Source organism: Pituophis catenifer, unplaced genomic scaffold, assembly GCF_029215685.1.
Source record: "Pituophis catenifer annectens isolate HBS135680 unplaced genomic scaffold, rPitCat1.0.hap2 SCAF_8, whole genome shotgun sequence".
In the NCBI taxonomy this organism is placed as follows: Eukaryota; Metazoa; Chordata; class Lepidosauria; order Squamata; family Colubridae; genus Pituophis; species Pituophis catenifer.
The window spans coordinates 9,440,076-9,512,164 of record NW_027256888.1 but is presented as its reverse complement, the minus strand read 5'-3'; the positions used below and the strand labels follow the sequence as shown (position 1 = coordinate 9,512,164).

General features: G+C 43.6%; 1 protein-coding gene across 1 annotated transcript; it reads left to right on the top strand.

Annotated features, from left to right (window-relative positions):
• Positions 1–16,243: 16,243 nt before the first annotated feature.
• RBPJ (recombination signal binding protein for immunoglobulin kappa J region) lies at positions 16,244–62,562 on the top strand. The gene is made up of 11 exons (XM_070948346.1): positions 16,244–16,296; positions 41,898–41,936; positions 44,184–44,279; positions 46,376–46,541; positions 49,347–49,521; positions 50,703–50,840; positions 50,975–51,087; positions 52,791–52,931; positions 54,111–54,266; positions 55,472–55,575; positions 58,702–62,562. The coding sequence occupies exons 1-11, from the start codon at positions 16,277–16,279 to the stop codon at positions 59,015–59,017; spliced, it is 1,464 nt and encodes a 487-aa protein (XP_070804447.1). The 5' UTR covers positions 16,244–16,276; the 3' UTR covers positions 59,018–62,562.
• Positions 62,563–72,089: the final 9,527 nt, after the last annotated feature.

Below are 72,089 nucleotides of genomic sequence, written 5' to 3'. Positions count from 1 at the left end.
AGTTTTTCCTTGTAGTCCATCAGCTGGGACTCAGGAGGCAACAATAGATTGGGGGTGGGGCCAAATAAAAGGTAAAAATAACATGGGGGGGGCGGGGGCGGGCAGAACCGGTTCGGTGACATCATATCGTCACCGCTACCGGCTCGGGGGAACCAGGCCGAACCAGGAGGAACTCACCACGGCTACAGACCCCTCACATCCTGGATGTAAATGGTTTCAACTTCTACCCTCAAAACGACGCTATAGGGCACTGCACACCAAAACAACTAGATAAAAGAACATTTTTCCCCGAACGCCATCACTCTGCTAAATAAATAATTCCCTCAACACTGTCATACTATTCACTAAGACTGTATTACTATTATTATTCTCATTCTTCCTATTACCTATCTCCTCCCACTTATGACTATAACCATGTTGCTTATATCTTTACGATTTATATTGTTTTATTTAGTTGCCTAGTATGAGTTGATTGCTTATTTAGTATCCAATGACTATCACTAAGTGTTGTATCTTATGATTCTTGATGAATGTATTTTTTTATGTACACTGAGAGCATATGCGCCAAAGACAAATTCCTAGAGCTGTCCACTGTAGCATCCTTCTGATCTTATGCTTCCCAGCTCGTATTTCTTCTTCTTCCTCCTCCTCCTCCTCCTCCTCCTCCTCCTCCTCCTCCTCCTCCTCCTCCTCCTCCTCCTCTTCTTCTTCTTCTTCTTCTTCTTCTTCTTCTTCTTCTTCTTCTTCTTCCCTTTTCCCTCCCTCTCCCTCTCCTTCTCCTCCTCCTCCTCCCTCCCTTCCTCCCTCCTTCCCTGTCCACTGTAACATCTTTCTGATCTAATGCTTCCCAGCTGGTATTTCCTGCCAACTATAGGAGAGCCTTGGTGGCGCAGCAGACTAAAGTGCTGTTAAGTAGCACCAGCTGCCTGCAAGTTCAAATCTCACCAGGCTCAAGGTTGACTCAGCCTTCCATCCTTTCGAGGTAGGTAAAATGAGGACCCGGATTGTGGGGGCAATAAGCTGACTTTGTATAAAAAAGAACACCGCTTGGGGAGGGGGAGCGAAAGCCCTACTAAGCAGGTATATACAAAAGTATGAAGGCTATTGCTTAACGCATTGTAAGCTGCCCTGAGTCTCCGGAGAAGGGCGGCATATAAATTGAACCAATAAATAAATAAATTTTGGATGGCCTTCTAAAACAACCTTTGGAGTCATCATCTTCTTCTTCCTCCTCCTCTTCTTCTTCTTCCTCTTCTCCTCCTCATCCTCGCTCCTCCCTCCCTCCCTCTCTCCCTCCCTCTCTTCCTTCCTTGCTCCTTCTTCTTTTGGAATGACCACTGTTTCAACCAAGTCCAAGTGATAAAAACACACAGTTGTATTTAGACCTTTCCCACTTAAAATCCTCAGCCACATTTTTATACATCATTGCATCAGGGGTTAATCATTAGACTTGTTCACGATGAATAGCAACAAGTAATAGAAATACATGAAGAGGGGTTTTGGATATATTAAAAAAAAAAGGTCAGAAAGAATATGCCTTCGCTCTTCTGTACAGATTCAGCTGTCAGCCTGTTCTTTAGTGTTGAGAAAAAGCAACTCAATTCTTTCACAGTTCAGCTTTTTTGTTTTCCCGCCCCAGACTGACTGACTCATATTCTCTAATCTTTTGCCCTTAGAGAAAATACAAGGAAGTGATATAATTCCTTGCAGACCTTTAGCTCAGATTTGTTTTTTCAGGCATGATCTGTGTGCTCAGCAGTCTTTGGTCAGCTACACTGTGGGGAAAGAAAAGTGAAAAAATGGAGCAGCGCTATGCAGAACCTTCCAAGGCTGTTCTTCATTTGCATTTTAAAATAGTTGCTGTAGGACAGCAGTCAGCAACTTGCGGCTCTGGAGCTGTATGTGGCTCTTTCACCCCTCTGCTGTGGCTCCTTGTCACTCAAATATGCGTCATAACTGCCAATGTGCGACACCCGTTGACACGTGATTTATTGAGCTTTTCAACCCCCAGTAGGCCAACCATGGCTAAAGCCAAGAAAAGAAAAGTTTCAGAAGAAAACAGAACGTTTAATTCAACTACATATGCTAGTTTTGTGGCCACTCAAGAAATAGTCAGGCACGGGAAGGGTTTTGTGGCTCCCGGTGTTTTCTTTTCTGTGGAAAATGGATCCAAATGGCTCTTTTTTTTTTTTTATTGCAAAAGTTTTACAATTACATTTTCACCCCTTTCCCCCCCCCCCTCAACCCACCCCAAACTTCCCAACCTCCCTAACCCTCCCTAACCCTCCCCTCCCCCCCGGACTTCCACACAATATACTCATATCAAGTAAAAAAAAAACCCTTTGTATAAAACTTGAATCCCTCCCTCCCCCGTATAATTTTTCAACTTCATTACATTAAAATCTTTCTATCTTAATACAACATATTCAAATAAAAGCTATTTGATACTTCCTAGTTTGATATTTATTCTGAACATAATCTATCCACTTTTTCCATTCCCATTCGTAAGTCTCTTGTGAACAATCTTTTAAATATGCTGAAATCTTCGCCATCTCTGCAAAACTGGCCATCTTCAAAGTCCATTCCTCGATAGTGGGCAAAGCTTCATTTTTCCAGTATTTACCTATCAACAATCTCGCTGCTGTTATCATGTACAATATCGGTCCAAATGGCTCTTTGAGTGTTTAGGCTGCTGTAGGAGAAAGGATGGCAGAACCCGGAGGTGGAGTCAAAAGAGCGATCAGCCTAGAATCCCTACGTAGTCACAAGCAAACTAAGTCTAACCCGCTTTGAATTCCATTGACTCTTCTCTTAATTCCAAGCAGGTGCATTGAGTTGAGAAGATTCCTGTGCATAGGCTTTTAGCAATCAATCAATCAATCAGTTGAATTGAATCTTCACATGTGGACCTGGTCTTCCGTGCCTGACAACTGCTGCATTTTTAGGGCTACCTGCAAAAATCTGGACCATCAATAGAGGGCTACAAAAAAATAAAAAACACCTTTGCAGCAGTGGTGGGTTTCAAATTTTTTTACTAGCAGTTCTGTGGGTGTGGCTTGATGGGAGTGGCATGGCTTGGTGGGCGTGGCAGGGGAAGGATACTGTAAAAATCACCATTCCCTCCCCTATCCAGGGAAAGGTTACTGCAAAATCCCCATTTCGTCCTGATCAGCTGGGACCTGGGAGGCAGAGAATAGATGGGGGCGGGGCCAGTCAAATTTTTTACTACCGGTTCTCTGAACTACTCAAAATTTTTGCTTCAGGTCAATGTGCAATTTTTCGCTGGAAACAAAAATGCCAGTTTCTGGCAAAAAAAACCATAAATCATGGTAGGACGCTGCCAACGGCAATAAATGTGGGCGGGTTGCCAGATGCCCAAAAATGCAATCACAGGAGGGAGCAGCTGTCAGAACTTCAAATCCAGTTTGCAAGTACCTTTTTGTGGGGTTCCATGATCACAATTTTGAACGGTGGTTAAGTGACGGTTAATGTTGTGGCCCGTCAGCAGCCTGTGCAACTAGTAGCTGATTCCGACAGCGAGGAGGCTGGTGTGGTGCTGTGCCAGCAGCCTGTGCAGCTGGCACTCCAGTCAGACAATGAGGAGGCTGGAGAAGATGTGGTGCCAGAGGCGGGGATTCAGTCAGGGCCTTCAGAACCTCCAGAACCTCCCTTAAGTGAAGAGGACGAAGAGGAGCCTCTTTTCGATGCACGGGCATGCAGAGCTGCCAAAAGACAGGAGTGGCTCCTCATGAGAAGGTCTCCTCGAGAGTAAGGCTTGGGGCTAATTAGGCACTCCCTTAGCCTATTTAAGGAGGAACGCCGACTGAAGCAATTTGCAGGGAACAACTTCGTTCACATACCTTCGTGTCTTGCCTTGCTTATCTTATCAGCTTCCTGCAAATTGCTTCTGGGCATTCTGCCAACCACAGTAAGCTTTCAGTTATTATTCTTTGAATTCTTGGCGGCTGTTAATGCAGTTAATTAACAGCTGTTGTTGTAAAAGACTGGTTTAACTTAGTAAACTAAGGTTTGATGGACTTTGTGTGTGCTGCGTTCTTTGGGGTCCGTAGCTGGGGCAGAACAGTTAAGCAAGGACTCCCTATATTGCAGGTATCCTGAAAGAGAAAAAGCACAACTGTCAAAGTTGCTGAGGTTGAGATAGGCTGGATTAGACCAAAATTTACAAACAAGAAAAATATATATATTTTTTTTCAGAAAAATTGTGGTTGGAATGTCCTTGTCATTACCAGACGTAAAGTCTGTCTATCCAATTTCCTGTGAAGTTTGAGTCATTGTGCCTCTTAGACTTTCACAATGCTTAGGTACTTAGCAGAAAGTGTCAACACTTCCGGATGCATTAATATAATTTATGCACAGTTCACCCCGGGGGAAAAAAAAAACAGATGCCCTAAGCCAGGTCAAAATATGACAAAAATGTTCTGCTAGATGCAGAGATAATAATCAAATCCATTAAAAAGCGAAAGTTAGAGTATTTTGGACATGTGATGCGACACCCAGAAAAAATACAGCATCACTTAATCCTTCCGGGAAATATTGAAGGCAAACGAGGTCCAGAAGAAGAACATCATGGCTTCAGAACCTAAGGGACTGGTTTGGACAAAACTCAGCAGCACTTTTTCCTGCGGCTGTTGACAAAAATAGGATTGCCAACATGATTGCCAACGTCCGATGATGGATATGGCACAAGAAGAAGATGCAGGGAGAACAATTCCAATAGGCAGGATAATGAGTCGGATCCAAGACTGTTCAATGGTCTTTAATTTTATTGATTTTAAATTTAATTTAAGGCAGGGATTTGCCTTTCCTAAGAAAACCTCTCTGTGGTGCTCTATACGTCTTTAATTTTAATTTATATCAAAGATGCTAGCTAACTGACATCTCAACAATCTAGGATTTACTAGATGAAATCGGAAAGCTTGTTCTGGGTATTTGACCCTTTCTACAGTAGAGCTCTTTAAAGATAAAGATAAAGGTTCCCCTCGCACATATGTGCTAGTCGTTCCCGATTCTAACGGGCGGTGCTCATCTCCGTTTCAAAGCCGAAGAACCAGTGCTATCCGAAGACATCTCCGTGGTCATGTGGCCGGCATGACTAAATGCCAAAGGCCCACGGAATGCTGTTACCTTCCCATCAAAGGTGGTCCCTATTTTTCTACTTAGCATTTTTTACGTGCTTTCAAACTGCTAGGTTGGCAGAAGCTGGGACAAGTAACGGGAGCTCACCCCGTTACGCGGCACTAGGGATTCGAACTGCTGAACTGCGGACCTTTTGATCGACAAGCTCAGTGTCTTAGCCACTGAACCACCGCGTCCCTTTCTTTAAAGATAAAAGGCTGCGTAAATTTAAATGACCAAGAAAGAAACAGAGGAACCACTCACTCTCTGCTCCCATCTAATGGTCTTCGGTATTTTTGCAGCCTAAATCTGGTACCCTGTTTCTAAAGTTTTGGCATGGCAGATTCGATGCCCTCCTAACTGTCCCTGAAGTTCAGCACAAACAGTGTTTCCTATTTTTTCTCTCTTGGATTGCGAAGCATTTTACGGTGTTTTTAGAGAGGGCTTTGATGTTTCTGCTCCCAACCCCAAACCTCTGTTGCTTTCAGAACAGCGGTACAGTATATTTTTGGCCTTTGAAGGGAAGGTTTTTCCCCTTGCATAGGGCAAAGAAACCCCTAGATATTTTTTAATTCTTGGTCTTTGAATTCCTGCTGCTTGCTAAACCGTAACCGCCTCTCTTTTTTTTTTTTTTTTGCATAATTAAATGCTGGAATTCACTGCCAGCAATTGTGGTGATATCATAGCAGCCAAGTTTGATGGTGTTAAAAGGGAACTCAACATATATAAAAAGGATTAACCAGGGGTGAAATTCAAAATTTTTCCCTACCGAAAATTTTTCCCTTCTGTGGGCGTGGCTTGGTGGGCATGGCAGGGGAAGGATACTGCAAAATCTCCATTCCCACCCCACTCCAGGGGAAGGATACTGCAAAGTCTCCATTCCCACCCCACTCCACGGGCAAGGATATTGCAAAATCTCCATTCCCACCCCACTCTGGGGCCAGCCAGAGGTGGTATTTGCCGGTTCTCCGAACTACCCAAAATTTCCGCTACCGGTTCTCCAAAACCTGTCAGAATCTGCTGGATTTCACCCTGGTCCCAACCCACGCCAGCAGTTGAGCCAAGAGAAAAAAAAAGTTGACAGCCAAGATACAAATATGGATTATTACAGAGAAAAATGTGCTCCACCTATTTTAGATGGCTCAGGATCAAAGTCAAGATGTAGCCAAGATCAAGCTCCCGGTTCGGACCGGATCGCCCAATCCGGTAGCGATGGCGGTGGGTGGTTCGGAGAACCGGTAGCAGAAATGCCTGCCCGCCCCATGCCCAGCTGAGCCGCGCGATCATCAGAGGCTTTTTTTTACTTTTAAAAGCATTTTTCTACAAATGCTTTTAAAAGTTTTTTTAAAAAAGAGCCTCTGATGATCGTGCGGCTCAGCTGGGATCGTCAGAGCCTTTTAAAAGCATTTTCAGTTGAAGAGGTTGTAGAAAAAATACTTTTAAAAGTAAAAAAAAAAAAGTTGGCCACACCCACCCAGTCACATTATCTCCACCAAGCCATGCTCACAGAACCAGTAGTAACAAATTTTACATTTCATTACTGCACAAAACCCTTTCTTTTAACTCTCAACTATCTATAGGAGAAGTCAAGTTAGCAAGGTACATTGAGAATGTTCTGGGCTGATCATCAGAGGTGGGTTTGACATAATTTTACCACTGGTTTGCCGCGCACCGAAAATGTGAATGCGCTCGTGTGCACGCATTCCGCACATGTGTGCGGCCTCCCGCACATGTACTTTGATCGTGCACACAGCTTGCATGCATGCGCGTGGCTTAGAAAATGTGGCTGAATAAGATGGCATAGTGCTGGAGCGGGTGGGCTGGCCCACCTGCAGGTCGCCACTACCGGTTCGCCCGAACCGGCTGAATACCACTACTAATGACCATCCTTGGTGGAGCTGATCTTTTAACAGATGCTGGTGTAATTTATCTTTCTTATTACTTGTGTCTTTTTCTTTCTAAAAACACCATTTAAGAAAAAACATACCCAGGCTTATAGTAGGTAAACGGGCCAAGACAGTGGTGAAATCCAGCAGGTTCTGACAGAGAACCGGTAGCGGAAATTTTGAGTAGTTTGGAGAACCTGTAGTGGAAATTTTGAGTAGTTCGGAGAACCAGTAGCGGAAATTTTAAGTAGTTTGGAGAACCTGTAGTGGAAATTTTGAGTAGTTTGGAGAACCAGTAGCGGAAATTTTAAGTAGTTCGGAGAACCTGTAGTGGAAATTTTGAATAGTTCGGAGAACTGGTAGCGGAAATTTTGAGTAGTTTGGAGAACCTGTAGTGGAAATTTTGAGTAGTTTGGAGTACCGGTAGTGGAAATTTTGAGTAGTTTGGAGAACCAGTAGCGGAAATTTTAAGTAGTTCGGAGAACCGGTAGCAGAAATTTTGAGTAGTTCGGAGAACCTGTAGTGGAAATTTTGAGTAGTTCGGAGAACCGGCAAATACCACCTCTGGCTGGTCCCAGAGTGGGGTGGGAATGGAGATTTTGCAACATCCTTCCCTCGGGAGTGGGAAGGGAATAGGGATTTTGCAGTATCCTTCCCCTAGAGTGGGGTGGGAATGGAGATTTTGCATTCTCTTTCCCTGCCACACCACGCCCACTAAGCCATGCCCACAGAACCGGTAGTAAAAAAAAATTGAATTTCAACACCGGGCCAAGATGTTCATATTTTTTTTTAACATAAGGGCAATATCAGTGGATATCCTATGTATAATCCTGTAAATATAATTCTACTATGACGTATCTCATGCTGATTTAAAAATAAGTTTGACACACCTGTTGAAAGTAATAAAATCGTGTTTTGAACATGGATCTGTGTTGCAATTATTTGAAAGTTCAAGAAGAGGGCTGTTCCAACTTAAAAAATAATAATAATAATAATTAGAGCTGCAACAGCAAGATTTTGAAGCACATTGGAATTATCATCTAGAGACAGATGGTGGCAGACATCCAGACATCATTCATACTTAGCTGAGTTGAAATAGCATACATAGCATCATTTTCCAAGAATGACTTTGCTTTAAGGAATTCGTGCATAAGTATTATAGGGAAGATTCTTCCATGCACTGTTGTAATGGATGCAAAGTTAGGAGAAACAAATAAAACTGTTTTTCACGAATGAAGGTGTTGGAAAAAATATCCATCTGGCTCAGTTCCAAGCAGGGAGAAACACACTGGAAACATGGATGCTGATTGGAAAGAGGGTTTAAACCAGACGAGCAGCTGGCGATGGCATGTGTGCCCACAGAGAGGGTTCTGCTTGCTTCCTCTGGCACGCGTGCCATAGGTTTGCCATCATGGCACTATCCAGACCTATTTTTAAGCTAATGGCTGTATAGGTGTAGTAGAACATGGGGGCTTCTAAAAGGAGACAAAGGAGGGATCGGCCTAGAATCCAGCGGTGAAATTCAATTTTTTTTTACTACCGGTTCTGCTTTGTGGGCGTGGTGTGGCTTGGTGGGCGAGGCAGGGGAAGGATACTGCAAAATCTCCATACCCACCTCACTCCAGGGGAAGGATACTGCAAAATCCCCATTCCCTCCTCACTCCTGGGAGAAGGATATTGCAAAATCTCCATTCCCATCCCACTCTGGGGCCAGCCAGAGGTGGTATTTGCCGGTTCTCCGAACTACTCGAACTTTCCGCTACCGGTTCGCCAGAACCTGTCAGAACCTGCTGGATTTCACCCCTGCTAGAATCCCTACGTAGCGAATTAAGTCCAGCCTCCCTTGAATTCCATTATCTAAGTCCAAGCAAGTGATAACCATTAAGCCTAAGGTTGGGGCGGCTCCCAAGGGCCTAAAGACTTCCAAACAGACGGCCCAGGACTCTTCAGCAGCAGTTTTAGGTCAGATTTTGGGGTGACTGGAGAGTATATGACCCTTGAGGGAAGGGTTACCCCCAGGGAGACCCAGAGACCCCCCCCCAGGGTGAGCTGGATGGGGGGGGACGAAATTGGGGAGCTTTACCCTCTAGAATGGAAGGTTGAGGGTTATTGGGGCTGGAAAATGACTACAAACTTATGCGGTTTGAATCCCCCCCCTCCTTCCTTCAGACTGAGTTTTGGCCTTTTGGCCTACTACGATCATAGCTTCCCATCCATCTTGGCCTGCTGAACTACTCCTAATTTTTTCCCATTTCCATCTGGCCTGTCTGGATTCCCTACCATGTAGAACTTCTCTGACGAACATCTACGAACTTAAACCTCCTTTGAGCTGGATATTGGATTCCCTGATGCTGCTAATCCCAGGAGGGATACTGGTTCTATGGATATGGGGCCGAGGAGGCGGAATATGGCTATCCTCACCCTTGAGCTTTCTTTCAAAGTCTCCATGGATTGGCCTGGTGAGAGACGGCCACCCTGGAAACTTTCGGGGTCGAATGATATGCACCTCCTTAGCCACTGTCGTGAGAGGACAGTGGAGCTTGGCAGCCTGACCATGGACTGGAATTTTCCCTACGCTTATAACATCAGTGGTCCCCCACCCTTGGACTGTTTCCCCTGATAGCTATATGTACTCGGTGTCGGAACTCCTCGCCCTGCGAGTTTCTCCCCTCTCGCAGATTTGGCCCCCCACATTATCGAGGGCCTATCTCGATGACGGACTTTGGAGTCCGGAGAGATGGCATGGAGCAAGGAAGAATTTATGGGGCTTTTTAGGGAAATTTTTAAAGATTTTAAGGGGTTCTGGGGGAGGGGGTTGTAATTATTCTTTTAAAGATATTGGGAAGACGACTAGGGCGGATTGGGGGGGAAATCCACCAGGGTCAGAGCCGTGCCCGGCACAGGGTAACGATTCGGGGGGCACCGGACGAGGGATTGGGAAAGGGATGGGGGACGATATCTATGAGGGCTGTACCATCGGCACGGTGAATGGGAGAGGCAGATATGGCGGGAGCTGGGGACCACATCAGGTGCTGGGGGCTCGCACTTGCTGTCTGAGAGCAATTGCTTGCCCCGGTCCCCAAGGCTCTGCTCGGATACTAGGTGGCTTAGATACTCAGGAGCTGGGCCTTCGGCTGATGCTGTGCAATGCCAGGTCCGTGGTCAATAAGGCCCCCCTCATCCACGATCTTATACAAGAGGGAGGAGCGGACCTGGCGGGTATTACGGAGACCTGGTTGGGCCCGGAGGGTGGCGTCCCTCTGGCTTGTTGCTTACGTACCTGGCTCCCTGCCGCGTGGCAACAGCCCTACCTGAGCTACTCGACGTGATAGCCACGGTGGCAGTAGATACACCCAGGCTTTTAGTCATGGGTGATTTCAACTTGCCATCCGTCGGTGAAACGTCTGAGGTGGCTCGGGAGTTCATGGCTTCCATGACGGCCATGGACCTGACCCAGTTAGTTCATGGCCCTACTCACAGGGGAGGTCACACTCTGGATCTGATTTTTGTCTCTGGCCAGTGGTTGAGTGGTCTTGTTATAGGGGATATAGACATGGAACCCTTGTCACGGTCTGACCACTCACTCCTTCGCCTAGATCTTCGAACCGCGACCCCTCGCTGCAGGGAGGCGGATCCAATTAGATGGATCCGCCCCAGGCGCCTGATGGATCCTGATAGGTTCCAGACGGAGCTTGGGCCATTTCCTGAGGATCTAGCACATGACTCGGCCGAGGACCTGGTAGCCGCCTGGGATCGGGCGGCTGGTGGGGCCTTGGACCGAGTTGTGCCTTTGCGGCCTCTGACCCGATGCCGATCCCGTGCGGCTCCTTGGTTTACTGAGGAGCTGAGGGAAATGAAGCGCCGGAAAAGACGCCTGGAGAGCGGTTGGAGGGCCAGTCTCGCTGAATCTGATCGAACACTGGTAAGGTCGCATATTAAGGCCTACCTAGTGGCGATAGAGACGGCAAAGTCTAACTACTTTTCCGCCTCTATTGCGTCATCAGGGAATCGTCCGGCCGCCCTGTTTAGGGTGACCCGCGCCCTGCTCCATCCGGGAGTGCGGGAGGATCCCTTAGAAGGCAGGGCGGAGGATTTCGGACAATACCTGTATGACAAAATCGCCCAGATCCGGGGGGATTTGGACTCTGACTGGGTAGATCAGGGCAGGGTGACGAGGAATAGTCTTGAGAATGTTATCTGGGAGGAGTTTGATGCTGTGACTCCTGATGATGTGGACAGGATTTTGGGGAGACTTAGTGCGGCCACATGTTTACTGGACCCGTGTCCCTCCTGGTTGGTACTGGCTTCCCGGGAGGTTACACGAGGCTGGCTTCAGGGTGTTATCAACGCTTCGTTGAGTGAGGGTTACTTCCCCACCGCCTTGAAAGAGGCGGTGGTGAGGCCTCTCCTCAAGAAGCCGTCCCTGGATCCGGCAATATTGGCCAACTATCATCCTGTCTCCAACCTTCGCTTTATGGCGAAGGTTGTTGAGAGTGTGGTCGCACGACAGTTTCCGCAATTCCTGGAGGAAACATCTTATCTAGATCCGTTCCAGTCGGGTTTCAGGTCTGGGCACAGCACAGAAACGGCATTGGTCGCGTTGGTTGATGATCTCTGGAGGGCTCGGGACAGGGGTTGTTCCTCTGTTCTGGTCCTGTTAGACCTCTCAGCGGCTTTTGATACCATCGACCATGGTATCATGCTGCACCGGCTGGAAGAGTTGGGGGTGGGAGGCACCGTGTTGCGGTGGTTCTCCTCCTTTCTCTCCGACCGGTCGCAGTTTGTGTTGGCAGGGGGGCAGAGGTCGACCTCGAGGCCTCTCATTTGTGGAGTGCCGCAGGGATCGGTCCTCTCGCCTCTCCTGTTCAACATTTATGTGAAGCCGCTGGGTGAGATCATCCGTGGCTTTGGGGTGAGATACCACCAGTACGCTGATGACACCCAGCTGTACATCTCCACCCCAGGCCACCCCAACGATGCCCTTGAAGTGATGTCCCAGTGCCTGGAGGCTGTACGGATCTGGATGGGGAGGAACAGGCTCAAGCTCAACCCTTCCAAGACTGAGTGGCTGTGGCTCCCGGAATCCCGATATAGTCAGTTGACTCCATCACTGACTACTGGGGGCAAGTCATTGGCCCCCACAGAGAGGGCTCGCAATCTGGGAGTCCTCCTGGATATGCAGCTGTCCTTGGAGGAACACCTGACGGCTGTAACCAGGGGGACCTTTTGTCAGGTTCGCCTGATTCGCCAGTTGCGGCCCTTTCTTGATCGGGATTCCCTGTGCACAGTCACTCACGCCCTCGTCACCTCTCGCCTTGACTATTGCAACGCTCTCTACATGGGGCTCCCCTTGAGGAGCACCCGGAGGCTCCAGCTGGTCCAGAACGCAGCAGCGCGGGTAGTGACGGGAGCAGCATGGCGCTCCCATGTAACACCGCTCCTGCGCGAGCTGCACTGGCTCCCAGTTGTCTTCCGGGTGCGCTTCAAGGTGTTGGTTATCACCTTTAAAGCGCTCCATGGCATAGGGCCTAGCTATCTTCGAGACCGCCTGCTGCTACCAACGACCTCCCATCGACCCGTGCGCTCCCACAGAGAGGGCCTCCTCGGGGTGCCATCAGCCAGACAATGTAGGCTGGTGACCCCCAGGGGGAGAGCCTTCTCTGTGGGGGCACCTACCCTCTGGAATCAGCTCCCCCCAGAGATACGGAGAATCCAAGACCTCAGTGCCTTCCGTCGCGCCCTTAAAACCCATTTATTTAAACAAGCCGGGCTGGCTTAAGATGAAATTTTTAACTGTTTTTTAAATGTTTTAAACGTTTTTAATTGGTAATGAGTTTTAATTGGGCCAAATTTATATATCTTTTAATTGTTTTTAATATTTGTTCTGCATGTTTTTTAATCTGGCTGTACACCGCCCTGAGTCCTCAGGGAGAAGGGCGGTATAGAAATCCAATATAAAATAAATAAATAAATAAATAAATAAGTCAGAAGATTCCTGCGCATAAGGCTTTTAGCAATAATTCAGTTGAATTGGATCAGATTCACGGGCGGATCTGGTCTTTCAGACTGGACGTGGTCAGGGCAAAACCAGTAGAAATGCCTGTTTTCCCATTCCTGCCCAATGAGGTTGCCTTCTGAAATTCTCCAAGGTCTACAATACAGGCAGCCCTCGATTTACAAGCACAACTTGTAAATCGAGGCTAAACAAGAGATGTTTGTTGAGGGAGTTTTTGCCCCATTCTACGACCATTCTTGCCACCGTGATTAAGTGAATCCCTGCGGCTTGTTAAATTAGTAATGCGGTTGTCTTGGAAGGAAAATCCATCGGATTCAGTTCCAAGCTGAGAGAAAGACGCTGGAAATAACATGGTGGCCGATTGGAAAGGAAGTTGGTTGATTGATGACGCAGCATGTGGTTCTGGGACAGTTGACCCAAATGGTTGAATGAGTGGAAGGATCTTTATAGGATTCTGTGACTTTGAATTTTGAACTCTTCTGGCGGTTGTGCAATGAAGAGGCTTGTGTCTTTTGCTAAATGGTGGTGGGTAATTATTTTTTGTGGCTGATGGCTTTGTCCTGTGTTGGGTGAGGGGCTGCTTGCTCTAATCCCATTACTTTGCTTTTGTTAGCTGTCGAAATTGCTGTCTTGAATGGACTGCTGCAGACAGTATTTGCTTTGCGTATGAATGGTGCCATCTAGATAGTTGGCTTCCTTTTTCAATAAGTTTGTTGTCTCCTTAAGTGCTGGCATCTGCTGTGGGCTATCAAGAAAGGCTGGGGGCTGCTTTTTGCCTCTAAAAACATGTTTCTCCATTTCTCCTTTGGGGAAATATAATATTCTGCCTCTTAATATTCCCCAAAATATTTCATTCTTCTAGGAGTGGAGACACACATTTTTTTTTTTTTAATTTGATTTATATGCCGCCCTTCTCCGGAGACTCAGGGCGGCTTACAGTGCGTTAAGCAATAGCCTTCATACTTTTGTATATTTATACAAAGTCAGCTTATTGCCCCCACAAACTGGGTCCTCATTTAACCTACCTTAGAAAGGATGGAAGGCTGAGTCAACCTTGAGCCTTGGAGAGATTCGAACCAGCAGTAAATTGCAGGCAGCTGTGTTAATAACAGGGTGCTTTAAACCACTGTAGTACCAAGGCATCTGTAAAGTGAATCTAGTTTCCTCTTTGGCTTTGTTTGTCAGAAGGTCGTAGAAGGGGGATCACGTGACGCCAGGAGACTGCAACCGTCATAAATATGAATCAGTTGACAAGGGTCCAAATCACATGGCCCCGGGACACTGCAACGGTCATAAATGTGAGTCAGTTGCCAAGAATCTGAATTTTAATCACGTGATCCTGGGGATATTGCAACGGTTGTAAGTGTGAAAACCGGTCATAAGTCACTTTTTTCAGTGCCGCTGTCATTTCAAATGGTCATTAAATGAACTGTCGTAAGTGGAGGACTACTTTACATCTAGGAAATACGATGCACTAATTTCCCTGTACACAGCAGCCTTGGGTTAATGTCGGCTGGTTTCCAAAAAGCCAGACAGAGCCCGAGATGATGAACTCAAAGGAGACCACCAAGAAATGCACAAATTGAAGACGAAACAGAAAGCGGAGGGGAAAAAACCCTTTTTTAAAGAGGAACACTCAATTCGGCGAATTGTATTTTGATGCTTTTGAAAGCCAGCAACTAACAAGTCTCTCGGGGATGTCCCCAATTTAATTTGGATGCAAAAATGCCAGGTTGAAGAGATGTGGCTCATTTTGCTAATTTGGTTGGGTATTTTTTTAAAAAAACTCTCTACTCTGCACTCCCTTTATTTTTCTCACTTTGTGTTCATATTTTTTTAAACGTTGCTTTGTTTTCACTTTTATATTGTTTATTCATTTGTTTTTATTTTTCTTCTTTCCTTTCTGATCTGACTTTTGAAGAGGCTGGTTCATTCTTTTATTTTTGCCTTGATATTATATAGGGTTGCCAGGTCTGCTTCCAAAAAATAGCGGACAAGCGGGGTGGGGGGTGGGGTGTTAAGTAGTAAAAAAAATTAAAAAAAATTACAATTAAATTATATATTTTCTTACAAACATTTTAACACGTATTAAAATAATCACTTAAAATAAAAAAATGTCCACTATTTTGTGAAAAAAAATAGTGAACATAATGTGAAAAAAGCAGACTGTCCGCTCAAATAGTGGACACCTGGCAACCTTAAATTTATTTATTATTTTATTATTATACTTTTATTCATTAAACATGAAACTCAACTGAATATTTAAAATGTATTATTATTATTTACTTTCGTCATTAAACATGAAACTCAGTCAACTGAAAATTCAAAAAATATTATTATTATTATTACTATTATTATTATTATTATTATTATTATTATTATTATTATTATTATTATTATTATTATTATTATTACAGATCAGTCATTTTTTTGGCTTGGTATTTCATTCTTGTTTGTGGAAACTTTTCATCGTTCTTCTGTTTTTTATTTTATATATTCTTTTATTTTATAAAAAATAATTTTATTTTATAAAAATAAAAAAAATATTTTATTTTATATATTCTTCTATTTTTATTTTTCAACTTCTCTATTTTTATTTTTTTCAAATGACATTCAGTCACGAACTGCCGCCCCCCTTTGCTTTCCCCGAAATGGTCCCGTCCCGCACATAATTTCTTTCGGCACATAATTCCTCGCAGCCCCCCCCCTCCAATCGCGGGTGAATGGTACGTCCCGCTCTCCCCCCTCCCCCCACCCCCTACCGATTTAACTACGCCGGGTCGGCGATCAGGGGGAATCCCTTTGGCTCTCCCGCCCGGCTGCTCCCTTCGTCTCGCGAGACATGGGAGCCCAGTTCCCACGCCTGTTGCGCCTCAGCCTGAAGGGGAGACAGAGAGAGAGAGACAGACAGACAGCCAGCCAGCCAGCCGGGGAGCAAAGCCCTGTAAGTAAAGGAGTGGGCGGGACCTAACTCGGCGTTCTCCTCTTTCCCCCCCTCTTAGCCCCGCCCTTCTTCTTTTTTTTTTAAAAAAAAATAATAATAATAAAGCTCGCGCGTGCGCGTTGCCTCCCGGCCACTTTGGCGGAGCGGGAGGGAAAGGAAGGAAGGAAGGAAAGGAGGATGCACCCGCTCGCGCGGCAGCTCGCGCACTCGTATGCCCTCACGCAGGCGCGCGCGCGGCAGGCCCCCTGGGCCGCCTCTCGCGAGAGTAGGAGTTTTGGCGAGAGTTTGTGGAAGATGGCGCCTGTTGTGACAGGGTAAGTACGGGGGGGGGGGGCAGTGGTGGCTGCGCGCGGGACGGTTGCTCCGGAGTCGCCTCGTCCTCCCCTCACGCGAGACCCCCGGGGCTTTTGGCCTCCCGCCGGCCTCTCCTCGGCCGGCGGCGGCGTGGGACGCGCGAGGCCTTCCCTGTTTGGGGGACACCCCGCTTTCCTCCTCTTCCCCCGGGGTGGTGGGGGGGTTGAGGTTCCTTCCCTCAGAGGACCGGGCGGGCGGGAGTCCCCGTTACGGGCTCGTGGAAGCTGAGGAGTTCGTGGAGGTGTGGGGGGGGGAGGTCATTTCCCGAGGACCGGGCCCCCGCGGAGGTTTGGGCAGCCGCGCGAGGGCGAGAACGTGTGAAGGCGCAGACACGTGAAACCGCTTCTCTCTCTCTCTCTCTCTCTCTCTCTCTCTCTCTTTTTTTGGTATTGTTTTTATTTATTTATTTTGCTGAGGGGGGGTTCCTCCCTGGGCTTTAGAAGGCATCCCTTTTCCTCCTGCAAAACGCCAACCCTGTGAGGGAGGCCGGCTTGAGAGAGACATGGGGGGGGCTGTGTCTGTCTGTCCCCCCACCCCTCAGAGACACACTTGCACCGTGTCAAAAACCTTCGCTTTTTGGGAGTCCTGGCTTGTGCCGCCTATTTTTTTTTATTTTTTTTAAAAAAAATTTGTTTTTACACTCAAAAAGCGTTTGTGTATGTGTGTCCGTCCTACAACGTTCCTTTTCCCCCTTTGGGGAGTTTCTTTAGCTCCTTCTCTGCTCGTTTGTTGTCTTTGGACAGTTGGGTGGCCTCGATTTCCCTGGAAGCTTTTCAAGGAGAGACTGAACTGCCATCTGTCAGATATGGTGTAGGGTCTTCCTGCTTGGGCAGGTGGGGTGGGGTTGGACTAGATGACCTACAAGGTCCCTTCCCAACTCTCTTCTTCTGTCCTGTTCTATAATTGAGCATGCGGACCATGGTAAAGTTCATTAACCATCAATAATGAAAGTTTAGGGGAGGCGTGACTCACTTTAGATGGTGTATAAGGTCTGCTTGGGCAGGTGGGGTGGGGTTGGACTAGATGACCTATAAGGTCCCATCCCAACTCCTCTTCTGTTCTATAATAAGCATGCGGACCATGGTAAACTTTATTAACCAATCAATGAAATCTTAGGGGAGGCGTGGCTCACTTCGGATGGTGTGAGTTTCTATAGGAAGACTCGGCTTTTCTGAAGGGAGAGCTGTCATTTCAGCCCTATAATTATCTGGCTGTAATGGGTCACATCGGTTGCGTAATGTGGTTAGTTTCCCCATCTTTCCTGCAGCAGGTTGGTAACCTGTTTTAAGGGCTGAGCTGCTTCCCTGAAATTGGGTTTCAGACAAATTTAACAGATGTAGTAATAATGGGAGATTACTCCGCGAGGACAGTTTGTGGGGGTCACATACATGTTCCACTGTGAAATGTAGGGGTTCTCTTTTATATCAAGCAGAAATGGCTGCCTCCTCTTGTTTTGTGTTTCTTCCCCAATTTCTTCTCTATAAATATTATTGCTTCTGCAAATACCAGTAGTATATAACATTTGGAGCCTTAAAATATATTGAGATGAGAGAGTTGGGGATTGGATCTCGATTTTTGTTTTTCTATTTAGAGCTCTTGTTGCTTGTTATAAATAAAAGGTGGTTCAATCAGCATCTATCACCTGAAAGTACTTACTTTTCAGTGATGGAGAGCATGATTTGCTGCTTACAGTAGTTGTCTTCCTCGGAAACCTTTTCAAAATATGTGAAGTTGTCTCTGTGATATAAATATTAATTTCTGTAAAAATTAGTATGCTGTGGTTGCTTATTAGGACTGTCATCACTTGCTGATTCTGTGTTGTCCACTGTAGTAATAGTTCCGTGCTCAGTTTTGTTACTTGTAACACTTTTGTTAAAAGGAATTCTTATCTCTTTTATTTATGGTTGTCCATTGGTCTTGTACTTTCCTCTTTAAAAAAATAGTCACAATTTTTTTTTTCTAATTTGAAATCATGTCCTTGGGTACCAAAAGTTAAGATAACCAAATAAAACAGACTTTGAAGTTATGTCTCAACATAAAATAGACTGTTTGCTGTTTTGTTAATTACTGATATCGCAACTAAATGGATAATTATCACACTTTAAATAGATTATATGCGGGGGTTGGGGAAATCCCATATTTGTTGCCATAAACATGACGGTTAAATCTGTTGCTGGCTGAAGTATTGTTTTGTTCTAGTGCTTTCTAAAGTTCTTACGAAATGGTTGTTTGGATGTTATTCCTGAACATTTGCAGGGATTGGGAAGAAAAGCTTAGCTTTGCAAAAAAGATGGAAGTTTAGAATACTGCCTGATGGTAGGATAAAGCAGTTTATAGTGCTTTCCAAATTAAGCACTTTAAGATAAATTTACAGAATTTGCCCATTTGAAAAAAGTCATCTTGCAAACACATTTATACTACATTAATAATTGTTCCTTTCCTTGTTTTTTCAGTTGTGGGTTGGACTTCATTAGCTGTTTTCAAAACACAACGCTTTTGGCATCTTTTATTCTGTAAATGAGATATTAAAACACATATTGCCAATAAGTCATAGAAAATCTTCATAGTGCCAATTTCATAGAAAATCTGAATATTTTATTAAACAGTCAATTGAAAAAAAAAACCATTTCAAAAAAGGAAAAGGATTGAAAAATAGACTGGCAGTTAGAGCTTATGAAATTTCGGCACTTGAGGAGGGACGATAGCATAAACATGACAAATATTGCCAGTCTGATGTTTAGGAAGGCAGATTAAGAAAGATAAAAATCACTTGATGCCACTTCTCATCTTTGGATGTTGCTACTCCTGAACATTTGCAGGGATCGTAGTGAAAAGCTTAGGAAGTTTTGCAGAGAAGACTAGAGAATTTATAAAACTTCCTCATAGTAGAATAAAGCAGCTCGTAGTGTTTCTGTTGCAGTTTCCTGATCTGATCTTTAAAATACTTAAACATATCTAAGTATGCTGAGTCTCAAAGCCTATCATGATATATTTATGTAATGCTTTTCTTATATGCCTTCATAATGGCAACCTTTTATAAGAGTAGCTTATAATGAAAAATATCCTATATCAGTACAAAGTTAAAAAAAACCCCAAATAAATGGCTTTCTGAAATCTTTCAGTTAAAAGTCCAAGAAATATATTCATAAATAACTTACATAGCCATATCTCTTTCATAATTCCATAGTGCATGGACCATCAGTAAAGGCCCCCTTTACTATTCAGAAATGTCAATGTTCTTAGCAGATGGCCAGCAAGTAGTCTGTCAGTGTTTCTTAACCTTGGCCTCTTTAAGCTGTGTGGACTTCAGCTTCCAGAATTTCGCAGCCAGCATGGCTAACTGGAGAATTCTGGGAGTTGAAGTCCACACAGTTTAAAGTGAGCAAGGTTGACAAATCCTGGTCTATCTGATCACAAGGAGCATTTCTTAATAGCACAGACATTCTTTAAAATTATTTAAGAGCGTCTGGCTTTAATGCCAGTAGTTTGAATTATTGTAGACCCAGAACATGCAACAGATCTAAATTGATGTATTATGTTCACTTGCAAAACAAATCAGGCAGTTTGCTAAATAATTCGTGTGATTTGAAATGCCTATATTTTGAGAGATTTTTTTAAAGGAAGAAACACCAAACATCAGTTCATGCCTATGGAAGTTAACCTTGCCACACACACCACATCAGATGAACTTTCAGAAACTTGAGTGGGATGTGCATGATAAGAAATGAGTTGTTTTTCCTAACTGTAAAGTTATATGTTTTTTTTAAAAAAAAGCTTGGAATCTTCAGGATTCTGATTGAAAGCCAGGCTTATAAGATGTCACAATTAGTTTAGCGACTTTGCCAAACTTGTTAATAAGTTGTGGAATTTGCTGTGTATTGAGGGACAGCATTAAACACCTGCACCCATTCTATTAAGCAGTTTACACTAATGATTTGATTATGCTAGAAACATTCTAGGCAGAATAGTATAGAAATAGTGTAGGAAGGTTAACCTTAAAGTGCCATGTGAATTATAAATTCAAGATATTATCTTCCTATCTAACCTTTCTGCAAAACAGTTCAGAATCATGGCAGTCTTATGACGTGAGCTGAGTTTGCTCAGAGCCTAAGCCTATAGCTGAACTGAGATTTTAATGTGAGGTTTCTCTCTATCTAGCATTCAAGGCATTATGGTACAGTGACATACCTCCCCCCCCTCGGGCGAGTGAGTGTTTACATCCTCTTTAGTTTTATTAGTAAATTTCAAGGAATATAAAAAGGATGCATATTTTCTGCTTATGTTGAAATGCAAAGCTAACTATTAATTACTTTCTGCCAGTGTGTTGCAACTTCAGATTTGTAAACAAAAAGATATGTGTCTGTCAGATTAAATCTGAAAAATAAATTGTTTCTCCAGATAGAGGATCCTTGCACTTTTCTGAGAAATAATTGAAGCAGGTTTCATTAAATGGAGCATTTTTAAAAACTGCACTCTTTATTTTAAAACATTTTAGTCTCCAAGTATTAATCCGTAGATGTAAGTAATTGCTTACATGAGCCTTATATCAGTTTCCCTCAGGTGAACAGCCAAGAAAGCGTTTTTAAAAATACATAGATAAGCTTATTTCAGTAGTCATTCTGGAGACTACATAAACACGGTTGTACAAGCTAGCAAAAGAGCTTACAAATCTCTCTGAATTTTTTTTCCCAATATTTTATTGCAGGGGTAGGCAGCTTTGCTGATTCCAGGGCTGTAACAGCAAAGAAATGAGGTAATTTTGTTAACAGCTGGGGTCTGTGTTTTTATGAGAGGAGGTTGCACTTAGAAAAGAAAATCTAGGGTTTATCAGGCAGCTTTTTCATTATTTCCAAAAAAACAATTGACAAGAATTTATGCCATACACGTGAAGTGATGTTAGAGATGATTTTGTAGTTGAATTCCTCCAAAGGGAATTTCATGAGAGTTGGAATTGCCTGGGATTGTGTAGCCTTATATCAAAAACTTTCCTTACTTTAGAGTCTTCCCTTGCTCAAAAAATTGAGTTTCATTCTTGTCTTGGATATCAAGAGTACCGTAGATATCCTGATTGTCATTGTGCATGTCTTCCTAGAAATTACTAGCATTCAAGCTGAGTTTTCTTACAAATATTTTAAGTCACCTTCATTAGTTGTAGTAGTTGCATGTCAGTAACGATTGTATGTGTTACTCATTGACATTTTGATGGGACAAACCAAACATCTAAATAAAAGTATTAGAAATGGTTAGCAAATTAATTATATTTAAATTTTGGAATAAAAAAAGATTTATTCAAAAGGACTAGAATGAACTTTTTTTGGTAAAATATTTTCTAAAACAAGCATATTCAGCTTAAAGAAAAAATAATGCCATTTTTGTAAAGTTCTTTAAACTTGTAATGGTGTGATATGGCTTCACTTTAAAGATAATTGCAGATTAATCTTGGATGAAAAATTTATTTATTGATTAGATTTGTGTGCTGCCCATCTCTCTCTAGGAGACTCTGGGCAGCTTACAAACATTAAAAGTTGGTAAACATCAAAACAATAAAATATATAATAACAACAACAAAGGAACTTTAAATCCACTCTCCATTATGGAAGCTCACTCGACCACTTTCACTTTCTTAGCCCCACTTACTTCACAGAGTTGTTATTGGAACTGGAGTGGGGACATTATGTAAGCTGCCCTGAATTGTAAATAAAGAAATCACATTTATGGAATACTACTCTGTCAAAGTGTCCAATATAATACAAAGAGAAACGTTTCACTGACAAAATATCAGTGAAGCATCAAAGCCCATACTCATCAAAAATCAAAATAAGTCTTAAATAAATGTTTGTCCTTTTCATCCTGCTTTCTTCAGTGAGGTTATCTAGGAGGTTACCCTATCCTTCTTAAAAAGCCATTGTTAAAATAAGTTCTTGAAGGTCTTTGCAGCATTCAGTAACAGCAACATACTGAAAATTCATGGAAGAAAACATATGTAAGGGTTACTAAACTATCTCCCTGGTCCTCCCTGCTTTAACTACTAGACCAATCTGGCTCTATCACTTTGTCAATTTTACTATAATGTTTTGGTGGGAGCATTGATTTGTGGGTATTTTAGTGCTATTTAGATAGAAACTCGAGGGTTCAAGAGGTTAGAGATAGTCCAAAGCAAGAAATATATTCTCTTCAAAGTTTGAAATTATATAGTTGCGTCTGTGTATCATTTATTATGTGTGTTAAAAGCTCATTCTAATAGCTCTCATTAAATCATTAAAAATCTCTCTGATTGGCTACCGGGATTTAAGCGGTGGAGACATCTTGAATACCTGGTCTGAATCTCTGAAGCTAAGCAGGGTCCATTATGATTAGGTCTTGAATGGTATTTATTCCCAGGGTGAAAAGCTAGACTGGCAAGTGGGAAAAAAACATAGAAGAAGGCAACTTAAAATCAATGCTGAAAAAAGAAAGTTACGTGAATGCAGGGAGTTTAGTTCAATATTTAAGATATATTATTTATATTGGACAGTCAGTTGGGTCTAATGGTTAATGCATCAGGCTAGAAACCAGGAGATGGTGAGTTCTAGTCCTGCCAGAGGCATAAAAGTCGGCTGGGTGACTTTGGTGAGAAAAATAGAACGAAGTAGTATTAGGCATGTTTGCCATCTTGAGTTATTTATAAAGAAAATAAATGGTACTCTAAGGTTATTTAATTATGTATACATTCTTAAGAGTTATATTGTAACAATTACATTATAGTATATTAGTAGAAACTCAGGACAGCATATCTAATACCTTTTCTCCCACTATAATCTTTGTGGTGAAGGGTTACACTGGGAGAGAAGTTAGGTCAGGATCTGCTTTTACGTTTCCTAATATTGTACTCCAGACATTGTTATATTATATTTACATACAAAAAGTCCTATAATAGGAGCAGTCATATTTCTTCTCATAAGTATATTATTACACTCAGGAAGAAACCATTTCGGTATACAGGTAATCCTCACCTTACGACCACAATTGAGCCCAAAATTTCTGGTAGCTAAGCAAGACAGTTAAGTGAGTTTTGCCCCATTTTATGACTTTGCTTGCCACCGTTATTAAGTGAATCACTGCAGTTGTTAAATTAGTAATATGGTTGTTAAGTGAATCTGGCTTCCCTATTGACTTTGCTTGTCAGACGGTCACAAAAGGTGGATCGCATGACCCTGGGACACGGCCACCCCGTCATAAATATGAACCAGTTGTCAAACATCTGAATGTGACCATGGGGATGCCGCAACGGTCATAAGTGTGAAAAACGGTCATAAGTCACTTTTTTCAGTGCTGTTGTAACTTTGGTCACTAAAGGACAGGTGAATTGTTCTGTAGGTCTTGTAGGTTTAAATTTTAAACTCTCTTTATTTCAAATAGGATGGTGAGGTATCAGTGTAACAAATAACCCAACTGTTGAAAAATAATAATTTCTGAATGTTGGACTGCAGATTAAATAATTGCACGTCGGTAATATACCAGTGAATCATATATCATTTTGAAGAACTTGCTGCTAGATATGTGCAACAGGAAGCTCTCAAAAGCAACCAGCCTACTCCAAGATACCCCCAAAATGCACATTCGAAATCATTGGGAAAATAAGATTTTTTTTTTATCATTCCTATCCTGAGAGCCCTGGACAACTAGTTGAGCTTAGTGAGATTTTCTGCAGTTAAGAACATATTTGCATTTCTGTTTTATATGTCGAAAGAGTTGGCTTTGTTGGCATGCTCTCTTCCTTTGGTGTATAAGCTCCCCCATGTGGCAATACACTGCATTTTGCATTGTGCGCTGGAGATGTTACCTACCGTAATCCAGCAACAAAACCTATGTCAGCAAACAGCCGAACTCAGAAAGCACTAGGAACTCCGTGCTGCATTTTTCCTGGTTTTCTTCGTCCAAGACAACATTTGTTTGGTAGGAAATTCCTTTTTATGGGACGATCTCATTTGGTATCTTTGCCAGAGACGTTATTAATCTGTCCAGTACATATATTTTTGAGTTTTTTGAGAATGGGAGTGAGAGACTTGCGTGGATGGGGAAAAATAAATGAAGGCAGAAATTTATCTGAAATGCTCACTGGGATTTATACGATCTGAGCCTTGGGGGAATAGATAATGCCATGTATCTTTTGTTTTATGTCCCCAAGCTGATGACTCTGTAATTCAGTTTTTAAAGGGAAACTTTCTACAATAAATATTAATATACTGTTCAAAAAAATAAAGGGAATACAAGCAGAAGACATCAGAGATCTGAATGAATGAAATAGCCATATTAAATACTTTGTTCTTTACATACAGTAGTTTATACACTGCTCAAACAACTAAAGGGAACACAAAACTATTGTGTGTAACGAACAAAGTATTTAATAAGGCTATTTCATTCATTCAGATCTCGGCTGTTTTCTGCTTGTGTTCCCTTTATTTTTTTGAGCAGTGTATTTTGCAGATTTATTTGTAGGATTTGATCTAATAATGGCATTAATATTTATTGCTTTTTTCATTTTAATAAAGCAAGGTCAAACCATTTCTGCCTAGCCTGTTGTAAGTTATGAGTATTTAGTTAAGTAAACTGCAACTTCCCTCATCAATTATCTTGGGGGAATGCTATCTTTGAGTCAGTTGTGGAGATTATGATTACTGTACAGCAACTTGAAGAGGAACTGTGTTGCACTGCGGATTTCTAATTAACGTTTTGCGTTCAACCATGCTTTGTATTATGATATGATTACTACACTTGATCTTGGCCAAAACCACGATAAGTGATTATGTTTAATATTATTCAAAGCATGCAAAATACGATAAAACCAGGGTAATTGTTCCATTAAAGTTTTCAAAAGAATTCTGTTTTAGAATCCCTAGTGATGCGTAATGGGGTGAGTTACTTGTCCCAGCTTCTGCCAACCTAGCAGTTCGAAAGCACGTAAAAAATGCAACTAGAAAAATAGGGACCACCTTTGGTGGGAAGGGAACAGCATTCCGTGCGCCTTTGGCGTTTAGTCATGCCAGCCACATGACCACGGAGACGTCTTCGGACAGAGCTGGCTCTTCGGCTTTGAAACAGAGATGAGCACCGCCCCCTAGAGTCAGGATCGAGTAGCACATATGTGCAAGGGGAACCTTTACTTCTAACGGATTTCCAGGCAATTCTACAGTTTCTTTTTCAGCCTCTGTTTTTGTCAAAGCAAAGGTGCAGATGGGTTGAATCCAGTGGTTGACAATGTTGCTTTGTACAGGTGGTCCTTGACTTATGAGCCCAAATTGAGCCCAAAATTTCTGTTGTTAAATGAGACGTTAAGTGAGGTTTTCCCCCCCCATTTTATGACCTTTCTCGCCCAAGTTGTTAAGTGAATCACTGCAATTGTTAAGTTAGTAACACAGTTGCAATAAATGAATCCAGCTTCCCTTTGCTTGTCAGAAGGTCATCACATGACCCTTGGATTCTTCAATTGCCATAAATGTGGGCCAGTTGCCAAGAGTCTGGATTTTGATCACGTGACCATGCAGAGGCCATAAGTGTGAAAAAAATGGTCATAAGCCACTTTTTTCAATGCCGTAACTTCGAACAGTCACTAAATGTGTTGTAAATCGAGCACTACCTGCACTCGTGAAATGGAATACTACCCAGTTTCCCCCATAATAAGACATTCCCCTGATAATAAGCCCAATCGGGCTTTTGAGCGCATGGCAATAAGGCCAAGAGCTTATTTCAGGGTTCAAAAAAATATAAGACGGGGTCTTATTTTCAGGGAAAACACGGTCGTTTCTGATTGGCATTGATGGGGCTGTCTGCCTCAAACTGGATTATAGCAGGATCAGTTAGCAAGTTCTTAGAATGCACTAGAGCAGTGTTTCTCAACCTTGGAAGCTTGAAGATGGGTGGACTTCAACTCCCAGAATCCCCCAGCCAGCGCTGCTGGCTGGGGGATTCTGGGATTTGAAGTCCACCCATCTTCAAGCTTCCAAGGTTGAGAAACACTGCACTAGAGGCTTTTGCTATCAGTTATAATAATAAAAGTGGTATCGGAAATTAATTTCATGGATTTTAAAAAATTAAAAAGTCCTTGGAGTGGTGCTTGATTCCTGGTGACTAATGGATCCAATTGTGTAATTTTTGTGGTTGTGGCACAAACAGTGGTCTGGCATTGTCGTCTTCCGGGATGGTTTTTAACTTCCCGTTCAGCCTACAGCCTTGACATTCTTAAGCAAATAGTGCCCAGGCCAGGCAATGTTTTGCTTATGAGCCCTGACTAAAATCAGCTAAACAGCTGCTACCTACTGAGACCAGGGTTTTAAACAGAGGAAGAAATTGCAGCTCACCAAAGTAAAAAGGTGTGGTACAAATTAAATAGCAGAATTACAGAGTTGTAACGAAATCTTGGAGGTCTTCTCGTCCAACCTCCTGGTCAAGCAGGAAACCTTATACCATTTCAGACAAATGATTGTCCAATCTCTTCTTAAAACCTCCAGTGATGGAGCATCTACAACTTCTGGAGGCAAGCCTTTCCACTGATTAATTGTTCTCAATGTCAGGAAATTTCTCCTTAGTTCTAAGTTGCTTCTCTCCTTGATTAGTTTCCACCCATTGCTTTTTGTCTTGCCTTTTGGTGCATTGGAGAATAGGTTGACTCCCTCTTCTTTGTGGAAGCCCCTGAGATGTTGGAACGCTGCTATCATGTCACCCCTAGACCTTCTACTTGGTCTGTTGTGTGGATGTTTGGGTGGTTCAGGGGTGGGGAATTTGTGGTGGGTGGGGGTGTGTTTGGGAATTGTTATGTGTGTTGGACCTGGTCTTTGGGTATTAAGTGAATTTCGTTGTATGGGTATACTGTATCAGGGTGGATAAAAATCAATGATTTTTTTTAAAAAAAATCAAAAAAATCAGACTTTTTTGATTTAAATCGGATTTTTTTGATTTTTATCGAATTTATTTTAATAAAAAACTTTTGGGGTAAAAATCTATCGTAAGATAGTTTTCTATTTAAGATACATAAATAATTTAGTTTATTCAGCATGAAATGGAGCTTAGTTATGTAGCATGAGGCTGTATATTCTGCAACCCGGACTATCGGTGAGTCAACAGTGGGTGAAAGGAGTAGCAGAGATGACAGTTGCTCTTTAAAAATTATGATTTAAATCGAGTTGATTTAAATCAAGCCTTTTTACTAGTGATTTAAATCATGATTTAAATTGTGATTTAAATCAACTCGATTTAAATCAAATCCACCCTGCTGTGTATATACGTACAATGACAATAAAGTTATTATTATTCTGTTTACTGATAAAGATGGTGGCCCCGTTTGGTTTCATGGACAAAAACATATTGGCTTGGTGTTCTTACGGCTTCATATATTCCAACGGCCCTTGAACTGATCAGCCCTAAAAAATAAGGGGTTCTCTTTTTTGAGCAAGGACACATATAGCTGCGGCAATTCTTATTTATGGGAGTTTCAGACTTGAAATGAGGAATTATATTGTAGTCTTAACATATCATATCATATTCTCTATATCTCTGTCTTCAATAAAACTATCATACCACAATGTGATTTCCTAACTCTCTTAAAAATAACTATATGCTAGAATTGAAACTAAACAAAAAGGATAAATGAAAAAGTGAATGAATAAATGCAGGTAATCCTCAATTTACGACCACAATTGAGCCCAACATTTCTGTTGTTAAGTGAAACATTTGTTAAGTGAGTTTTGCCCCATTTTCGACCTTTCTTGCCACAGTTGTTAAGGGAATCACTGCAGTTGATAAGTTAGTAACCCGTTTGCTAAGTGAATCCGGCTCCCCCATTGACTGTGCTTGTCAGAAGGTCACAAAAGGGGATTGCATGACCTCGGGACACAGCAGCAGTCATAAGTATGAACCAGTTGCCAAGCATCTGAATTTTGATCACTGTGATCATGGAGAGGCTGCAAAGGTCGTAAGTGTGAAAAATGGTCATAAGTAACTTTTTTCAGTGCCAATGAAACTTTGAACAGTCGCTGAGTGAACTGTGTTGTAAGTTGAGGACCGTCTGTATTTAGTTAATCTCCCAGCTGTGATTCTGATTCAGAAGATGAAAAACCCACTGAGCACACCGTTCACCCCAAATTTAGTTTGAACTGTATTGCAAAACAAAGAGCACTGGAGTCTTTTAAGGGCTGGGGGCCAGGATGCAACATGAGCCAGGGGTGTCAAACTGGATTTCTTCGAGGGCCGGATCAGCATTGTAGTTCTCTGTGAGCCAGTCAAGGTGGGGGGGGGAGACAGGATGGCCAGCCTCCTGCAGCACTTTGCTGGCCAAAACGGGGCTCAGGGGGCCCACACGTAGCCCCAGCATGCCTCATTTTGGCTAGCAAAGCACTGCAGAAGGCTGTCCAGGCCAAAAACAGGCTGCGTGGCTACAATATGCTTAATTCTAGCCCAGTGATGGCATATCTTTTTGCCATCACGGGCCAAAAGCGGGGGGACTGCGGGGGGGGTCGTGTGCATGTGTGGCCACACCCATAATTCTATTTGCCCCGCCCCCCGCGCATGTGCACGTAACCCACCCGCACTCCCCCCGCTTTTGCAATGGCACAGTGGGCCCGGTAGGCCCGTTTTTCACCTCCCCAGGCTCTAGGAGCCTGCGGAGGGTGAAAACGGCCTACCCACCCATTCCCGGAGGCCCTCCGGAGGCCAGAAACGGTCCATTTGCTGACTTCCGGTGGGACCGGAAGGCCTGTTTTTTGCTCTCCCCAGGCTCTAGAGTCTTTCTAGGAGCCTGGGGAGGGCAAAAATGGCCTTTTCCACCCCACCCCCTCGGAGGCCCTCTGGAGGCCGGAAACAGCCTGTTTCCCTACTTCCGGTGGGCCCAGAAGGCCCGAAAATTGGCTGAGCTCATGTGCCCACTGATATGATTCTGTGTACCACCTTATTGGATTTTGGGGAGGGAATGCCTAAAAGCTTTCCTACCATGAAGTAAGCTTTTTTTAAAAAAAGAAAAAAATCAGCTAAAGTTAGTAATATTGTATTAGTGATCTGAAGCCATTGTCGTACATGGAACCTTGAACCTTTTAAAAAGGGGGAAAAAGTTTGCTGGAACATCCTTTCCTTTAAAAGTTCTGTGAAGTGCAGTTTTGCCTGTCCTTGAACTTACATGGAATGACTGAGTTGACTTGGTCATACAAGGTTAGCATAGCTTAATGGAGAAAATACCAGACTGTAGCTTTTGTGGGTATACGTGCAAGTAGATCTATAGGTACATATGTAGTTTTTTCATACACACACACATAGAAATACATACTGAAATTTTTGCACCCTTATTCTTTTCTCACCTACACCTTGCAAAAATTGTAGGATTTTTACTACATTTGTATCAGATGAATGCTAATAGAAAAATGATGCAAGAACATCTTTAATTGCTAAACTTTCTAAAGACTTCAGGCAGAATGTGTTAGATTCATAGATTCTTCCCCACCTACAAGACTAATGCTAATGTGAGGTCTTTTCATCTGAAAATGAGTGACTGATCCTAGATTACTAAGTTTTCTTGTGATTTGAGAGAAACGGAAACCTGATCTTCCCACTACATGTTAAGTATTCTGTCTGCTGTCCTTCAGTGCTTTTATGTCCATGAGTAACTTCCATTAAAGATGGAGGCCAACCTAGACATGACTGTCACCTGCTCCTTGAGCAGGAATCATTTTTTTTTTCTACACTGCACAAAGCCCCTCTGTAAGGAAGGTTGGCAATTCTTAAATTTGAGAAAGAAAGAAAAGAAAAGAAAAGAGAGAGGGAGGGAGGGAGAGAGAGAGAGAGAAGAAAAAGAAAGGAAGGAAGAAAGGAAAGGAAGAGAGAGAAAGAAGGTAAGGAAGGAAGGAGAAAAGGAGGGGAATGGGAAAGGGAAAGGAAATAAGGAAGGGAAGGGAAGGAAAAGGAAAGGAAAGGAGGAGGAAGGGAAGAAGGAAAGGAAAGGAAAGGAAAGGAAAGGAAAGGAAAGGAAAGGAAGAATACCCATGTAGTGGATGGATATTCTGAAGTGATTCACTTAACAGTTGTGGCAAGAAAGGTCGTAAAATGCGGCAAAACTCACTTAAGAAATGTCTCACTTAGCAACACAAATTTTGGGCTCAGCTGTGGTCATAAGTCAAGGACTACCTGTACACATTTGAGTACCATTTTGCTCTGCTGTATACTCAGATGCATCAGTTCTTATCTGGCTGGGCATCCAAGGTGCCTCTCTGAACTATAGCAATCTAAAAGTCACTTGCGTTCTGTCCTACCATAGAGCTGAAGAGGATAAACTATTCCTTTGGTTTCTCTAGGTCAGGGGTCTCCAACCTTGGCAAGTTTAAGACTTGTGGAATTCTGGGAGTTGAAGTCCACAAGTCTTAAATTTGCCAAGGTTGGAGACCCCTGCTCTAGGTAACCAGACCTTTTTTTGTGTGTGAACTGGCTGGTACCTTAAAAATGATAGAATTGTGAAATCTCTTCTTGTTTTTAGATATCTACTAGTCTTTGATAGGCTGAGCATATGCAAGCATCTAATTTATCTTGACTAAACTTGGATGCTAATCAGGGTGGATTTGATTTAAATCGAGTTGATTTAAATCACAATTTAAATCATGATTTAAATCACTAGTAAAAAGGCTTGATTTAAATCACCTCGATTTAAATCATAATTTTTAAAGAGCAACTGTCATCTCTGCTGCTCCTTTGACCCACTGTTGACTCACCGATAGTCCCAGTGTTGCAGAATATACAGCCTCATGCTACATAACTGAGCTCCATTTCATGCTGAATAAACTGAATTATTTATGTATCTTAAAGAGAAAACTATCTTACGATAGATTTTTACCCCAAAAGTTTTTTATTAAAATAAATTCGATAAAAATAAAAAAAATCCGATTTAAATAAAAAAAATCCGATTTAAATAAAAAAAAAATCCATTTTTTTTATTTTTTTAAAAAAATCATGGATTTTTATCCACCCTGATGCTAATAAGAGCTAATCTTGATCCCGGTTGATTTTTGAATGAGGTAATGCCTGACACCTTCCAGATTGCACTGAAGTACCTTTACCTTTTAATCTTCAATTAGGATTAGTAATAGTTATGTGCTACTGTCTCAGAAGTTCCTATTTGACGATAATCTGATAATCTTTCCTGTGTTGCTCCACCAACTTCACCCAAGATGGGTTAATCTCTGATTAGTTTCTGAACTAATTATAAAGTATTATTTAGAAGGCCGTAAGAATAACAGTACTGCATTGGATACTGGATGAGACCTCCAGTTAAAAAGAAAATACTTTAAAATTGGCTGACCCACTGCACTCAACATGTAGTCCTCAATGGAACTGTATCTACATGGAGGAAAGTATGCAATGGGGTACCCCAAAGCTCTGTTTTAGGCCCAGTACTCTTCAACATCTTCATCAAAGATTTGGACGAGGGGGTAGATGGGGAACTCATCAAATTTGCAGATGACAACAAGCTGGCAGGAATAGCCAATACTCCAGAAGATAGGCTCAAGATACAGAAGGATCCAGACAGATTTGAACATTGGGCGCTTTCGAACAAAATGAAATTTAATGATGAAAAAAGTAAGGTTCTACATTTAGGGAAGAAAAACAAAATGCATAGGCAAAGTATAGATGGTACCTCGCTCAATAGTAGTAACTGTGAGAGGGATCTTGGAGTCCTAGTAGACAACCATTTAAAAATGAGCCAGCAGTGTGCTGCAGGTGCCAAAACAGACCTGCTAAGGTCATATACATGAGGACTGGTCACAGAGTTACTTGTTCATCACCATCGTAACTGAACAGTCACCTCAGTTTAGTCGCTAAGCGAGGACTACCTTGTGTTTTTCTTCTTGGTTTTCTATCATCCAGTTGCGGTTTATTCAGAATAAATCAATAATTAGTAAAGCACATTTTGATTACTTTTTAAACATCTACCGAACTTTTTCCCCCCCAAACTTGAGTTAAATTTGAAGCCTATAAATTTATGAATATACAGGTATACTAAAGAGATCATAATTTTCTTGCACATGGTTGCTTATCTGAATTCCTGTATGGTAGGGAAGCCTTTTCGACAGAAGGAACTACTATATCCATTTGACATCAAAACGCCACATTGGGGTGCTGAGTTAACCAAAATATTTTAAATGGCACGGTATTGTTGTAGGGTTGATTGAAAATTTACAAATTGGGAGAATAACTCCAGAATTCTCATGGAATAAGGTAGTCCTTGACTTAGGACCACAATTGAGCCCAAAATTTCTGTTGCAAAGCAAGACAGTTGTTAAAATGAGTTTTGCCCCATTTTACAGCCTTTCTTGCCACAGTTGTTAAGTGAATCAGTGCAGTTATTAAGTTAGTAACCCGGTTGTTAAGTGAATCTGGCTTCCCCATTGATTTTGCTTGTCAGACAGTCACAAAAGATGATCACATAATCCCAGGGACATAAATATATCATAAATATGAGCCAAGCACAATTGTGAGGATGCTGCAACGGTCGTAAGGGTGGAAAACGGTCGTAAGTCACTTTTTCATAATTCACATAAGTGCTGCTCTAATGGTTACTAAAATGTCTTGTTTGTAAATCAAAGACTACCTGCAGTCATTTTCCCATTTTGTATTTATGTGACATTAGGCAATAAGACATCATATTTGTAGCATAAACCTGGAGTGTTATTTCTGTAGAAATAATGATTGGTTTTCTTCTTTAATCATCTTCTGTTATTTATGCATGATAAATGGATTGTGTTTCCTTGCAAGTTATTTTTAGCAATAGCACCTATGTAGTATTCTACTCTTCAAAACCATAATAATGTATTTCAGAGATTGGCAAACCATACAGAAGGTTGTATGTTATGCCAAGCTCTAATGTGCTTTGGCTGAACTTTTGGTGTGAAACTACCCAATACGGTTTGAGTTCTAACAGGGCAGCTGGCAACCTCCAATTCTTTTAATCTGTACCCATTTTAAAAATAAGTCCAATTGTGATTTAATTCCGTTCTTTTTTTAAAAAAATTGTTTTTATCCCACTTTTCTTCCCATGAAGTTTCTTTTTCATAATCCTTCCTCCTCCTGTTTTTCCCCACAACAATCCTGTGAGGTGGGTTGGACTGGCCCAAGGTCACCCAGCTGGTTTTTCATGCCTGAAATGGGACTAGAACTTACAATCTCCTAGTTTCTAGGCCAACGCATTAACCTCTATACCAGGGATGGCTTTTCAAGACCGAGCAGGATGGATTTGATTTAAATCGAGTTGATTTAAATCACAATTTAAATCATGATTTAAATCACTAGTAAAAAGGCTTGATTTAAATCAACTCGATTTAAATCACAATTTTTAAAGAGCAACTGTCATCTCTGCTACTCCTTTGACCCACTGTTGACTCACCGATAGTCCCAGCGTTGCAGAATATACAGCCTCATGCTACATAACTAAGCTCCATTTCATGCTGAATAAACTAAATTATTTATGTATCTTAAATAGAAAACTATCTTACGATAGATTTTTACCCCCAAAGTTTTTTATTAAAATAAGTTTGATAAAAATCAAAGAAATCCGATTTAAATCAAAAAATTCCGATTTAAATAAAAAAAAATCTGATTTTTTTGATTTTTTTAAAAAAATCTTTGATTTTTATCCACCCTGAGACCGAGTGCCCAAAGCATGCGCGTGCATGAATGCACGCACACACGCAAACCCCCAAATGCAATGCGCATATGCCCCCTGCATGCACCCCGCCCCCCACATGCACGTGAGGTCCCCCCACATGCACCCCACGCATGCGCGGCAGAGATCTGAAGACCAGCTGGCTGATGGGAAGCACGCACACATGCATGGCAGAGCTGAGCTGGGGCGACAGCTCATGTGCCCACAGAGAGAGTGCTGCGTGCCACCTCTGGCACCCGTGCCACAGGTTTGCCATCACGGCTCTATACCATAGTAGCTTCTTCTTATAGTTGCTCACACAATCATCCAGATATTTAGATTCGGCATTTAGTCGAGTTCTTCCTATGAACCTGGGATAGGCAGATGATGTTGCTTGATAATATTAAATGATGCAGGATGTAAGCTATGCGGGTGGAGAAGGAGTGTGTGTATGTGTGTGGGGGGGGGAGGCGTGTTTAATATCAACCATAGCTCTGTGGCTTCCAAGGGAGGAAGAGAAGGCCCAAAAGAAGTGGCTGCACAGTCCAGAACTGGATGAGGAAATGTGGAAAAGATTCAGGATAGCCCCACCCTAGGATTCTCCCAGGAGATCTCTGGGTTAGTTAGTTAGTTATAGCTGTAGTCTGTCAAGATTCTGTCTATTAGGTGTAAGCAAATAAAAGAACTGGACTTCATTGGATCTCACTGTGTCGTCTTTGGGCTTGGGCTGGACGTAAGCCATTCCAAGTTAAGCTGACGTTTGTAATTGAGGATTTTGTCAATGGTGATGGTGTTTGAATGATGCTCTATCACCAGGGGTGAAATGTAAAATTTGTTACTACTGGTTCTGTGGGCGTGGCTTGGTGTGGGGGGGGTTTAATGTGACTGGGTGGACGTGACCAATTTTTTTTTTAAAACTTTTCAAAGCATTTTTTCTAATATTGCTGAGCACATTGTAAGCCGCCCTGAGTCTTCGGAGAAGGGCGGCATATAAATCAAATAAAAAAAAAAAGTGCCAATAAAAAAAGCCTCTGCCAATCAGGCAACTCAGCTGGGAGTTGCCAGAGACTTTTCAAAGCATTTTTTTTTTTACCACCTCTTCGGCCAAGAGGTTGCAGAAAAAAATGCTTTGAAAAGCCTCTGATGAGCCCAGCTGAGCCGCGGGATCATCAGAAGCTTCTTCTTTTTTTTTTTTTTTTACTTTTAAAAGCATTTTTTCTTCGGAAGAGGTTGTAGAAAAAATGCTTTTAAAAGTTAAAAAAAAAAAAGCCTCTGATGATCGTGCATCTCAGCTGGGCATTGTGTGGGGGGGGCAGGGATTTTTGCTACCGGTTCTCCGAACCACCCGCCTCCATCGCTACCGGATCAGGCGATCCGGTCCCAACCAGGAGTATTTCACCCCTGTCTATCACCATTTGATCAGGGGTGTCAAACTCAAGGCCTGCGGTCCGCATCCGGCCAGCGGGGTGCTTAGATTTGGCCTGTGGGGGCCACTCTGGAAACAGAGAAGGACCAGCCTGTGGTGCCTTTGCCAGCGAAAACGGAGCTCGGGAGGGCTGTGCGTGGCTCTCCTGAGCCCCGTTTACATTGACAGACCAGGGATAAAATGCACTTACCTTTGCTATCGGATTGCAAATATGAGCACGCACGCCTCCTCCACGCATGTGCAGAGGGTCAAAAAAAGGATGTGATGACATGTGGGCGGATGGGTGGAGCCTCCCGCCGCTGGCCCTACCAGATCACATGAGCCGGATAGATCCAGCTGAATTTCACCACTGTGGCAGACAGTTGGAGGAGGCCATCCCAGCCGAAAACAGCTCGTGAACCCGTTTTTGCGGGCAAAGCTCTCTGGCCACCATAGGTGCCCCCAACACAAGTGACATCGAGTTGGCCATGCCCCCCTGCCCCCCCCTCCAAGGTCAAACACAACAATGATGTGGCCCTCAATGAAATCAAGTTTGACACCCCTGCTCGAGATATTTTGTGATTGCCCCCAAGGGTTCCTATTCCTGTTGCTACTATCTTTGCTTTTATTCTCATCATCAGGTAAAATGGTCACTCAGAAAGAAATAACTTTTGAAAAACATTTCAGCTTTTCCAGAGTGCTGCTCCCACTGTCCATGGCTGGGATCTTCACTTCATATCCTGTCAGTAACTGAGTGAGAGCTGTTAAACTCTCCCTGTTAGGACACGCCTCCAGTCCCATGATCCTCCAGTCTATCACTCAGTTACTGGCAAGAACTGAAGTGAATTTCAGAGCTGTGCTGTTTTAGACTTTAGTCTGTTAATTTCACTGCTCTCCCTGACTTCTTTTCTCCTCGTTTAGGTTTTTGTTTTTTTATTGTTGATTATTCCTTTTTCGTGCTTCTGTGAAATTATTTCTGGCTGCTGTTGCGTGCGGTGAGTCTTCGGGCCGCCCACGCCTGGAGCGTCGCAGCCGCCGGATTCCGACTCTTCGGGGCGGATCCGGCAAGCTATTATTGGCCGCTAGCGAGGGGATGAGCGTGCAGGCTTGTCGCTCTCCCCGCTGACTTTTGGACATCGGCGGCGGCTTCGGGGCAGCGTCACACGGTCAGTGCGCTCCCCGTCCTCTGGGCTCCCGGCAACGGCGTGAGTCAAGAATTCGGCGCGCAGGCTTGCCGCCGTTTTAAAATTGCCGCTTTTCCCTTGCGTTTGGAGGAGCGTCATTCTCGAGGTGCGCCCTCCGTTTGATAGCGCTTCCACCGGACCGGTGAGCAACGTTCCGGTTGGACTTTGAGGGGCCTGCAGGTTGCCTGGATCGGGCCTGAGGGCGACAGCGGGCGCCATTTTGAGAGACCTTTGAGCGCCGCCATTTTGCCTGAGCTTGAGCCCGCCATTCTACTGCAGTGAGGGGCGGAGTTTGGCCTTGGAAGCCTTTTGTCTCAGCAACAGACAGTTTAGGCCTTGGTCATTTGAAATACTTCTACGTCTCAATCTAGACCAGAGGAGCTCTCGGCCTCTTAGTATTGGACTTCCTCCTCTCTTCTGTATATAGTTACGCCTGTTCTTTTACAAAAAAAAAAAAAAAAAAAAGAGAGAGAGAAAAGGAATTAATCTTGCTGTTTGCATGCTAACTGCATCGTTTAACATACCCCTTCATTATTAATATTTACTACAAAAAAAAAAAAAAATTGTTATTGATATTTGTATATATAAAATACCTAAAAGGACAGTTGACATCTGTGGACTACATCCAAGACCCGGTCCCCTTATACTTACCTGCCAGTCCCGTGCCTCCTTGGTCGGTCTGAGCAATTTATCAACATGGCTGACCATGCACTATCATCTGACTTTGAGCCAGACCTTAGCCCGCCACACAGCCCAGCCAAGCGGGCCAAAAAGGCATCCAAGAAACGCTCCACGTCTTCCAGCCACGCCTCTCGGAAGTCAAAATCTTCCAAGGCTTTGGACAGAGACGCTCAACGCCGCCACAATGCGCTGGAGAAACAGTGGGACAAGGCGAGGTTGGCGGCTGTGGCAGAAGTGGGTCTGGGCACAAGCGCAACTCAGCGAGACTCCATTGTCCGGGACTCTTCGTCTTCGGACTCTCCTGCCTCATCTCCAGAGAGGCACGCCATCGAGGCTACCCAACAAGCCCGACAGTTACACCTTGCCAAGGGTGTATCTCAGTCGCTACCTGATGTGTCTAGGGCGGGGATCATTCCCTCCCAGAGACCTGCTTGTCGCCCCCCTGAGGCCACGTTTACCCCTACTGCGGCTGGACTTCGGGGCCCTGATGGGGCGCTTACCCCGGCACCTGTTGACATGCAAGCCTTTTTCGCATCAGCTTTTTCTTCGTTTTTGGCTGCCGGAATGCAACAAGTGTCTCAGCCTCCATCGGTCGCATCCTCGGCTCAGCCCGCTCAACTGGGTCATCAAGTCACCTCGACCCGTGCTGATAGGAAACAGTCTGCCTCCTCTTCCCGGGCTGGCTCTGACCAAGGTGAAGAATGCCCGGAAGATATCGAATTTTCAGAAGATGAGGACTTACCTCCGGATTCCCCGGCTTTCACGGGGTTGTTCCGTCCATCAATGTTTAAGTCGCTGCTGCACAAAGCTCGTCTTACCACCAATTTGAACACTCCTGGCGTAGACCCGGCTGGCGCTTCTACGTCCGCGGGACCCCACGACGCTTTATTTATGTCTGCTAAACCGGACAAGGAGGTGATTCCGTGTCCCCGCCTGTTCCTGGACGTTCTTCAGTCGCCTTGGGGCCAACCCGGATCACTAACATCGCCCAGCACCCTTGACAGGAAGTTGTACTGTTCTGCACCTGAATTGGAGGACCTCTTGGCTCTTCCTACCGTTGATCCACCTGTAGCGTCCTTGGCCTCCAACTCCTCAGTGTCTACTGACTCTCTAGATGGTCTCAAGTCAGAAGACCGCAGAGCGGAGCTAGCCTTCCGGAGGTCCCATCAAGCAGTAGCCTGGGCGATCAGGACGGCGACTGCTACTTCCTTCTTCAACAGGGCCACGCTGATTTGGCTTAAACAGCTCCAACAGAGACTGCCTCCGGAAGAGACTAGGTTACACCAGGACATAAATAAAATTGTGGCTGCCACCGAGTATTCGGCAGACGCCTCTCTTAACTCGGTGAAGTTTGCGTCCAGGGCTTTGGCATCATCTGTCTCTTCCAGACGTCTGTTCTGGCTTCGACATTGGAAGGCGGACCTCAGGGCAAAGTGGAGGTTGGCATCTGCTTCCTATAAGGTTCCGAATTTGTTTGGACCTGCATTGGACCCGCTCCTGGTGGAGGATCGTGACAAGCGCAAGGTCCTCCCGACAGCATACCGACGCACAGAGAGGAGGTACACTCCTTACAGCCAGCGCCCGTCCTTTCGTCCCTTTCAAGGTTCAGGCGGCTCCTTCTCCCGCAGGCCCTCTTTTGCTGGCCCTGACAGGGCACAGGGAAGGGATTCCTTTCGGCCGTTCGGTCTCTCCTCCGCTCCCCGCACATTCACCAAGCTCGTGGCGGTGGTGGCTGCTTCTCTCCGCATTCAGTCGGTGCGAGTGATGTGCTATCTCGACGATGTCTTGATTCTTTCTTCCTTTCCAGACCAAGCATCGTGCGACCGGGACCTGGTACTGGACACATTCCAACGCCACGGATTCTCGATAAATCTGGAAAAGAGCCACCTTGTTCCAGCTACAAGACTGCTTCACCTCGGAGCCCTGATCGATTCGGTCAAAGGACAGGTCTTTCTCTCGCCAGAAAGGGCTCAAAGCATCACCGACCTGATTCGACAAATCCTACCACTGGAGAAGGTACCGCTCTCGCTCTTATCACAACTGCTGGGGAAAATGGTGTCCTGCTACAACATCGTTCCGTGGGCACGCAGACACTCCCGAGCGTTACAGTGGTTCCTCCTTCCCTTCCAAAAATCGGGCCGTGCCAGTTCGAGTCACCGGGTGTTCTTGCCCCCTCAGATCCGCCTGTCGATGTCTTGGTGGCTGTCACCGGCGATTCTACAGGGCTGCGACTTCACAGAGCCGGACAGGCTGACCCTAACGTCGGACGCCAGTCTACGGGGCTGGGGAGCACATCTGGACAGCCTTGTGACTCAAGGGCAGTGGTCAACAACGGAGAGCCGCTGCAGTATAAATCTACTCGAGCTGAGGGCGGTGAGGCTGGCGTTTTGTCACTTCAAGGCGGCGGTGGAAGGTCGACACGTCTTGATTCTTACCGACAACACCGCAGCAAAAGCGCACATAAACAAGGAAGGCGGCACAAGATCGAAGTCGCTAATGTTCGAGTCGGAACATCTGTTCAGCTGGGCGGAGCGTCATCTAAGGTCAATAAAGGCGGACCACATCTCGGGTGTGGACAATGTCCGGGCCAACTGGCTAAGCAGGGAACAAATAGATCCAGCAGAGTGGCAACTCCACCCTCGCTTGTTTCAGGAGATCTGCCAGAGGTTCGGTACCCCGATGATCGACCTATTTGCTTCACGAAAGAATGCCCAACTGCCTCGCTTTGTATCCCGGTATCCAGATCCATCGGCGGAGGACAGCGACGCCCTGAGGTGTCGGTGGCCGGAGGGCCTCCTATATGCATTTCCCCCCATTCCTCTGATGTCACGAGTCGTGAGGAAATTGCTGAGGGAGCAGGCAGACCTGATTCTGGTGGCACCCAATTGGCCACGCAGGGCCTGGTATGCGGACCTTCTATCCCTCTCGGTGTCTCCGCCCTGGGTGATTCCGCCCACTCAAGTAGTCCTACTCCAAGGGGCCGTCTGTCATCCGGAGCCCCAATGGCTCCACTTGGCCGTTTGGCGTTTGAGCGCGTGCTCCTAAAAAAGTCACATCTGTCAGACGGAGTTGTCAAGATTATACAGGCTGCTAGACGACCGTCCACTTGCCGTATCTACGAGGCTTCCTGGAGATCCTTCTGCGCTTGGGGGGCCTCGAGGCATGTGGATCCCACCTCAGCGACGGTGGAGGAGGTCTTAGAATTCCTGCATTCCGGCCTCCAGAAAGGCCTGGCCCCGGCGACTTTGCGGCGACAAACTGCGGCCTTGTCTACCGTTTTGAAGTGTCCTCCCTACGACTCTCTTTCGCGACACCCGCTCATCAGAGGCTTTCTTCACGGTGCGACCAATCTCTGTCCACCACAGGTCCACAGATACCCTACCTGGGACCTCTCCCTGGTGCTTCGGGCTCTGACAGCTTCCCCTTTTGAACCTATTAGGACGGCTACGCTGAAACATCTGTCGTTCAAGATAACATTCCTGTTGGCTATCACCTCCGCACGTAGAGTGTCAGAACTCTCGGCACTCTCTATTCGGGAGGACCTTTGTCTTTTCCGGGACAGTTTGGTGATTCTCAGGCTTGACCCTGCGTTCCTTCCGAAAGTAAATACTCCTTTTCACCGGGCGCAGGAACTTTCCTTGCCAGACTTCTGCCCGTCTCCACGGAATTCTACGGAACGACGCTGGCATAAACTGGACGTAAAGAGGGCTTTACGCATCTATATCCGTCGGACCGCTTCATTTCGTCGGACAGAGGCTCTGCTTATTTCTTTCCACCCAACCTCGATGGGGCAGAAGATTTCTGCGGCCACGGTGGGCAGGTGGCTTAAGGCGTGTATCTCTTTGGCGTATGAGTTATCGGGAAAGCCTGTGCCGGGAAGGATTCTACCACACTCCACTCGCAGCGCGGCTACCTCAGCTGCGTGGGCGTCTCAAGCCTCGGTGGAAGATATCTGCCGGGCGGCCACGTGGTCCTCGGTGTCACAGTTTATTCGTCACTATCGGATTGACTCATATGCTTCTTCGGACGCCGCCTTCGGGCGACGAGTTCTACAGAGAGTAGCCTTGGACACGGGTTCGGGGCATCCAGTCTCCCACCCTAGTAATTAAGCTTGGGTATGTCCCAGCCATGGACAGTGGGAGCAGCACTCTGGAAAATGGACGTTGACTTACCTGAACGTCCCTTTTAGGAGTGCTGCGACCACTGTCCATTCCCTCCCTTGTTTGTTATGTTCTTTGCTGTTGCAGTTTTTTTTCAGACTGTCTGCCGTGTATCCAGTTCCCGTGTTTGGATTATTTGTTGGAAGTTTCTCCTGGAGTTTTGCTGTGTCTTCGTGATAGACTGGAGGATCATGGGACTGGAGGCGTGTCCTAACAGGGAGAGTTTAACAGCTCTCACTCAGTTACTGACAGGATATGAAGTGAAGATCCCAGCCATGGACAGTGGTCGCAGCACTCCTAAAAGGGACGTTCAGGTAAGTCAACGTCCATTCCATCCTCCTGGCTTTGTGTTAGGCAAAACAGGTCAGGAATGGAGAAAAGAGAGAGCCCACAGTCAAGTTGGCCCGTGCCAGCATCCGTTTTGCTTGTATCTCATGCCTATTTTGTAATTCACGACTTGTTTTTTTCCTTTCCCCTACAGGAAATTCGGTGAGCGACCTCCACCTAAGCGGCTCACCAGGTAAGGTTCAGGCCTTGTGTTCAGGCCTTAGACGGGGGGGGGGTTCTTCCCCAGTGGTGTGTGTTATAATATCCATTGCCTCTCTGGAAAGGCAAGAGCAGGGGTCCTCAAACTACGGCCCGCGGGACCATGAGGGCTGCCCCACCCACATCGCCCCACCTACCCACCAGCCTCCACCCGCCTTCTGGAGGGCGAGGAGGCCAAAAATGGGATGCACAGAGGTCTCAGGACGCCAAAAACGGGCCCGTTTTGGGGAGGCAGAGTGGTTCTGGAAGGCGAGGAGGCCAAAAGTGGGATGCACGGAGGCCGAGGAGTTTGGCCTCCCTGGCTGCCAGAGAAAGAGGGAGAGGGAAGGAGGGAGAGAGAGAAAGATACACACACACACACACACACACACACACACACACACACGCACACATACACACACATACACACACACAGAAATCCCTCACACATACCCCAAGGCAGCCACATCCCTTCAGTAACCTGCTTTCCACCCCCAGTAGCATAACAAATTAAAGTTTAATTTGTGTGTATTGTTTAATGGACTGCTAAATTAGCCATGTCCACCTAGTCACATGACCACCTAGCCACGCTATCCAGCTGGTCCGGCCACCCAATACTCTGAGGGACCGTGAATTGGCCCTCTGTTTAAAAAGTTTTGAGGACCCCTGGGCAAGAGGGATAATTGAAGCTGTCAGAGCAGCAGGCAGTCTGTTCTGTTGGCCTCTAAGATCAGTTTTGTCATTCTCCCTACAGGAGTAGGCAGCTGCACCTGTACCCTCATAGGGCTCCTAATATTACTCCTTACACTGATCCTTTATGGAAAATGTAGAGACCAGCCTGTCTGTTACTACAAAGGAGTTCTCCCCCCCCCCCCAAAAAAAAATACATATGTGTGGAGCACTCTTCCTTAATATTACATCACTCAAAGAGTAAGGTTCTACATTTAGGCAAGAAAAACCAAATGCACAGATACAGTATATGTGGTACCTTGCTCAATAGTACTAACTGTGAGAGGGATCTTCGAGTCCTAGTGGACAACAATTTAAATATGGGCCAACAGTGTGTAGCAGTTGCCAAAAAAGCCAACACAGTTCTACTCTGCATAAACAGAGGGATAGAATCAAGATCACGTAAAGTGTTAATACTACTTTATAATGCCTTGGTAAGGCCACACTTGGAATACTGCATCCAGTTTTGGTCGCCACGATGTAAAGAAGTTGTGGAGAAAGAAAGAGTGCAGAGAAGAGCAAGAAAGAGGATTAGGGGACTGGAGGCTAAAACTTATGAAGAACGGTTGCAGGAACTGGGTATGTCTAATGAAAAGGAGGTCTAGGGGAGACATGATAGCAGTGTTCCAATATCTCAGGGGCTGCCACAAAGAAGAGGGAGTCAAGCTATTCTCCAAAGCACCTGAGGGCAGGACAAGAAGCAATGGATGGAAACTAATCGAGGAGAGAAGCAACTTAGAACTAAGGAGAAATTTCCTGACAGTTGGAACCATTAACCAGTGGAACAACTTGCCTCCAGAAGTGGTGAATGCTCCAACACTGGAAGTTTTTAAGAAGATGTTGGATAACCATTTGTCTGAAGTGGTGTAGGGTTTCCTGCCTAAGCAGGGGGTTGGTCTAGAAGACCTCCAAGGTCCCTTCCAACTCTGTTATTCTATTTCTATTCTAACTGAGCCCTGGTGGTGCAGCAGGCTAAAGCACCGTTATTAACATTCAGCTGCCTGCAATTACTGCAAGTTCAAATCTCCCCAGGCTCAAGGTTGACTCAGCCTTCCATCCTTTCTAAGGTAGGTAAAATGAGGACCCAGATTGTTGGGGGCAATAAGATGACTTTGTATAAATATTCAAAAGTATGAAGGCTATTGATTAACGCCTTGTAAGCTGCCCTGAGTCTCTGGAGAAGGGCGGCATATAAATAAATAAAAAAACAACAACAACTGTACCCAATTCACTGACACTGGTGGGAATCAACCTGATCGCTTCAAGTGGTCCTTAACTTGCTGACAACTGTAATTGAGCCCAAAAGTATGGTCGTAAGAGATGGGGTGGAGTGGAGTGGGATGACGAGGTGGCCATGAGAATTTGGAACAAAGGCAGCCCTAATAGCTTTGGCAGACCCCATAAAAGAGATGCAGCTGCACGCATTTCAGACACGTGGCAATGTCAGCTTTAAAAACACATGTATGCATTGGTTTTCTATGAACTTGATTGCCTTCGTTTTTTCAATTCTTAGGGAAGCTATGAGGAACTATTTAAAGGAGCGCGGCGATCAAACAGTCCTAATACTTCATGCAAAAGTGGCTCAGAAATCCTACGGAAACGAAAAAAGGTAATGGCGGGTATCTTGTATGATGCACTGGGCTATATTGCAATTGAAAATTTAAACAAAAAAATGCAGCTTTCAACAACCGTTTGCTGTTTGGATGTCATGGATTGTAACCAGGGGTGAAATCCAGCAGGTTCTGACAGGTTCCGGAGAACCGGTAGCAGAAATTTTGAGCAGTTCGGAGAAGCAGTAGCGGAAATTTTGAGTAGTTCAGAGAACTGGCAAATACCACCTCTGGCTGGCCACAGTGTGGGGTGGGAATGGAGATTTTGCAATATCCTTCCCCTGCCACGCCCACCAAGCCATGCCCACAGAACCAGTAGTAAAAAAATTTAGATTTCACCACTGATTGTAACTCTTAGAATTCCTGGCTCGAAAGCCTGCAGGGGAAGTTTTATATAAGGAGGTAATGAGATTAGAAAGAATGGTGCAAAATTTCTGGATTTTTGTGTTATAGAAATCAAAAATATGTTATGTTTGTGGGGGGTTCTCTTTCATTTTTGAAGTATTGGTTGATAAACTGTAGCTAAAATAAAATAAAAAAATCCTGAATCGGTTCAGGTTTTGCAATGCAAAGGTTGCACTGAATTATTTTAAATGGTCTTTGTTATATTCACCTCTTGTGTGGAGCACCATCTAGTGGCCATTTAAAATAAGTTCTTAACAAGCATACATTTCTGTCAACCAAATGAATAACAACAAAATAGATTTTTTAAAAAAACAGAGTGAGTGTATATGCATCAGAATTTCATTTTTTAATATATGCTAGCGTGTTCACAGAAAAAAGTGACAATACAGGTCCTGCCTTAGTCTTTTCTTGGTTTTGTCTTCCTAAGCAAAACTGGCTTACAGGAACTGGGGAAACTGCTTCAGTTGTGGTACTTTAGATTAAATTCTTACTTGACATTCTTTCAAATTGTCTCCCCTCATTTTTGTAGCTTTAAAAAAATCTATAAATTGAAAGATATAATAATCATCTAATTTTTCAAAAGGCAGTACAAATATTCTCGGGAAATACATGTTCTAAATGCAGCTATTAGATATGAGCCATCATTAAATATTTATTTTTTTAAAAATAACACATTTCTACCCTTGAAGGCCTAGTTGGTAAAGATTCATGTGGAGTTAAAGGCATTACCTTCCCACTAATTCCAAGTTCTACCACAAGAGAAATCTTTTCATTTATTAGAAAAGCCAGCAGAAATGACAAACAAAACCAAATCCTACATCTGATTGGATTTGGGGGAAAAACTAGGATTTGGCGAAGTTGTAAATATATTTCTGACTTTGGGAAGCCAATTAAATTCCATCTTTCATTTCCCCCCTTCTGGGTTTAAATAGCTCAGGGACAAAATAGAGCTGCTGGTTGAAGCACCAGGCTGAAAACCATCAAATCATGAGTTCCAGTCCCGCCTTAGGCATGAAAGCCAACTGAATGACTTTGAGCCAGTCATTTTCTCTCATCTAACTAACCTCACAGGGTTGTGGGCAGAGGTGGGTTTCAGCAGGTTCTGAACAGTCCTGGAGAACCGGTAACATAAATTTTGAGTAGTTCGGAGAACCGGTAGGAAAAATTCTGACTGGCCCCGTCCCCATCTATTCCCTGCCTCCCAAGTCCTAACTGATCGGGAAGAAATGGGGATTTTGCAGTAACCTTCCCCTGGAGTGGGGTGGGAATGGAGATTTTGCAGTATCCTTCCCCAGGAGTGGGGTAGGGATGGAGATTTTGCAGTATCTTTCCCCCAGGAGTGGGGAGGGAATGGGGATTTTGCAGTATCTTTCCCCTGCCATGCCCACAAAGCCATGCCATGCCATGCCACGCCCACCAAGTCATGCCCACAGAACCGGTAGTAAAAATTTTTGAAACCCACCACTGGTGGTGGGGAAAATAAGGGTAAGGAATATTAAGTATGTTCACTACCTTCAGTTTTTTTTTTTAAAAAAAAATATTTTAAAAATCTACAAAAAAATATATCCCTTGCTCAAATTATATATAATTTTTTTCCCCCTTGGTGCCTTTTCCTTTGGAAATGGCATTTTGCGCTGGATACAAATGCATGTTCCCGGTGAACCTAACGTCCTGCTCTTTTTGTCTTCAGATTTTTTTGCCCTCCTCCGTGTGTCTATCTTATGGGTAGTGGATGGAAGAAAAAAAAAGAACAAATGGAGCGAGATGGCTGTTCGGAGCAAGACTCTCAACCATGCGCCTTTATTGGGATTGGAAATAGTGACCAAGAGATGCAGCAGTTAAACTTGGAAGGAAAGGTGAGTTGAATGTAACGTATAGTTTGCGAACCTGCTTACTGATATATCATAATCAGTGTGAGTGATACATCACTTCAAGGTGCGGATGCATTAAATTTGGATCTTTGAATCTCACTCTTCCCATCCTGCTTACAATCTTTTTGGACTGTTGCCTTCTGGCAGAAGATATAGAACAATTAAAACTCGGACCACACGTCTTCTGAATAGTTTTTATCCCAGAGCTATAATTGCACTCCACAATGAACTCAAGGGCCACCATCAGTGAGCTGTTGGACAGTATTACTTGGTCTGTTGTGTGGATGTTTGGGTGGTTTAGGGGTGAGGAATTGTGGGTGGGAGTGTGTTTGGGGATTGTTATGTGTGTTGGACCTGGTCTTTGGGTGTTAAGTGAATTTCGTTGCATGGGTATACTGTGTATACACGTACAATGACAATAAAGTTATTATCTTTATTCATTAAATATGAAACTCAGTCAACTGAACATTCAAAAATGCATCACAAATACCATCGACTGGTGCTAATGGTTGATATGGGTTGCTGCCAGCGTCCTAGGTTATCAACCAAGTACCTTCTTAAGATGTACGATGTTCCAAGTAGCGCAGTTTTTTGCAGTTCCGCTGGTGTTATTGCAGGAAGCTGCAATTTGCTGATGTTTATTATAAAATTCTTGAACATTGTACCAAGTGCCCCGATGACAATGGGTATCACTGTTACATGTTTCATCCATATCCGTGTAGTTTCGATGGCCAGGTCGCGATATTTCATGATTTTTTCCAGTTTTTTCTTTGATTCTGGCATCTCCTGGTACCGCGATGTCAATAAATTGTACGTTTCAGTTTTCGACAACTGTGATATCTATCGTGTTGTGTTCCAAGTGACGATTTAACGTTTGCATTTACATTACAGAGAAAAGGAATTACAGTAGAGTACACAGGACACATCGTGTGCCTGGATACACACAGTGCACAACACACATCAAAGGAACGAAGTAGTGCCAGATGTTTTCCTGGCAGGATCCCTGTGAACTACTTATGGGCAGACAAACGTTTTACCATGAAACTGATTAGGGTCTTGTCAGTGTCAGGCAAAGTTTTATCAGCTGTAGGCTAATCAGCTAATTAAGGTTACAGAGCTGAGCTTGTTAACTTGCCAAATGGCAAGTTGGCAATTCTGCGCTGTGGATAAGAGGAGCTTGGAAAGTGATAGCTTGTTTTGGCAATTTGGGATAAATAGGTTCAAACAGGACCGGGTGTATTAACTGATCGTAGGTGAACATGTGCCAGAGAGAGACATTGCCAAGGTCGTAAATATGGACATTGGGTACAGTTTACCACCATCGAGCTACAAATAGTCACTGTCTGAGGCAGTCAGTAAGCGAGGATTGCCTGTACCTATATGCTGAACTTCGTTGAACAAAATGCATACGTCATAGTGATGTTGATACTACTTTCCTTGCTTTCACTCACTGAAAGGGCGTTAGATTACTTGTATTTCTAAATATCCTGGTTTTTTCCGACCTTGTCAGCTTAGTTTCTGTCAGCAAAAGGAAATTTCCCTGCCTGTTTATCAGAGAAAATGAAAAGAGAAAATAATCTGGTGGTGAGAGAATGTTCCTTCTGTGGCTAAGACACTGAGCTTGTCAATCAGAAAGGTCGGCAGTTCGGCGGTTCGAATCCCTAGTACAGGTCTCCTGCGTGAGTAGGGGGTTGGACTAGATGACCTCCAAGGTCCCTTCCAACTCAGTTACTGTTACTTCTTTTGCAGGAATTTTTAAGCATTACACCAAGGGTCCTCAAACTATGCCTTGCGGGTCAGATACGGCCTGCCGACGCAATGTATCTGGCCCGCACAGTGGCGGGATTCAGCTCTGCCCCTTGTCCCTCTCCTCCCAGCCACCCCTCATGTGGCTGGCATTTCCTAGCTGATGGGTACATGGGGAGGAGGTGCTCACCTGCCGTGACTGCCAGCAGGTGGGGGGTGCGAAGTGGGCAGCACAGCCTCATGGTCCCTGGCCATCCCGCCACCTGCTGGCAGCCGTGGCAGGCGAGGATTCAAAAGGAGTGGCATCTGGCAAGGTGCAGGTGTCCGGCAAGCAGGGATTCCGCAGCTGGCCCTCAAACTTCTGTTTTACAGGAAAAGAGTAAAGCAGGAATATGTGTACCCAGTACTTATAACAAAGTCATTTATCTTACAAATACTTGATGCTGATCTAGCTCATTCACTTTCTTTTTGTGAAGTTGGGAACACACATGTACTGCATTTTTCGGACTATAAGACACACTTTTTTGTCTCCCAAAAGGGAGTGAAAATATCTGTGTGTCTTATAGACTGAATATTGCTGAAGCCGCCTTACCTGCCGGCCATTTTTTGGCCTCTGTATGCCCCATTTTGGGGGCTTTTTTCAGCACGTTTTTGAGGCTTTTTTTTTTGGCTCATTTTTCCAGAAAAAAGCCTCGGAAACGGGCCAAAAAAAGCCTCGGAAATGGGCCAAAAAAAATTCTTGAAAATGGGCAGAAAAAAGGCCCGAAAATGGGTTGCACGGAAGTCAAAAACTTTTTGTTATTGTTTTCTTCTTCTAAATTTAGGGGCGTCCTATAGTTCGAAAAATACGGTATTTGCAATTCTCACCATGCTGTTAACTTTTTTTTCTGAAATGCAATAAACTGGAGCCATATCCTGTTTGAATTTTCAAATTGGTTAATTTAACAATATTACTGAAATCGTCCAATTGGTATATCTAGGCATAATTACCTTTAACAGGGCTTCATTGGAAAATACTAAATTACTGTCTCTCTTTATCCACAGAACTATTGCACAGCTAAAACTTTGTACATATCAGACTCTGACAAGCGAAAGCACTTCATGTTATCCGTAAAAATGTTCTATGGCAATAGCGACGATATCGGTGTTTTCCTTAGTAAACGGATCAAAGTCATCTCCAAGCCTTCGAAAAAGAAACAATCGCTGAAAAATGCAGACTGTAAGTATTGGCAGGCCAGCTTCATTGACTGTGGTCTGTGTTTCACATATGTGCTGTGAGTTTGTGAGTTTTCCATTCATCTCTTAAAGAATGTGGCCTTTGGTAGAGCAATCCCATTATAAAATAATTTACAGGCATTACAACAAAGAAAGTATTTGATTTCAGCTTCCAGCAATCTCAGTAGTGAGAGAGAGAAGGGGGCAACAATTGTATGCATTGTGTTTTTGAGATTACTGTATTTTTCAGAGTATGACGCACCCCCCCCCCCCAAAAAAAAAGAGGGTGAAAATTTGGGTGCGTCTTATACACTGAATGTAGCCCTGTCCATCCCCCGGCCCCCACCCTTTGGCCTCTGCCTCCCAGCAATTTACAGCAAACAGCCCGTTTCAGCTTCAGCACAGCCTGGTTAGCACAAGCAGCTGATTGTCGGTTGGATTGGCCTCCTGACCCTCAGCTGTTTCAGGCTGCAGGGATTGCCATTGCCTATTGCTGCGCGCCCCATTTGCTGCAAGAAGGCAAATTGCTGGGAGGCAGAAGCAGATTTCTTTTTCTTGTGCTAATCAGGCTGTGCTGAAAATGAAACTAAATCAGGCTGTTTGCTGCAAGGAGGCAAATTGCTGGGAGGCAGAGGCAGATTTTTTTTTTTTCTTGTTTTCCTCCCCAAAAAAGGTAGGTGCGTCTTATAGTCCAGAGTGTTTTATACTCCGGAAATTATGGTACCCGATTAAAGAGGGTAACAATATTTTAAAACAGGGTTGTCCAACCTTAGCCACTGTTTAAGATCTGTGGATTTCAACTCCGAGAATTCCCCAGCCAGTACAAGGAATTCTGGAAGTTGAAATCCCACAAGAAGCTTCTGGGACAATTCTGGGGATTGAAGTCTAGGTTTTAAAGTTGTCAAGGTTGGACACCCCTGTTTTAAAGCATGCGTCAAATTTAAGATAATCTCTAAAGATAAACAGCTAAAAGGATAACATTCTAGACTAGTTTATTCTATTTTTATTTTTTTATCGACTGTGACTAGGACAGGAGATTCTCTGCTGAGTGTAAAAAAAAGAAAAGCTGGAAGAAACTTGCATTTTCAGATTAGTAGAAGTGCTGATTTCATTGCCAGCACATCTTTCCTGTCTAAATCTAAAGCTGGTATATTAAAGGCTCTGTTTTTGTTTTTTCTCCTGCAGTATGTATTGCATCAGGGACAAAAGTGGCACTGTTTAATAGACTTAGGTCCCAAACAGTTAGCACCAGATATTTGCACGTAGAAGGAGGGAACTTCCATGCCAGCTCACAACAATGGGGAGCATTTTACATTCATCTCTGTGAGTAAAACTGAAACCTCTCTGTGTGTGTTTTGTGTAATCTTTCCTGAGTTTTGGAAACTGGTAGCATTATGCTTTCTTTTGGAATGGATTCAAGTTTGCCTGGGATGCTGATATATCTCTTTCCTCTGCAGTGGACGATGATGAATCTGAAGGAGAGGAGTTCACAGTCCGAGATGGCTATATCCATTATGGCCAGACGGTCAAACTTGTTTGTTCAGTTACTGGCATGGCGCTCCCAAGATTGGTACATTTTACATTTTCAGTATATCTGCTCCTGAATAATTTTTTAAAAATAATATTTTGTTAAAATGTAGAGGTTTTGGAATAGTGTTTGAGGGATAATACTGTTGTGGTCTGCCACAGCCTGCGGAGCTGGCAGCGGAGTCGGACAGTGAGGAGGCTGGGGAGGACAGTGAGCCAGGCCTGGAGTCTGGGGAAGGCTCAGATGAGGGCTCTGTGTTGGAGGCAGAGATGGGGCCAGGACCTTTGGGAGTTCTGCGCAGACTCCAGAGCCTCCAGAGTCAGACATCAGAGAGGCAGAGGAACAGGGGAAGCCTGTTCCCAGTGTGCGCATGCGCAGAGCTGCCAGAAGGCAAGAACAGTTAAAACAAAAGGGACAACTCGGGAGTAAGGCTTGGAGATGATTGGCCCCTCCCATAAGACATAAAGGAAGACCAAAGGCACATGGGCCTTTGCAGGAAGCAACGTTGTAGATGGTGTCAGTTTGTACTTTGAAGCTCTGTTTTTGACAGTGTTTCTGTGTGGCCTTGCCAAGATAATTGCCAATTAGGTCTTTGGCAGCGTGTCAAAGAAGATAAAGTGGGTGTTTACCAGCCTTATCCGAAGGACTGTGGCAGACTTCTGTTGGACTATTTATAAACTCTTGGTGATTCAGCACGTGCTGTGAATGAAAGGAATTCACAGCTGTTAAAATAAAAAAAAAGGGGGGGGGGTTGGGTTGTGTGCTTTTTACTATATCAGGAAGCCTAGATCAGAACACTATCAGAGTTGGCAAGCAGGCAGCCAAACTACTATTCTGCAATAGCATTGTAGTGCCTGTCTAATGTAACATCACCTACACACTAATAATAATAATATTATTATTATAATGACAATCCAAACTTCTGACTTTGCAATGACAAAGTTGAAACTGTTTCACATTTAATATGTGAGTACAGCAAAATCGTCCAAATTGATTACAAGGCTAGACATGACCAAGTTGCTAAATTAATCCACCGGTCATTATGTAAAAAATACGACTTAACCTGTATCTGAAAAGCCATGGGAACATAAAGTGGAAAAAGTTGTCGAAAATGAGAAGGGGAAGATCTTGTTGGACTTTCGAATACAGACAGATCGTCATTTGGAACACAACACGACAGACATCGCAGTTGCCAAAATCCAAAGCGTACAATTTATTGATATTGCTGTACCAGGAAACGCCAGAGTCGAAGAAAAAGAACGGAAGAAAACCATGAAATATTGCAGCCTGGCCACTGAAACTATGGATTATGGATGAAACGTGTAACAGTGATACCCATCGTCATCGGGGCACTTGGTACCATGTCCAAGAATTTTACAAAACACATCAAGAAATTGCAGCTTCCTGCAATAACACCAGTGGAACTGCAAAAAAAAAACACTCTGCTACTCGGAACATTGTACATTTTAAGAAGATACTTGGTTGATACCCAGGATGTTGGCAGCAACCCACATCAACCATCAATCAGTGATATTTGTGATACATTTTTAAATGTTCAGTTGACTGAGTTTCATGTTTAATGAATACGAGATAATAATAAATAATCACACTTCCTTAGCAACAGTTTTGAAATCCATTGCCAACTGATAATACACGAGGAAATAGCCATCCAAAGTGATACATTCATGATGATGATGTTTTTAAAAAAAAAAACTTTCTAAATATCGAACTGTATTTATTGACAGATAATACGGAAAGTGGACAAACAAACTGCTTTGCTAGATGCAGATGATCCAGTATCCCAGCTCCATAAGTGTGCGTTCTACCTTAAAGATACTGAACGAATGTACTTGTGCCTTTCCCAAGAGCGAATTATCCAATTTCAAGTAAGTTGTTTGACATATTAGTATAGTATACGTTGTTTAGTGATCTTTTGACAGTGGGCATGTCTGAAAACTAGCACCATGAGGACTGTAGCATATACTTTGGTAACTCCTCCTCTTAAAATGGCATGGCATGGCAATAGGGTTTATATTTGCAATACTGTAGTACTGTATATTTTACTTGCAGATGGCATCTTAAGATGAGAGAGGGCCACTCCTCCTTATTTCCTGCCATATATTTTAGCATAAATATATATTTATATATATAAAGGGAAGTCTTGGAAAGGAAGCTTCAGGGTTTTGATAGGAAGAGACGAGACCACCAAGAGAATTTGTTCAGAAAAAGGCAAGTCTGAAGAGAATACCGTATTTTTCGGAGTATAAGACATACTTCCTCCCCCTTCCCTAAAAGAGGGTGAAAATTTGGAAAATTATACACCGAATGTAGCCAAAAATGCGAGGCACGGAGGAGGCGATGGTCTGCGGCAATCCCTGCAGGCTGGAACAGCTGATTGGGGGTATTCCGGGAGGCCGATTGACCCACCATTCAGCTGCTCGTGCTGAATCAGGCTGTAATAATGTGCTGAAGCTGACCTGGCTGTTTGCTATTTGCTGCAAGGACGTGTCAGAGTTTGCAGCAGCAATCAAATCCAGAAAGCACACACAAGTAACTGATTCAGCAGGATTCAATAACTTCTCTTTATATATAATATAACACATGAAGTAAATATACAATACCAAAAGCAGGTTTTCCAACGTGGTAATAAATACAAGCAAAACACAAGCAGAGGAGAGGAGTTTCAGTTTCAGAGATCAGCACAGCATGCAGCTTTAGAACAGTTTAGCTAAGCCATGCCCAGGCTCCTTGCTGTCTCCTTCCTTGTTGCTCACACAGCAAATATTGTTTCAGTTTCCAAACAGCCCTCAACTCTCTCACACACTGACAGGATGCTAGCCAGATGAATACTGATGGATGCTGGTAGGCAGAGGCAGATTTTTTTTTTTCTTATTTTCCTCCCCCAAAACTAAGGTGCGTCTTATACTCTGGAGCGTCTCATATTCCAAAAAATACGGTATATAGGGCTGTGTCTGCATTTTGGACCTGATGTCTTATTGAAAGCCTCTGCTGTTGTATTATTTACGCTCTCTCAAGTGTCTGGCAATTTTTTTTTTTTAAAAAAGGCCACTCCATGCCCCAAAGAACCAAATAAAGAGATGATTAATGATGGAGCTTCATGGACAATCATTAGCACAGATAAAGCAGAATATACATTTTATGAGGGCATGGGACCAGTCCATGCTCCTGTAACACCTGTGCCTGTTGTAGAAAGTCTTCAGGTAAGCCAGAATTTTCTTTCTAACTATTCCTGCTTGAACACAGCGTATAATAGAGATAGAATAGAATGACAGAGTTGGAAGGGACCTTGGAGGTCTTCTACTCCAATCCCCTGCTTAGGCAGGAAACTCTACACCACTTTAGACAAATGGTTATCCAACATCTTCTTAAAAACATAGCCATTTATTTGGTTGGTTGGTTGTCATCTATGCTCTGAAAATATTTAGTGGAACTTGCATCTTTAGGCATTCAGAAATATACGTAGGGGGAACCAAATCTATGACATGGTGTTTGTATTTACTAAACATAAGGAAAAGTTTCCTCTCTCTTTTGCAAAATGGGCATTTTGGGCATTCCAGTTAAAGAAAGAAATAGTCTTATTTCTTGTTTCAAAGATAAGAGAGTACATGAGAGTGACTTGGAAGTGAAGGGTGGATAGGGAAGAGATGCTGGCTAGGGAACAATCAGATTAGAGAGGGTTTAGCCTTCAGCTAAATAATGGGCAGAGAAAGAGACTCAGAAAAACAATCTCAGCTACTCAAGCTGTGAAAAAGATAGCAGGAGATTTTGTGCTATCAGGCTTAACAAGATTCTATTAATGTAAAAGTAAAAAGGCTTTAAAGGAGTCCCTGCGGGTTTTACTCCGCTAGTTGTTGCCGACTCTCAGGGGTGGCGCTCATCTCCGTTTCAAGGCTATTGAGCAAGCGCCATCTGAAGAGATTTCCGCAGTCATGTGGCCAGCATGATGTCGTAAAGCACTGTTGCCTTCCCACCAAAGTGGTACCTATTTACCTGCTCGCATTTGCCTGCTTTCAAACTGCTGGGTTTGCAGAGCTGAGGCGAGGACGGGAGCTCACCCGTCGTGTGGCGCTCGGGTCTCGAACCTGGGCTGCCACCTTTCCAGGTGACAAGCCCAGCGCCTTAACGGCTGAGTCATCGTGCCACCCTCTATTAATATAACCTTATAAAAAAGTACGGTTAGCTCATTTGGTTGTGTTTTCTGTCTGGTCTACCTGGGACGCCTGATAGCCTTTTTACATATTCAACTGGTAAGGGTGAAAATTTCCCTTTGGAAGATTCAGCTGTTTCACCCCCCCCTCCAAAAAAAGCTCCATTGATTCAAATAGGGTTCCCTGAAATCACTGCGTTTTTGTGCTTGTCTCCCACGATAAACATAGTTCATTATCTTTCCTTTCATTTTCACAAGCTCAATGGTGGTGGAGATGTAGCAATGCTGGAACTAACCGGGCAGAACTTCACTCCAAATTTGCGTGTCTGGTTTGGGGATGTGGAAGCTGAAACGATGTACAGGTGTTGTATAACCTTTGCAATGTTAATGTAACTCCTGGGTGCTTGTTTGGGACTCTGTAAAGGGAAGACATTCATCAGTCATCCATTCGCCTAACTCAGGTGTCTGCAACCTTAAACACTGAAAGAGCCATTTGGAACCGTTTCCCACAGAAAAAAAAAGAAAAACACCGGGAGCCACAAAACCTGGGTGGGTGTGGCCAACTCCACGTCACTCACTCCCATCCAGTCACATGACACCCCCCCCAGCCACGCCTACACAGCCAGTCATTAGGGCAGAGAACTGGTTGTTAAAATACACCGGGAACCACAAAACCCTTTTCTCTCTTACTCTCTCTCTCTCCCCCACCCCTGTATCTCTCCCTCCCTCTCTATCTTCCCCTCTCTCCTCCTCTCTCTGTCTCTGTCTCTATCTCCCCTCTCTCTCTGTGTATATTTATGTTTCTCTCTCTCCCTCTCTCTGTATCTCTCGGATTTCAAAGGCCAAGTGAGGAGTGACTGGGAGGGGAGGGCGAGGGGTGGGGCCAGCTATTGATGGGACAGGGAACCGCACCAGAGGGCCAAAAGAGCCGCATGAGGCTCCAGAGCTGTGGGTTGCCGACCCCTGATAATAAAATAATAAATTTACATGAATTTCCACACAAGTAATCCTCAACCCTACGGCCACAGTTAAGCCTGGAATTATGGTAGTAAGTTGTGTTGGTCATTAAGTAGGTTTTTGTCACCCAATTTTACAGCCTTTCTTTTTTTTCCAGCGCTCATTTAAGCAAATGCCATAGTGGTTAAGCAAATTTGTTGTCTGCAATAACCATTTTTTTTTATTTATTTTTTTGCAGAAAGTAAACAGTTTTTCACAAGAAATCTAAATCTCTGTCCTCATTGCAGCAATACGCAGGACAATCGCGCAAAATAATTCTTCAGTTTCTACATAGCCAGAGATTGTAAACAAGACAATTTCTTTACAAAGGAGCCCTAGTGGCACGGTAGTTAGGATGCAGTACTGGAGGCTGACTCTGCCCGCAGCCTGGAGTTCGATCCTGACAGGGCTCAAGGTTGACTCAGCCTTCTATCCTGCGGAGGTCGGTAAAACAAGGACCCAGATTGTTGGAGGCAAGACGATGACTCTGTAAACCGCTTAGAAAGGGCTGTAAAGCACTGTGAAGCGGTATATAAGTCTATTGGCCTTCCTTCCTTCCTTCCTCCCTCCCTCCCTCCCTCCCTCCCTCCCTCCCTCCCTCCCTCCCTGTGGTTAGAATGCAGTATTGCAGGCTAGCTCTGCCAACTGCCAGCAGTTCGATCCTGACCACCTCAAGATTGACTCAGCCTTCTATCCTTCCGAGGTTGGTAAAATGAGGACCCAAATTGTTGGGGGCAAGAGGCTGACTCTCTAAACCGTTTAGAGCGGTCTATGAAGCACCGTGAAGCAGTACATAAATCTAAAGTGCTAAAATGCTGCAAATTTATTGTGCAATACATGCCGGTGGGGGAGAAAACTTTTGATTATCTTGCGGTCAAATTTATTTATTTATTTAGAAAAATTTATATTGCTCCCTATTCGCCCACGGCGACTCAGGGCGATTTAAAGGTAAAGGTAAAGGTAAAGGTTCCCCTCACACATATGTGCTAGTCGTACCTGACTCTGGGAGCGGTGCTCATCTCTGTTTCAAATCCAAAGAGCCAGCGCTGTCCAAAGACGTCTCCGTGGTCATGTGGCCGGCATGACTAAACGCCAAAGGCGCACGGAACGCTGTTACCTTCCCACCAAAGGTGGTCCTGATTTTTCTACTTGCATTTTTTTTTATATGCTTTCGAATTGCTAGGTTGGCAGAAGCTGGGACAATTAACGGGAGCTCACCCCGTTACGTAGCGCTAGGGATTCGAACCGCTGAACTTTCGATTGACAAGCTCGGCGTCTTAGTCACTTTTTTTTTTAAATTTGATTTATATGCCGCCCTTCTCCGGAGACTCAGGGCGGCTTACAATGCGTTAAGCAATAGCCTTCATCCTTTTGTATATTTATACAAAGTCAGCTTATTGCCCCCACAAACTGGGTCCTCAATTTGCCTACCTTAGAAAGGATGGAAGGCTGAGTCGACCTTGAGCCTGGCGAGATTCGAACTTACAGTAATTGCAGACAGCTGGTGTTAATCTATATATATATATATATACATATATAGAATTGTTTATGTAAGTTTTCATGGGTATGTATGTGTGTATGGTTAATATTTCGGGTTTCTTCCCGTGTAATTGTGGATATATCCCTAAAAGGGTAGAAGCGACGTTTCGACAGAATCCCATCTGCCATCATCAGGCTTATGTCAGTAGTCTTTTGCACTAACTGCCGTTGGTATTTCAAATCTGGTGCTGGTATTCTGGGATGGCTCCACCTTTTCATTCTGATTGGTTGGGAGTCCCAGTATGTGTTTATTGGCCTGGCTTCAGGTGTATGGTCGGTTTTTCTCCACTAGGTGGCAGTTTTTTTGGAGAAAAACCGACCATACACCCGAAGCCAAGCCAATAAACACATACTGGGACTCCCAACCAATCAGAATGAAAAGGTGGAGCCATCCCAGAATACCAGCACCAGATTTGAAATACCAACGGCAGTTAGTGCAAAAGACTACTGACATAAGCCTGATGATGGCAGATGGGATTCTGTCGAAACGTCGCTTCTACCCTTTTAGGGATATATCCACAATTACACGGGAAGAAACCCGAAATATTAACCATACATACATACATACATACGTACATACATACATACATACATACACACACACACACATATATATATTATATATATATACACACACACACACACACACACACACACACACACACACACACATATATATATATATATATATATATATATATATATATATATATATATATATATATTCGAAGCCACAATAAAAAATGAAATGCGTTGTGGGGGGCGGGCCCGGCACCCCCTTTATGGGGAAAAAAAAATATCTATTTTTATATATATTTTATATATATAAAATAAAACTCATGGAAGAAAATAATCAAATAACCAATTAATAAAATAATATCATATGAATTTGAGATGTTACAGCAGATGGTTTTCCTGAGGGAAGTTCATGTCGTCTTCCGCTTCTTTCCTAGATGCGCCGAAAGCATGCTGTGTGTCGTCCCGGATATCTCTGCATTCCGGGAAGGATGGCGGTGGGTCCGTCAGCCCGTCCAGGTTCCGGTCACGTTAGTGCGCAATGATGGCATCATTTACTCCACCAGCCTTACCTTCACCTACACCCCAGAGCCCGGACCCCGACCGCACTGCAGTGCCGCCGGGGCCATCCTCCGAGCCAACTCAAGCCTCCTGGCCTCCAGCGAATCGAACACAAACAGTGAGGGAAGTTACACAAACGTCAGCACAAACCCCGCCAGCGTCACATCATCAACGGCCACCGTGGTTTCCTAACCACTGCTCTTCTTTGGACGGAACTTCTTTTTTTAAAAAAAATATATATATACTTTTTCAAGTGCTTCAAACAATGAAACCTGAACAACTTTTGTGGTTTCCCGAGGGGAAGAAGGAGACAGAAAAGGAAAAAAAAAATAATAATAATGCAACCCCTCCATATGCCGCCGTATGAACTTTTATCACCTACAAGTGCTGATCTCAATTCGAAGCCACAATAAAAAATGAAATGCGTTGTGGGGGGCGGGCCCAGCACCCCCTTTATGGGGAAAAAAAATATATCTATTTTTAGTTGTCTCTTTAAAAATGGACCCGTAACTACAGTTAAACCGAAAGTGGCTGAGATTCAAATTGAACTAGTAAACATGGACAAAACATGGTTTTTATGGACCAAGGAATACTTTAGTAGAGAAAAAGGTACATTTTCACCATGCCTTTTGTATCACAACATATAGTACGCTTTTGTTACCAAATAGTTTATATATTATTATTATTATTATTATTATTTTCCTCCTCTTGAGCATTTGCTCTGAAGTATATTCAGGTTCCAAGCCTGTCCATGCTTGTATAATCTAATTATCATATTCTTCCATATATTTGCGCGGTCTGTGACTGGAACCGTTGCATTTTTTTTAAAAAAAAAAAAAACCGAAGTCTTGTGACTTTTTATGAACTGAATTCTGATTTTTTTTTTTTGTCTCTCCAGCAAGTAGAACCTTGTAAAGGCCAGCATATTTTTTTTAAGAGTTATATGAAGTTTGTGCAAAAAGCTTTAAACAAATGCCTCTGCCTTGCCTGCAATACATACATGCAACGTATGTTGACTAGAGTTCCTCTCGTTTCCCCACCGTTGTGCATCGTTCTTATTTTGTGTTTCTCTCTCTCTCTTTTTTTTTTTAAAGAAAAAAAAATTGTATTTATAATGTTGATTCCTGAGGTTTTTAACATTAGAAATGTGGCCTCTTGTGCAGTTATTCGAACTGCCCTTGTGTTTTAATGTACGTGAGTGTTTTTTTAAAAGGATTTGTTCTTCCCTTTTCACCATCAATACATGCCTCAGAAAAAAAAAAATTTTGTCAGGATTTTGTCAGGATTTTGTTTTGTTTTTATTATTATTATTATTATTTTTGGCTACCCCTGTACATAATTTGCTATTAATTGTAAGTTAAGTGTGTGTGTATGTGTGCGTGTGCATAATTTGATTTTTTTAAAAAATAATAAGAAGAAAACCTAGTCTGCTCCCAATAACATTATCCGGCTGCATGTTTTCTGTCATACGCAGACGCCAGCATTCGCTTCAAACATGGGTCACAATTGTCGGATGCTCCCCTTTATTTTTATATTGGGAATTGTGAGAAATTACCCTCGCTCTCCTCCCATCATTTTAATGAACTAATTATGTCCATGTATTATTTTTTTTCCCCTCTTCCTGTCAGGTAAAGAGATTGTCCCCTAGTAATTTCTGATTGCGGAAGCGCTGATGTGGGCTGTTCTCCCCTCAAATCGTCTCTCCGTTGCATGTTAAATCAGCACCAAATGACACCACCGTTTTCTTCTAAAGCCATTGAGGTTTAAAACAGCAGAGAGGCCTGCTGAGAATGGGCCCAGTGCGGCCGCCATATTTAAAAACCTGTGCATTTAATGGAGTCAGTTCATTCCCAACATCGGTGTCATTGCTTTGTAGCATTTTGGAATATGCTTAAAGAAAGGGTTCCTTGGTATTGAAAAGTTTTTTTTCCCCCCCTGACCGAAGCTGTTTGTAAGAAGTATATGAAGAATTCCAAAACTTGGATCAAGGATCCCACGAGTTTTTAGCTTCCATTGAGTGGAGTCTTCTTGAAACGATGTGTTTTTAGAAATCTAGTGGCTTGATGGGTTTGATGGATAAGTAGATGATCCAGAAGTTTAAGTGCTGAGCCTAGTTACGTGGATCTTATATAAATACATTGGCAGATTCTCAAATGCCAGAACGGGGGGGAAAAAAATCATTTCACTTGACTTGCACTTAGAGACATCAGTTTTGGTTCTTGATCTGGAATTTGCCACCTGCTATCTTTATCCTTCTCTCCTTGGGATAATTGATTTTAAATAAATTATAAATTTTATTTGCAAGCAAAGAATTAGGATCATCAGAGTTTAGTCCCATTTTTTTCCCCCTGTCATAAAAGGTGATATCCTTTATTCATTATAAACCTTCATTGTTCCATAAACGGAAGACTTTTTAAGTACGGTAGCCGATGTTGGAACTTCGTAAAGAGCAGCCTTTGTGTGCAAAGGCAAACAACATGAACGATTTCCACACACAAATCTACAGTTTTAGTTTACTGCCGCTAACTTCTTCGCTTCTTCTCCCATTTAAAGGCTGTTTAGTTCAAGGCTGCAGCTGCTAAGCATAGTTGATCAATTCAATGCCACTATCGAAAAAAAATAATAATAATAGGCTTTTATTTCCAACCCAGACTTCACTCTGCATGCTGTTGTTTTTTTTTTTTCCATGCCATTTAATCACTTCCAAATAACACGCTTGTTAATTTTGGGTTCTTAATAATAACAACCAATTTCTACCTTGCCTCACCTCATTCTCTGCGATGACCAAAAGGCAAGGATTTATGGTGGCCTTATCACTTGCTTGAACCTCCTTTCAGGAGCCTTCATATTTTTTCCTGTTTCGTTGTTCCTTCTTGTGATGTACGCAGGAAATCCCTGTGTAGTGTATGTTAAGAGTTCTACAGAGCATAATGCTGCACTTTTTAATGGAATAGGCTGCAACCTTTAGCAAACTCCTTTGAGGATCAAAAGCGGACGGCATCCTAGGTTTTCCTTAGTCTTAAGAGAACTTAATTGTCTCGTACAGAATTGGTTAAAACTGCTATAAGCCTTTCAGCCTTCACAGACTGAAGTTTTGGCAAACTCTTAGACCTCTTTACCATAGTTCAGCATTAACCCCTTTCCAAACTGCTTGCCAGCTGATCTGTTTAGCTCTATTCTGCATTCAGAAATACAGAATATATTCGGTATTTTGCATCTTGGAAGGACTATGTTAGAAGACAAACAAACTTAATGTTCTCTCTTTTTTTTTTATCTACCTGTAACAACTACAAGAGCATTGGAGACCTGGGGGTGGGGAGGATTAGTATATTTTTCACAGCATCTTTTAACCTTTAGCTTTTACAGATTTATTGGAGGAGCTGGGTGGAGGAATAATTGTCTTTGTAGGTGGTGTAGATTTGGGGGAAGAGTCTTCCGGAGCCTCGTTGCCCTGAGAAGAACTCATGTGGCCTAGTTTTTACTTTCTGAGTCAGTCTTATTATCTCTTTATCAGCTGCGTTTTTACGTCATTGGAGTATTTGCTCAGCTCTTAGAACAGCATGTTGCATTTGTTTCCCACCATTTATTTGTACAAGAAATAAAACTGCCATCCTCTTACGAGTCGGCTGGCTAACCTGCGAGCTATCTCGGAACAAAGACGGAACTATAACTTCCTGCTTGGAATTAGCAGGTGCATTTTAGAGCACCCATTCACTTCCTTCTTATCTTCCTGGTAGCTACTATTCACCTTTGTGAATATTATTAAATTCCATCAGGGTCCGTAATGTCTGATGACCCCACTTTTTCCTACATCTTCTCAAGAATCTCCTCTCTTCCCCCCCTTTTAAACAGGTCCAGCCCAGTCTTGTGACCCTTGAATCAATCGTAATTGCAATCTAGACGCTTCCATTGTTTTAAGGAGTGGAGAATTGATTTGGATTGTCGTCGTTCGAAAACATGGTTTTTTTTCTTGATAACCTAAAAAAAAAAAAAATCAAGCGAGTTTGCTTTGTTCTGCCTGGGAACAGCTAAACAGTGAGCACCGCAGCTGCGTTTTAAGAAAAGATCTGTGTTTTTCAGTGGATAGCCTCTACCTGTCAAGGTTTCAAAATAAGCATCCTTCTAATGCACTGCAGTCCAAGTTGGACCAAAGAGCTTTTGGTGGCTTTCACCACAGAATGAAAATAACCCCATTTTCACTGATCAAACTTGCTGTTTGCTTCCATTTTTTTTTTTAGAAAGCTAACGTATACGATGGAATATCAGAACTGTGTACTTCTTTGCGTCCAACTTTTCTTTTTACCTTTCCTTCTGCAAAAACTGTAAATGTAGGATTGAGTGGCAGCTTTTGTATCCTAGAAATAAGATTCAGGGTTGTTGTTGTTTTTTTTTCTTCTTCTTTTTCTCTGGAACATTGTTTTCCTTCCGTTCCATTGAAAATTGCAATAGGCACAACTGCTTCAACGTGGCGTTTGGGCCCTTCCAACGTGTCTCCAGTAATAATTCATGCATGGGTCTTGGTCTAAAGGAGGAGGAGGAAGAGAGTAACGCCTATAGCCCTCTCTCTTGAGTGCTATAAATTGGAAGTATCCACATGCAGCATGGAGGGATAAAATCACAGTGATTTTATTACGACTTCCATGTGCACTCTTGGAAGTAAAGAAAAATAGCATTGCTGATAGCTCTCCATTCTTCATCCCAATGATGCTAGCTGTCTTGGCCAAGCTGGTGTGGACAGCTATCAGTAATTCCTGCAAAACATCTGTCTGATTTGGTGGGCATACAGCTGCTCTGTAGAGCTCTAGACACAAAGGTTTTTTCCTTATGGATAGTAATGGGTGTCCGTGCGTGTGCTTGCATAGGTAAATAGACTGCAGGATAAATGACAGTAGACCTCGCTGAACTCCGTAAGATTTACTTCCAAGCAACCTTTAACGTAACGGCGGACAGTTAGAAAATCGCCCGTCATTTGCTATGATTCGCAGGCTCTAGCGATTAACATATTTCTGGTGTTTTGTCTGTGTACCTGGTCATCCAGTTCCTTTTAAAAAAAAAAGTTATTTTTTTAAATTTTGCAAACGACGCACCTGTAAAGTTTCGTAGCAATAAGAAGGCCGAAGAAGTCTTCACGGTAATTTTTTATACAAAACAAAAACACAAAAAAACCAGTCTTGCTTGGTGGACCTGTTTCATCTACACCCCCCCCCCCCAAATTTAAAAAGTCTGCGCTGTGAGCAGTTTGCAGGAAGGAATAAAAATGAAACATCAGCAAGTTGTATGTTGTCACGTGTACAGTGTGTAATTAGCACACTTGAATACTTTAAATTGATTGTTTTTAAAAGGAGAAAAAAAGATTCGCTGAAGTTTGTTAAGAATGAATTAAATGTTCTGTTACTCTTTCCTGTGACTTAATTCGTCATAAAAAAACAAAAAAAAAAGTGGTTTTGAAACGATCGCAGACTTGCTGAAATGTTGATGTATCTCTCCGTATAAGGAGCGAGTTGCGTTTTCCTGACAGGGAACGAGCCCATCCAGGTGCAAAGCAGAAGAAAAAAAAATCCATGCCAGAATTCAAGAACGGCCATTGAAGATCTGGACTTCAGTAAACTGGATCTGAAAACTTTCCTCCCGCTTGTAAAGAAAAAAAAAAATGCAGACGTTAGACAAAATTGTTTTTAATTCCTATATTGTAAATATGAATTAGTTCACTTTTTTGATATTATTTATTAAATAAGAAAAAAAAAAGAATTGCTTTTAATCTCATTTAAATCCAATGCAGTTGGGCCGAAGTTTGAATTGGCAGCCTACTTCAGGTATTTATTTATTGTTTTTTTAAAAAAGAAAATTCCATCAGTTCTGGCAGTTTTTAGAAAACGAATACGATGGTCATTTAATTTGGGGAAACCTACATGAGATTCCAGGAGACCTGATAACCTTGAATGGAAGGATTCTGCATTTCAGTAAATGATGCAACCTAACCATTAGCAGTTGTAAAGATATGCAGGTAGTCCTCAGCTTATAACCATTCGTTTAATGACTGTTCAAAGTTACAATGGCACTGGGGGGGGGGGGAAACACACGACTTATAACTGGCTTTTACATGGCCGTTTTGGCATCCCCATGATCATGTGATCAGAATTTGGGCAGTTGGCAACTGGCATGTACTTAGTGACAGTTATTCTGTCCAGGCGGCTTTCGACAAAGTCAACGGCAGGGGGAGGGAAGCCAGGCTGACTTCACGGCGACATAATTCGTGACAACTTGCAGCGATTCACTTAATCGTATCCAAAGAGGGCGTAAAATGAGGCACGACTCAAATTGCCTCGCTTAGCAGTGGGAATTTTGGGGTCAATGGTTATAAGCTGTGGACTGTCTGTAACAAAAGCGTTCATATGTTTTATTGATATAAATTGCTTCTACAGAACTGGGAATATTGTAGAGAGTCCGGCCTTTTCCTCTCATTTCATTCTACTTGGCCTTTTTATTTTATAACAGTCACTGCTTCGATTTGCTTGATTTTGGTTCTTTTATCTGGTTTGATTTCCCTCGCTCTATACCCATGATGACGAACCTATGGCACGCATGCCGGAAGTGGCACGCAGAGTTATCTCTCTGGGCACGCCAGCCATCGCCCGTTGCTCTTCCGGGTTCCTGTGCGTACATGTGTGCCGGCCAGCTGGTCTTTGTAGCACGCATGTGCGCCAGAAACTCGAATACCAGGTGACTGGCGTGCATGCGAATGCTGGAAAACGGAAGCTTAGCTTCCCGGCACGTGCATGCGCGCCAGGGAACTGCTCTTCCGGTTTCCAGTGCTCCCCCGCGCACATGCACGCAGTCCTGTTTTGGCACTCAGTGCCAAAAAGATTCACCAACACTGTTCTATACTAACGTGGTTTATTCTCAATAGACCTTTTTATTCTACTAGGTCCTACATTTTTAGTTTCTGGATTAGGCACGGAATTCCCCCGGAAAGAAAAGCTATTCAAAAGTAGGTTTTAGTATTTTTCTGGATTTATCCATGTCGTTTTTTCAAATCACGGTAGAAGTTGATTACCATGGCCTTGGATATTTGTATTTTTTTTTCTTCTTCCACTTTAATGTATATCCCCAAGATTTCCTTGTGGTCTGGCATCTGGCTACTAGTTATATCCACATCTGCTTTTCTTTTCTTTGCTTTATGAGATTGGAATCCTGGCCTACATGCTCCTTTGTCTAAAAAGGTCATTTTGCTGTTGCTTAGAATCGAGTCGAAAAACCTGTTCAAGCAGGAGACTCTATACCCATGACGGCGAACCTATGACACTTGTGCCACAGGTGGCAGATGCAGCCATATCGGTGGGCATGCGAACCAGCTGATTTTTGGGCCTTCTGGGCCCACCGGAAGATGGGAAACAGGTTGTTTCAGGCCGAGAGCCGTTTTTGCCCTCCCCAGGCTCCTAGAAAGGCTCTGGAGCCTGGGGAAAGCGAAAAACAGGCCTTCCGGTTCCACTGGAAGTCAGCAAACAGGCCGTTTCCGACCTCTGGAGGGCTTCCAGGGGGTGGGGGAGGCTGTTTTCGCCCTCCCCAGGCGCCTAGAAAGCCTCTGGAGCATGGGGAGGGCGAAAAACAGGCCTTCCGGTTCCACTGGAAGTCAGCAAACAGTCTGTTTCCGGCCTCCGGAGGGCTTCCGGCGATGGGAGGTGGGGAGGCTGTTTTCGCCCTCCCCAGGCTCCTAGAAAGCCTCTGGAGCCTGGGGAGGGCGAAAAAATGGGCCTACTAGGCCCAACGTGCCATTGCGTGCCAAAAGCGGGGGAAGCACGGGGGTGTCGCACATGCATGCGTGGAGGTGAGGCGCATAGAATTATGGGTGTGGGCACTCGCACGTGCTCCCCCCCCCGCTTTGGAGCGCGATGGCAAAATGGTTAGCCATCACTGCTCTATACCATATCAGACAACTGGCTGTCCAGTCTCTTCTTAAAAACCTCCAGTGCTGGAGCACCCATAACTTCTGGATTCAAGTCTTTCCAGAGTTCTCACTGTCAGGAAATCCCTCCTTAATTCCAGGTTGCTTCTCTCCTTGATTAGTTTCCACCCATTCTTTCTTGTCCTTCCTTCTGTTGTGGCTCCGTCCTCCGAGCCTATCTTATCGGAGGGGAGAAGGCTCCGAACATGAAGGAGAGGAGTCGGCCAGGCCTCCCTCTCCAGGCCCCTCCTCTCTGGCACTGCCTCAGGTGCCGGCCGAGGAAGAGGAGATTAGCCAGGAGCCAGGTGTCTCCGATGATAGCGATGGAGGCGATCTGTCGTTCCTGGATCCACGCCAACGAAGGCGTGATAAACGGTTGCAGCAGTTGAGGAGGCGTGCCAGGGATTAGGCTGAGTCACTGGACCACACCCCAGAGACTATATAAGAGAGTGTGGCGGCCATTTAAGACTCTGTGACGGACAAAAACTAACTCTGGCTAGTCACTTTGAACAACGCTTAAATCTGCCGAAGGTTTCTTGTTTTGAACTTGGACTATTTGCGAACTGTGTGTATTTCTGTTTATCTGGTGAAGGGATATTAAGTAAAAAGCACTTGGCAGTCGGTGCTCGTATTACTGCCAAGTTTTTGATAACAAACTGTGCGTGCCAAGTGCTTCCTTTAACCCTCGGCTGGCTGTGTGTGTGTGTGTGTGTGTGTGGAGACGGGGACAGAACATCTTCTGGTGCTTTGGAGAATAAGTTGACTCCCTCTTCTTTGTGGCAGCTCCCAAGATATTGGGACACTGCTATCATGTCTCCCCTAGTCCTGCTATAAACATTCAGTGATGTTCATCTCGTGTTGATTTTAAATGTTCCAACTTTTTTTTAAAAAAAAAAGTCATATTAGGAAATACTCGAATCGTTTTAGGAAATATTCCAGTGTATTTCACAGTAATGCAGTGGTACATATTTTTAAATGGTTATTGCTGGAACCATCTTTTAAGAATTGATTTGTCAGGTTGGGGACCTCATTCTAGTTTAAACATGTAGCTTCTATTTTTGTAGTGGGGTGTTTCTGCCTCCCAGGTGTAAATAGGAAGCCTGTTATTTGATCACATTTGATACTGTAATTATTTGGTTTTGTGTCTTATTTTCTCTTCTCTCTGCAGGTGTTTTAATTTGAAATGTAGTTCTATGGTACATTCATTAGCCTTGCCCTTAGCGTATAAGTGATGAGAATCAATTCACTAGTAGAAAGAACTACAAGACAAAATCCGGATATTAGCTAAGAAATACATTTACGAAAAGGAATAAAAGATCCCCTTTCATAATTAAGGGATGCGGTGGCTCAGTGGCTAAGACGCTGAGCTTGGAATAGAATAGAATTCTTTATTGGCCAAGTGTGATTGGATACACAAGGAATTTGTCTTGGCGCATACGCTCGGGAGTACATAAAAGATACATTCGTCAAGAATCATAAGGTACAACACTTAATGATAGTCATAGGGTACAAATAAGCAATCAGGAAACAATTATCAATATAAATCGTAAGGATCCAAGCAACAAAGTTACAGTCATAGAGTCAAGTGAAAGGAGATGGGAACGATGAGAAGATTAATAGTAGTGCAGACTTAGTAAATAGTTTGACTGTTGAGGGAATTATTTGTTTAGCAGAGTGATGGCATTCGGGGAAAAAACTTGTTGATCGAAAGGTCGGCAGTTCAGTGGTTCGAATCCCTAGTGCCGCGTAACAGGGTGAGCTCCCGTTACCTATCCCAGCTTCTGCCAACCTAGCAGTTCAAAAGCACATAAAAAATGCAAGTTGAAAAAATAGGGACCACCTTTGGTGGGAAGGTAACAGCGTTCCGTGCGCCTTTGGCGTTGAGTCATGCCGGCCACATGACCATGGAGACGTCTTCGGACAGCGCTGGCTCTTCGGCTTTGAAACGGAGATGAGCACCGCCCCCTAGAGTCGGGAATGACTAGCACGTATGTGCGAGGGGAATCTTTACCTTTACCTTCATAATTAAGAGGATCTGAGATGGTGTTGGGAAAACACTTCATTTGACTGAGCTCTGCCAGCTTTTATTTATAATGTTCTGCTATAGTTCTGAGCATTAAGGGAGGCTCAGCCAATCTCACTGTACACATGTTGTGCATTTGACAATAAAAGTTTGACTTGACTTGACTTGAACTTCACAAAAGATAGAAAACCATTTAACCAGGTCTCTCCATCCCTGAAGGTGGGGATGACACAGACCTTTGAGAAGTTGCTTAAGTACGCTTCAAAATTAACTAAGATTTGGTTCTGATTCTTAGGAGTATGTTGAGAGTCGATTACAAGCACAAAACTGGTCCTATTTTAGTATGCTACCCTGTTTCCCCCATAATAAGACATCTCCTGATAATAAGCCCAATCGGGCTTTTGAGCGCAGGGCAATAAGGCCAAGCGCTTATTTCAGGTTTCAAAAAAATATAAAACAGCGTCTTATTTTCGGAGAAAATAGCTAAAAGCATCACTAACCGTAAAGCTACTTTGCATGCGGCCCCGGACTTATAGAATGATTTGATAAGAGCGCTCATCCACCGCTTAGCCACAAGGTGGCAGTGTGTATTTCCTTAATTCTGTCTTGGCACATTGCGGGAGTTCACACATTTTATGCAAAGCATGATTTTGCTCAGAGAATGTTTCCAAAGACCAAATACTAGTAAGGTAGCATCTTCAGGTTATCGTTTTCCAAAAACTGCCCTTGTGCCCCTCCAAGTTCCTTTGTTGATTTTCCAATTTCCTGTCCATTATGACACGATGACCGATCCATATTTACTTCTAGAAGTTGGACTTTAAAATTATATTTTCCGTGTTCCGTACATAATGCTACAGTAAGTGTACAGTAAGAAACGACAATGTCGGTAATCTTCAACCATCATTATCTCAACCTTTTTCAACAGATGCAACACTACATCAAGAGTCACCAACCTTTAAGACTTGTAGACTTCAACTCCCAGAATTCCCCAGCCAGCATGGCTGGGGAATTCTGGGACCTGAAGCCCACGGATCTTAAAAGTTGCCAAATTTGGACATCCTGTACTACCTCGACACTAAAAGTTTTTTTTTTGAAGCCCAACTTCCCAGGAATAACAAAATAATTGTAAATACCAAATTAAACCAATCTTTTAAAAATTTCTTGCCGGACCAATAAACTTTCTTATTGAAAGCTTGCAAGATTTAGAAAGAATTCCAAAATCATAACTCCCTTTTGTCTAATCTTACAAGGTTTCAGGCACACAATTACATATATTGATTTCGATTCGTTACAATCAAACAACAAATGGTTTGATCCTTAGACCCTCGGTAGGTACCCTTGCACTTCTTAAATGCTAATATTTCCATGTCTTCTGCTTTTTCTTATCTTTTCTTGCAAAACAGACTCTAAACATTAGATTTTAAAGTTAGGCGTATTTCTAAGCGTGTGCAAATCATTAACAAAGGTCAGACGTGAAAATCAGCATTTATGTTGCACTTGTAAATATTTCAGTATGTTTTTCCAGTACTACCAGTGTTTTCATATTACTGATTTAATTGTAGCTGGGGAGAAAAAACTGCTGTCCTCCCATCAGTTGTTCAATTCAACCAATAAGGAAATAAAACCAGATGTTTAATGGACAAGGGAATAATTTCATTTATTCATTCAGAGAAGCTGGGTGGTTTTGGCTGTTCCAATGTACTAACATTGCAAACTTTTACAATTAGTGATACCTTTTTTTGAGCATAACTAAATAGATAATGCGCTGTTTTCCATTTAGATGGATGGCAAAATACTACTTTTTTTTTTTCTTACGAAAGTGTGCTTAATGCCGAAGTCTGAAAGTAATTTTTCCCCCATTGGAGGCACTCAAATTGTAGTGGTGTAAATTGAGGCGTGATTATAAAAACACACCGGCTTTTGCTGTTAATGTATACATTATGGATAATGGGAGCTAGTCAAAGGTGACTATTCCTATTACTGACACTATTAGCTAAACAGATATGAAAAACGGTTGCAGGAATTGGATGTGGTTAGTCTAGAGAAAAGAAGGACTAGGGGTGATATGATGGCAGTCTTCCAGTATTTGAGGGGCTGCCACAAAGAAGAAGGAGTCAACTTATTCTCCAGTGCACCAGAAGGCAAGACAAGAAACAATGGATGGGAACTAATCAAGGAGAGAAGCAACCTGGAACTAAGGAGCAATTGAGGACAATTAACCAATGGAACAGTTTGCCTCCAGAAGTCGTGGATGTTTCATCACTGGAGGATTTTAAGAAGAGACTGGACAGCCACTTGTCGGAAATGGTATAGGGCCGTGATGGCGAACCTATGGCACGCGTGCCACAGGTGACACGCGTAGCCATATCAGTGGGCACGCGAGCTCAGCTCCGGCGTGCATGCGCGCACCAGCCAGCTGATTTTCAGGCCTTTTGGGCCCACCAGAAGTAGGGAAACAGGTTGTTTCCCTCGGGTGTGGTGGTGAAGGCCCGTTTTTCTCTCACACCTGGCTCCAGAGCCTTTCTAGGAGTCTGGGGAGGGCAAAAACGGCCTTTCCCCAGAGGCTGTCCAGAGGCCAGAAACGGCCCATTTGCCAACTTGCAGTGGGACCGGAAAGCCTGTTTTTTGCTGTCCCCAGCCTCCAGAGCCTCTCTAGGAGTCTGGGGAGGGCGAAAACGGCCTTCCCCACCCACCCGGAGATCCTCCGGAGGCTGAAAATGGCCCGTTTGCCAATTTCTGGTCCCGCCATTTTTGCCCTCCCCAGACTCCTAGAGAGGCTCTGGAGCCAGGTGAGAGAGAAAAACGGGCCTACTGGGCCATCACGTGCCAGGAGCAGGGGCAGCAGGGGGGGGGTTGCGCGTACATGCGTGGGGGTGGGGCACATGGAATTATGGGTCTGGGCATGCGTGCACGTGACCCCCCTGCCCCTCCCTCCTGGCACGCGATGGCAAAAGGGTTAGCCATCCCTGATGTAGGGTTTCCTGCTTGAGGAATGGGACAACTTGCCTCAGCCAACTCTCCCCAGCCAACTCGCCACAGGCTAACTTGCCACGGGACAATTTAACGATTCTATTTAATTCTTTAAAATCACTAAAAATTATTTAAATTTTTGCCATTCACGTTTCATTCTGTCCCTCCTTTGGCATCCTTTCTGTGATTTTTTCATTTCATTTTTCATTTATTGGATTTATATACCGCCCTACTCCCGAAGGACTCCGGGCGGTGAACAGCCACAGAATAAAACACATAAATACAAAATTTAAAAACAGAATAAAATCGAATTAAACAATTTGGCCGAG

Excerpts from the sequence above, each read along its gene's own strand:
- RBPJ (XM_070948346.1), top strand. The coding sequence starts at position 16,277 with ATGGCGCCTGTTGTGACAGG. Across the intron at positions 52,932-54,110 it reads AGCGAATTATCCAATTTCAA|GCCACTCCATGCCCCAAAGA; the intron begins GTAAGTTGTTTG and ends TTTTTAAAAAAG. Across the intron at positions 55,576-58,701 it reads GAAGCTGAAACGATGTACAG|ATGCGCCGAAAGCATGCTGT; the intron begins GTGTTGTATAAC and ends CTTCTTTCCTAG.